Below are 72,089 nucleotides of genomic sequence, written 5' to 3'. Positions count from 1 at the left end.
ACTCTGTCTAAAACAACAACAACAACAACAACAAAAAACAAAGAATGGTGTTGTTTTTTATTAAAATTTAGCAATGAAATAAGGAGTCTAGAATTATCCTTAATTTTTGAGAATATAACTTTTTTGTTAGTATAGAGCTATTCATATTTTATGTTTTTTGTCTGTATGGCTTAGTTGAAGAAATGCATTAATTTCATCTAAGTTGACCAATTAATGTCATAACATGACTCATAATATTTCCCTAGGATTTGCCTTTAATATCTGTAGAGATATGTTATCTTGTACTCCAATATTTATCAGTATTATTAGGGGCTTATCAATCATATAAATCTTGTCAAACTACCAACTTTTGGATTTTAAATGATTTTCTTTCCTATTTCACTAACTTTCACACATCTTTATTTCTCCCTGTTGCTTACTTTGGCTTAAATTTGCTCACCTTTTCTCTGTCCTCTTAAGATGTAGACATACATAATTAATTCTAGAGTCATCTTTTTTCCTGATGTTGGCATTTTACTATAAACTTCTCTGTAAGTACTGCTTTAGTATGATCCTACAAATTACAATATGTCGTGAGATTCTATCATTCATTTTTAAATACTTTTAATTTTTCACTGTAATTTCATCTTTGGCAGAGGTTATTTAGAAGTCTATTTTTTTAAAAAATTCTAATATATTAAGCTTTTATTCATTTGTGAAATTTTTATTTCTAAGTTAACTACATTGTTTTTAGGGAATCAACTTGGTCAGGCACGGTGACTAATGCTTGTGATCCCAGCACTTTGGGAGGCTGAGGTGGGCGGATCATGAGGTCAAGAGACCGAGACCGTTTTGGCCAACATGATGAAACCCCGTCTCTACTAAAAATACAAAAATTAGCCAGGCATGGTGGCACGCACCTGTAGTCTCAGCTACTCAGGAGGCTGAGGCAGGAGAATTGCTTGAACTCAGGAGGTGGAGGTTGCAGTGAGCCAAGACTGGCCACTGCACTCCAGCCTGGCGACAGAGCCAGACTCCGTTTCAAAAAATATATATATATCTTGAAAAATTTTGAGCATTCTCCAGTATATGGTCTCTTTCAGTTAATGTTACCAGTGTTTTTTTTTTTTTTTTTCTTTCTGAGACAGGGTCTTGCTCTGTTGCCTAGGCTGGAGGGCAGTGGAACAATCTGAGCACACTGCCACCTCCACTTCCCAGGTTCAAGTGATTCTCCCACCTTGGCCTCCCGAGTAGTTGGGATTACAGGTGTGCCACTACACCTGGCTAAATTTTGTACTTTTAGTAGAGACAGGGTTTCACTATGTTAGCCAGGCTGGTCTCCAACTCCTGACCTCAAGCGATCTGCCCGCCTCAGCCTTCCAAAGTGTTAGAATTACAGGTGTGAGCCACCATGCCCGGGCAATATGTGCTCTTAAAAAGAAGATGTATTCTTCACTAAGGTGTGCTATTATATAAATGTAAAAATTTCTATCAAAGTAGTACTAGTGTTGTTCACATCATCAACTACTGATTTTTTTTGGTCTAGATATAAGTAACTACAAGAGTCATGTCCTAGTCTAACTGTGATTATAGATTTGTCTGTTTTCTCCTTTATTTCTGTTTTGCTTTATCTATTTTGAATCTCTGTTATTAGGCATATACCTTTCTATAATTGTTATGTGTGTTTGATGAAATGATCCTTCTAACATTTGGAAATATCACTTTTGCTTTTTGTTCACCTACTTGCTTATATCTTGCTGTTAGAAATATAAACACTCCACTTTCATAGGCTTCAATTTGCATAGAAAATAACTTCCTTTTACTTACTTTCTTTGCGTTTGTTCAGTTAATTCTTTTTCAGTATATATTAACATTTTTATTCAAATGTAATATACATATAGAAAAAAGTATCATAATTCCTCACACTGAAAAAACCCATACATAGCCTCCAAGTCAACACAAAAACATTATTAGCACCCCCAAAAGGACTCTGTGAATTTGGTTCACATCATTATTTGTATCAGAGTAATGAATATCCTGACTTCTAATACCATAAAAGACAGAATTTTCCCAATGTTTTCTTGTTTTATATAAAATGAATCATGCCATGCATACTACTTATTTGTATGGTCTATATGTGTGTGATTTGTTAAACATAATTTGTGAGATTAACCCATATAGTTCTTTGTAGCTGTATAGATTTATTCTAATTTCTGGATATTGTTACTTTGTATAAGTATGCAAAAATTATACCAATCCATTCTGCTGTTATTGTGTTAATGTTATTGTGTTGAAGGGTATTTGGTAGTTTTAGCTATTGTTGTTGTTTTTGTTATTGTAAACAGTGGTTCTGTGAAAATTATTATACTTATCTTTTAATGAACAGATGTCCATGGGTCTATTGGGTATATAGAAAAAAGTTGAATTGTGTTGCCATAGAAAATGCATATATTTAGTAGATGCTGTCAAAGAGTTTTCCAAAGTTGTACCAACTTACTCTTCTACCAGTTATGTATGATATTTCTGGCTGTCCCATATCTTCACAAATATTGGGTATTGCATTTTTCATTTTAATAATTCTGTTCATGTATGAGGGGTATTTCATTGTGATTTTGATTTGCATTTTCTGGTAGACGAATTAAGTTTCTTAAGTAACTTTTAATATAATTGTTGGCCATTTGAATGTCCTTTTTTGTGAATAATCTATTTAAGACCTTACCCCCCATACTTTATTTGGTTGCCGCCCTTTTATTATTGATTCACATAATTTCTTCATGTATTTTAAATCCAAAATTTTGCAGCATATATGTAAAAATATATCCTCCCACCCCTTGGCCAACCAATTATAAAGTTCCCAATTAGCAAAAATTTTTAATTTTAATATAGCACAATTTTTATTTTCTAGCATGTTAGCAAATTTTGTTTCCTTTAAGGAAAATGTTTCTTATATAAACATCATAATGATTTTCTCCTACATTTTCTTCCAGAAGTTTCAAGATTCATGTCTATAGTTAAATTTTCAATTTATCTGCAAAAGATTTCTATATGTAAGTAAAGATTAAGGTATATATTTTGATATGGTGGCAAATTAAACCAATACTATGTAAGAAAAAGCCAATACTACGTTTTAAAATTAGTATAGTTTTATAATAGGTCTTAATCTGTTGGTATTTAGTTTATCCATTACCATTTTTCTTTTTCTAAAAAAACATAAAATACATGCTGAATTTTCTAGGACAGCAACAATATTATAAATCAGGGAAAGGATGAACCCTCTTTATTTTCAGAGACTATCTCAGGAGTTCTTCATTTCAGAAAAAGTATGTATTAATAGCAATACCATTTATGATATTTAAATCACCACATAAAACCCCTATAGTAGTCTGTGTTCAAGCCTGTGATATTCACCGTGGCTCAATGTTCCAGTTCAAGCATAGAACTACATTATTATATCCTCTACTGTAGTGGTGTCTAAGCACTTAAATGTTGAAACATATGTTTTATTTTAAGTAGCATTCATTTTTTTTTTCATTCATATCTCAGGGTGTTATATTGATACTTTTTAAAATATATATACTTTAAGTTAAAGTGGGTGAAGGATATGAACAGACACTTCTCAAAAGAAGACATTTATGTGGCCAACAAACATATGGAAAAAAGCTTATCATCACGGGTCAGTAGAGAAATGGAAACCAAAACCATTCTTTCATAAGATTGCTTTGTCCATTCTTGGCCTTTAAAATTCCGTATGAATTTTAGAAACAGCTTGTTAATTTCTCTGCTATCCTCCAAAATTTCTAAGTTTTAAAAAATTATTGTATTGAGATTATGTTGAAATTATATATCAATTTATCATGTTAAATCATCCAATAAATGAATATGGTATTAATCTATTTATTATCTTCTTTGATTTGAGCATTAATATTGTGTCATTTTTAGGATAAAACATTGTTTTTTCTGTTATAATAAAACTAAATTTTGTTAAATTTATTTTTCTCTGTTGCTGATATATAAAATAAAATTCCTCTTTGTATCTAGTAGTCTTGATAAATTCAGTTATTTAATTTAAACATTTTCTGTAGATTATTTTGAATTTTTTTACATGCACATTTATCTTGTCTAAAATCATTGATATTTTCTATTTCTTTGTTTACAATAATTATGACTTTTTAGTTATTTTTCTTGTTTTATTGACTTGGTTAGAAACTCTTAAAGTACTGAATAAAAGAGGTAATTGTCACTCTTGTTTCATTCCCAATCTTAGGAGGAAAGCTATCAAAAGTTTATCATTAAACATGTCCCTCTACAAAACGACTAGCTAATAACTCTATGACAGGAATAAACCTCTCATATCAACATTAACCTTGAACATAAATGGCCTGAATGCTCCACTGAAAAAAAATATAGACCAAGAAAGTGGATGAAAATAAAACTCAATCTTCTGCTTCCTACAAGAAATTATGCAGGCTCAAGGTAAAGGAGCAGAAGAAGATATATTAAATTGAAAACAAAAGTGTGCAGAATTGGCCATTTTAAGATCAGGTAAAACACTCTAAACCAACAACAGTAAAAGAAGACAAAGAACAGCATCATATAATGATAAAGCGTTTAGCACAACAAGAGGATTTAAATCTCCTAAACATATATTCTGTGGAGAAATAGGAACACTTTTACACTGTTGGCGGGATTGTAAACTAGTTCAACCATTGTGGAAAACAGTATGGCGATTCCTCAAGGATCTAGAACTAGATGTACCATATGACCCAGCCATCCCATTACTGGGTATATACCCAAAGGATTATAAATCATGCTGCTATAAAGACACATGCACACGTATGTTTATTGTGGCACTATTCACAATAGCAAAGACTTGGAATCAACCCAAATGTCCATCAGTGACAAACTGGATTAAGAAAATGTGGCACATATACACCATGGAATACTATGCAGCCATACAAAAGGATGAGTTTGTGTCCTTTGTAGGGACATGGATGCAGCTGGAAACCATCGTTCTTAGCAAACTATCACAAGAACACAAAACCAAACACCGCATGTTCTCACTCATAGGTGGGAACTGAACAATGAGATCACTTGGACTCGGGAAGGGGAACATCACACACCGGGGCCTATCATGGGGAGGGGGGAGGGGGGAGGGATGGCATTGGGAGTTAAACCTGATGTAAATGACGAGTTGATGGGTGCTGACGAGTTGGTGGGTGCAGCACACCAACATGGCACAAGTATACATATGTAACAAACCTGCACGTTATGCACATGTACCCTAGAACTTAAAGTATAATAATAATAATAAATTTTTAAAAAACATATATTCATCCAACATCAAACACCCAGATTCATAAAACAAATACTGCTAGACATAAGAAAAGGGATTAAGAATAATACAATAATAGTAGGGGATTTCCATGCCCCACTGTCAACCCTAAACAGGTCATTAAGTTCAGATAGTCAACAAAGACACTCTAAACATAAAATAGATTCTAGACCAAATGGACTTACTAGACATTTATAGAACATTCTACCTAACAACTACAGAATATCAATTTTTCTCGTCTGCTCATGGAAAATTCTCCACTATTGACTACATGCTTGACTATAAAGCAAGTCTCAATAAACTAAATAAAAGAAATAAAAATCATATCAAGAATTTTCTTGGATCACAGTGGAATAAAATTAGAAGGCAATACCCAGAGGAGGTCTCAAAACTACAGAAGTACATGGAAAGTAAATAACTTACTCCTGAATGACTTTTGTGTAAAAAGCAAAATTTTTAAGGCATAAACAAGAAAATGTTTGAAATGAATGAAAATAGAGACATAACATACCAAAAACTCTGGGATACAGAAAAAGTAGTACTGAGGAAAGTTCATAGTGTTAAATGCCTACATCAAAAAGATAAAAAGAAATTGAATTAATGACCTAAAATCACATCAAAAGAAACTAGAAATACAAGAAATTTTCAAACCTAAATCTGGTAGAATAGAAGAAATAGCAAAGATTAAAGAAGAACTAAATGAGATTGAGACCAAAAAATGTATACAAAGGATCAAAAGCCCAAAATTTTGTTTTTGAAAGGATAAACAAGATTGAGAGGCTGCTAGCTAGTTTCAACAAGAAAAAAACAAGATTCAAACAGGCATAATCAGGAAAGAAAAAAGTGACATTACACTGATATTGCTGAAATACCAAAGATTGTTTGAGATTACTGTGAACATTTCTGTATGAACAAACTAGAAACCCCAGAAGAAGTGGATAAATTCCTAGAACATACAACTTCCCAAGATTGAACCAGGAAGAAATAGAAATCCTGAACAAACAATAATGAGTAATGAAATTGAATCAGTAATAAAAATTTTTTAACAAAAATAAGTTCATGACAAGACTGAGTCACAGCTGTATTTTACCAAATGTACAAAGAAGAGCTGGTACCAATCTTGCTGAAACTATTCTAAAAACTTGAGGAGGAGCGATTTCTCCCTAACTTATTCTATGAAACCATTATCATGAGAATACCAAAATCAGACAATGACATAACACCAACAAAATCTTAAAAGCCAATATTCCTGATGAACATAGATGTAAAAATCTTCTAAAGAATACTAGCAAACCAAATCCAACAGCACATCAAAAAGATAATTCATTGTAACCAAGTAGATTTTACTCCAGGGATGCAAGGATGTTTCAATTTTTGCAAATCAGTAAATGTGAGTCATCATGAAAGAGAATTAAAAGCAAAAAACATATGATAGTTTCGATAGATGCAGAAAAATCATTCAATAAAATCTAACATCCCTTCATGATAAAAACCCTTTACAAACTATGCATTGAAGGAACATACTTCAAAGTAATAAGAGCCATCTATCGCAAACTCACAACTAAGATCATATGGAAAGGGGAAAAATTGAAAGCATTCCCCCTGAGAATTGAAACAAGACAAAGATATCCACTTTCACTACTCCTGTTCAACATGGTATTAACAGTCTTAACCCGAGCAATCATGCAAGATAAATAAACAAAGGGCAACCAAATTGGGAAAGAGGAAGTCAAATTATCTCTGTTTGCTGATGACATAATCTTATCCCTAGAAAATTCTAAAGACCCTTCCAATAGACTACTAGACTTGATAAACAATTTCAGTAAAGTTTCAGGATAGAAAATCAACGTATAAAAATAGCTAGCATTTCTATACACCAATAATATTCAGGCTGACAACCAAATCAAGAACTCAATCCTCTTTACAATAGCCACAAATAGATTAAAATACCCAGGAATATATTTAACCAATGAGATAAAAATTCTCTACAAGACTACAAAATAATGATGAAAGAAATAGATGACACAAAAAATAAAAGAAAATCTCATGCTCATATATTGGAAGTATTCATATCATTAAAATGACCATACTGTCTAAAGCAATCTACAGATTCAACACAATTTCAATAAAATTACCAATGTCATTATTCTTCACAGAATTAGAAAAAACAATTCCAAATTTCATATGGATTCAAAAAAGACCCATAATATTGCAATTAACTCTAAGCAAAAAGAAGAAAGCCAAAGGCATCATGTTACTTAACTTCAAATTATGCTACAAAGCTATAGTAACTAAAACAGCATAGTACCAGTACAAAAATACACACATAAATCAATGGAACAGAATGGAGAACCTAGAAATAAAGTCACATACCTACAACCAACTGATCTGACAAATTCAGAAAAAGAAAACTAATGGGAAAAGGACACCCTGTTCAGTAAAAGGTGCTGGGCAAACTGGCTAGCTATATACAATAATGCAAAAGAGTCCATCTGAACCCCTATCTCTCGCCACACAGGAAAATCAACTCAAGATGGATTAAAGACTTAAATGTAATACCTGAAAGTATTAAAGTTCAAGAAAAAACCCTAGAAAAATCTTTTGTTGACATTGGTCTAAGCTAAGAATTTATAACTAAGACCCCCAAAACAAATGCAACTGAAATAAAAACAGGCGAATGGGCTTAATTAAACTACAAAACTTCTGCACAGCAAAAGAATCAATGGAGTAAACAGACAACCTACAGAATGGGAGAAAATATTTGCGAATTATGTTTCTGAAAAAGAATATTTAGAATCTACAATGAGCACAACTCAACAAGAAAAAAGTAAACAATCCCTTTAGAAAGTGGGCAAATGACATAAATAGGCACTTCTCAAAAGAAGAAATACAAGGGGCCAAAAAACAAAAAAATGCTCAATATCACTAAGCATCATAGAAATGCAAATGAAAACCACAATGAGATGTCATCTTACGCCAATCAGAATGGTTATTAGTAAAAAGTCAAAAATCAATTGAGGTTCATATTGATGCAGACAAAAGGGAACCCTCAACACTGTGGGTGAGTATATAAATTATTACAACCTCTGTTGAAAACAATATGGAAATTTCTCAAGGAACTAAAGATAGAATTACTGTTCTCCCAGTAATCCCAATACTGAGCTCTATCCAAAGGAAAAGAAATCATTATATTAAAAAGTTACCTACACTTACATGTTTATCCCAGCACTTTGCACAATAGAAAAGTCATGGAATCAACTTAAGTGGCCATCAACAATTGATTCAATCAGGAAAATGTGGTGTGTGTGTAGATAGATAGATAGATCGCTCGACAGATAGAAGTATAGATATAGACCTGTGTGTGTATACATACACACACACACACATATAGATAGATAGATAGATAGATAGATAGATAGATAGATAGATAGATAGATCATGGAATACTATGCAGACATAAAAAAGTAAGTAAGTAAGTAAGTAGGTGGTGAGTAAGTGAGAATGCATTGGTCCTTTTACAGCAGCAACATGAATGGAGCTAGTGGCCATTATCCTATCTAAAATTACTCAGAAACAGAAAATCAAATACCGCATATTCTCACTTATAACTGGGAGCTGAATAATAGTTACATACAGTCATAAAAATGGAAATAATAGTCACTGGGGATTCCAGAAGTAGAGAGGATGGAAAGGAGGGTGAGAATTAAAACGATTATCTATTGGATACAATTTTCACTATTTGGGTGATGAGTACACTAGAGACCTGAGCCTCACCTTTATGTAATATATTCCTGTAACAAACCTGAACATGTATTCTCTTGAATGTATAAATAAATAAATATGTCTCTGGTAGGTTTTATACATATTTTTCATCAGTTAATTACATTTCCTAAATTTTTAGTTTGCTGAAGTTTTTTTCTCAATCATGAATAGGTATTTAGCTAAATAATTTTTTAATGACTCTATAGAGATAGTCATATATTCTTCTTTTATTAATGTATAAATAACTTTTTTATATACTTTAAGTTCTAGGGCACATGTGCACAACGTGCAGGTTTATTACATATGTACACATGTGCCATGTTGGTGTGCTGCACCCATTAACTCGTCATTTACATTGGGTATTTCTCCTAATGCTATTCCTTCCCCCTACCCCCACCCCTTGACAAGCCCTGGTGTGTGATGTTCCCCACCCTGTGTCCAAGTGTTCTCATTGTTCAATTCCCACCTATGAGTGAGAACATGCGTTATTTGGTTTTCTGCCCTTGTGATAGTTTGCTTAGAATTATGGTTTCCAGCTTCATCCATGTCCCTGCAAAGGATATGAACTCATCCTTTTTTTATGACTGCATAGAATTCCATGGTGTGTATGTGCCACATTTTCTTTATCCAGTCTATCATTGATGAACATTTGGGTTGTTTCCAAGTCTTTGCTATTGTGAATAGCGCCTCAATAAACATACGTATGCATGTGTCTTTATAGCAGCATGACTTGTAATCCTTTGGGTATATACCCAGTAATGGGTTGGCGGGGTCAAATGGTATTTCTAGTTCTAGAACCTTAAGGAATCGCCACACTGTCTTTCACAGTGGTTGAACTAATTTACACTGCCATCAACAGGGCAAAAGTGTTCATATTCCTCCACATCGTCTCCAGCACCTGACTTTTTATGATGACCATTCTGACTTTTATGATGTTTCCTGACGTTTTAATGATCGCCATTCTAACTGGTGTGAGACGGTATCTCATTGTGGTTCTCTGATGATTGGTGGTGATGAGCATTTTTCATGTGTCTGTTGGCTGCATAAATGTCTTCTTTTGAGAAGTGTCTGTTCATATCCTTTGCCCACTTTTTGATGGGGTTGTTTTTTTCTTGTAAATTTAACTTCTTTGTAGATTCTGGATATTAGCCCTTTGTCAGATGGGTAGACTGTAAAAATTTTCTCCCATTCTGTAGGTTGCCAGTTCACTCTGACATCAGTTTCTTTTGCTGCACATAGCTCTTTAGTTTAATTAGGTCCCATTGGTCAATTTTGGCTTTTGTTGCCATTGCTTTTGGTGTTTTAGTCATAAAGTCCTTGCCCCTGCCTATGTCCTGAATGGTATTGCCTAGATTTTCTTGTAGGGTTTTTATGGTTTTAGGTCTAACATTTAAGTCTTTAATCCATCTTGAATTAATTTTTGTATAAGGTGTAAGGAAGGGATCCAGTTTCAGCTTTCTACATATGGCTAGCCAGTTTTCCCAGCACCATTTATTAAATAGGGAATCCTTTCCCAATTTCTTGTTTTTGTCAGATTTGTCAAAGATTAGATGGTTGTAGATGTGTGGTATTATTTCTGAGGGATCTGTTCTATTCCATTGGTCTATGTCTCTGTTTTGGTACCAGTACCATGCTGTTTTGGTTACTGTAGCCTTGTAGTATGGTTTGAAGTCAGGTAGCATGATGCCTCCAGCTTTGCTCTTTTTGCGTTGAATTGTCTTGGCAGTGCAGGCTCTTTTTTGGTTCCATATGAACTTTAAAGTAGTTTTTTCCAATTATGTGAAAAAAAGTCATTGGTAGCTTGATGGGGATGGCATTGAATCTACAAATTACTGGGGGCAGTTTGGCCATTTTCATGATACTGATTTTTCCTATCCATGAACATGGAATGTTCTTCCATTTGTTTGTGTCCTCTTTTATTTCATTGTGCAGTGGTTTGCAGTTCTCTTTGAAGGGGTCCTTCACATCCTGTGTAAGTTGGATTCCTAGGTATTTTGTTCTCTTTGAAGCAATTGTGAATGGGAGTTCACTCATGACTTGGCTCTCTGTTTGTCTGTTATTGGTGTAAAGGAAAGCTTGTGATTTTTTCACATTGATTTTGTATCCTGAGACTTTGCTGAAGTTGCTTATCAGCTTAAGGAAATTTGGGGCTGAGACGATGGGGTTTTCTAAATATACAATCATGTCATCGGCAAACACGGACAATTTGACTTCCTCTCTTCCTAATTGAATATGCTCTATTTCTTTCTCTTGCCTGATTGCCCTGACTAGAACTTTCAACACTATGTTGAACAGGAATAGTGAGAGGACATCCCTGTCTTGTACCAGTTTTCAAAGGGAATGCTTCCAGTTTTTGCCCATTCAGTAAGATATTGGCTGTGAGTTTGTCATAAATAGCTCTTATTATTTTGAGATACGTCCCATCAATACCTAGTTTATTGAGAGTTTTTAGCATGAAGGGCTGTTGAATTTTATCAAAGGCCTTTTCTGCATCTATTGAGACCATCATGTGGTTTTTGTCTTTGGTTCTGTTTATATGATGGATTACATTTATTGATTTGTGTATGTTGAACCAGCCTTGTATCCTAGGAATGAAGCAGACTTGATCATGGTGGATAAACTTTTGATGTGCTGCTGGATTTGGTTTGCCAGTATTTTACTGAGGATTTTTGCATCGATGTTCATCAGGGATATTGGTCTAAAATTCTCTTTTTTTGTTGTGTCTCTGCCAGGCTTTGGTGTCAGGATGATGTTGGCCTTATAAAATGAGTTAGGGAAGATTCCCTCTTTTTCTATTGATTAGAATAGTTTCAGAAGGAATGGTACCAAGCTCCTCTTTGTACCTCCAGTAGAATTTGGCTGTGAATCTGTCTGGTCCTGGAATTTTTTTTTTGGTTGGTAGGCTATTAATTATTGCCTCAATTTCAGAGCCTGTTATTGGACTATTCAGGGATACAGCTACTTCCTGGTTTAGTCTTGGGAGGTTGTACGTGTCTGGGAATTGATCCATTTCTTCTAGATTTTCTAGTTTATTTGCATAGAGGTATTCATAGTATTCTCTGATGGTAGCTTGTATTTCTGTGGGATCAGTGGTGATATCCCCTTTATCATTTTTTATTGCATCTATTTGATTATCTCTTTTCTTCTTTATTAGTCTTGCTAGAAGTCTATCAATTTTGCAGATCTTTTCAAAAAACCAGCCGCTGGATTCATTGATTTTATGAAGGATTTTTTGTGTTTGTATCTCCTTGAGTTCTGCTCTGATCTTAGTTATTTCTTGCCGCCTTCTGGCTTTTGAATGTGTTTGCTCTTGCTTCTCTAGTTCTTTTAATTGTGATATTAGGGTGTCAATTTTAGATCTTTCCTGTTTTCTCTTGTGGGCATTTAGTGCTATAAATTTCCCTCTACACACTGCTTTAAATGTGTCCCAGAGATTCTGGTATGTTGTATCTTTGTTCTCATTGGTTTCAAAGAATATCTTCATTTCTGCCTTCATTTCGTTATGTACCCAGTAGTAATTCAGGAGCAGGTTATTCATTTTCCATGTAGTTGAGCAGTTTTGATTGAGTTTCTTAATCCTGAGTTCTAGTTTGATTGCACTGTGGTCTGAGAGACAGTTTGTTTTGATTTCTGTTATTTTACATTTGCTGAGGAGTGCTTTACTTCCAACTATGTGGTCAGTTTTGGAATAAGTGTGATGTGGTGCTGTGAAGAATGTATATTCTGTTGATTTGGGGTGGAGAGTTCTGTAGATGTCTATTAGGTCCACTTGGTGCAGAGTTGAAATCAATTCCTGGATATTCTTGTTAACTTTCTGTCTTGTTGATCTGTCTAATGTTGACAGTGGGGTGTTAAAATCTCCCATTATTACTGTGTGGGAGTCTAAGTCTCTTTGTAGGTCTCTAAGGACTTTATGTATCTGGGTGCTCCTGTATGGGTGCATATATATTTAGGATAGTTAGCTCATCTTGTTGAACTGATCCCTTTACCATTATGTAATGGCCTTCTTTGTCTGTTTTGATCTTTGTTGGTTTAAAGTCTGTTTTATCAGAGACTAGGATTGCAACCCCTGCTTTTTTTTTGTTTTCCATTTGTTTGGTAGATCTTCCTCCATCCCTTTATTCTGAGCCTATGTGTGTCTCTGCACATGAGATGGGTCTTGACTATCCAATTTGCCAGTCTGTGTCTTTTAATTGGAGCATTTAGCCCATTTACATTTAAGTTTAATATTTTTATTTGTGAATCTGATCTTAGCATTATGATGTTAGCCGGTTATTTTGCTCATTAGTTGATGCAGTTTCTTCCTAGCATTTTACGGTCTTTACAATTTGGCATGTTTTTGCAGTGGCTGGTACCAGTTGTTCCTTTCCATCTTTAGTGCCCTCCTTCAGGAGCTCCTGTAAGGCAGGCCTGGTGGTGACAAAATCTCTCAGCATTTGCTTGTCTGTAAAGGATTTTATTTCTTCTTCACTTATGAAGCTTAGTTTGGCTGGAAATGAAATTCTGGGTTGAAAATTCTTTTCTTTAAGAATGTTGAATATTGGCTCCCTCTCTCTTCTGGCTTGTAGAGTTTCTGCTAAGAGATCTGCTATCAGTCTGATGGGACTCCCTTTGTGGGTAACCCAATGTTTCTCTCTGGCTGCCCTTAATATTTTTTCCTTCATTTCAACTTTGGTGACAATTATGTGTCTTGGGGTTGTTCTTCTTATGGATTATCTTCGTGGCATTCTCTGTATTTCCCGAATTTGAATGTTGGCCTTCCTTGCTAGGTTGTGGAAGTTCTCCTGGATAATATCCTGAAAAGTGTTTTCCAACTTGGTTCCATTCTCCCCATCACTTTCAGGTACACCAATCAGACGAAGATTTGGTCTTTTCACATAGTCACACATTTCTTGGAGGCTTTGTTTGTTTTTACTCTTTTTCCTCTAAACTTCTCTTCTTGCTTCATCTCATTCACTTGATCTTCAATCACTGATACCCTTTCTTCCACTTGATGGAATCGACTACTGAAACTTGTACATGCATCATGTAGTTCTCATGTCATGGTTTTCAGCTCCATCAGGTCATTTAAGGTCTTCTCTACACTGTTTATTCTAGTTATCCATTCATCTAATCTTTTTTCAAGGTTTTTAGCTTCTTTACGATGGGTTCCAACATCCTCCTTTAGCTTGGAGAAATTTGTTATTATCAATCTTCTGAAGCCTTCTTCTCTCAACTCGTCAAAGTCATTCTCCGTCCAGTTTTATTCCATTGCTGGCAAGGAGCTGCATTCCTTTGGAGGAGAAGAGGCGCTCTGATTTTTAGAATTTTCAGCTTTTCTGCTTTGGTTTCTCCCCATCTTTGTGGTTTTACCTACCTTTGATCTTTGATGATGGTGATGTACAGATGGGTTTTGGTGTGGATGTCCTTTCTTTTTCGTTAGTTCTCCTTCTAACAGTCAGGACCCTCAGCTGCAGGTCTGTTGGAGTTTGCCTGGACATCGCCAGCAGAGGCTGCAGAACAGCAAATATTGCAGAATGGCAGTTGTTGCTGCCTGATCCTTCCTCTGGAAGCTTCGTCTCAGAGGGGCACCTGGATGCATGAGGTGTCAGTTGGCTCCTACTGGGAGATGTCTCCCAGTTAGGCTACTTGGGGGTCAGGGACCCACTTGAGGAGGCAGTCTGTCCATTCTCAGATCTCAGACTCCCTGCTGGGAGAACCTCTACTCTCTTCAAAGCTATCAGACAGGGATGTTTAAGTCTGCAGAAGTTTCTGCTGCTTTTTGTACAGCTATGCCCTGCTACCAGAGGTGGAGTCTACAGAGGCAGGCAGGCCTCCTTGAGCTGCGGTGGACTCCACCCAGTTCGAGCTCCCTGGCTGCTTTGTTTACCTACTCAAGCCTGAGCAATGGTGGACGCCCCTGCCCCAGCCTCGCTGCCACCTTGCAGTTCCATCTCAGACTGCTGTGCTAGAAGTGAGAGAGTCTCCATGGGCAAGGGACCCTCTGACCCAGGCACAGGATATAATCTTCTTCTGTGCCATTTGCTAAGACCATTGGAAAAGCACAGTATTATGGTGGGAGTGTCCCAATTTTCCAGATACCATCTGTCACAGCTTCCCTTGGCTAGGAAAGGGAATTCCCCAACCCCTTGCACTTCCCAGGTGAAGTTATACCCTGCCCTGCTTTGGTTAACAGTCTGTGGGCTACACCCACTGTCTGACATGAACCTGGGACCTCAGTTGGAAATGCACAAATCACCTGTCTTCTGTGCTCACCCTGGGAGCTGTAGTCTGGAGCTGTTCTTATTCATCCATCTTGGACCCTCCCTTTGTTTTTTTGTTTTTTTTTTGGAGATAGAGTTTTGCTCTTGTTTTCCAGGCTGGAGTGCAATGGCAAGATCTTGGTCACTGCAGCTTCTACCTCCTGGGTTCAAGTGATTCTCCTGCCTCAACCTCCCCAGTAGCTGGGATTACAGTGAATAACTAACTTTTGAATGCTAAAATATCCCAACATTTTTTGAAAAAACCTGAATTGATGATGATGGTGTAATATCTAATTAATATCATTCTGAATTTATGTTTTTTAATATTATCTTTAGGATTTTACATATATGATTATGTTAGACTATTATGTTATTTTTCTTGTAGTATCTTGTCTAGTTTTGGTATCTAGGATATGTTTGTTTCATAAAAAGAGCCAAGATGTTTTACCTTCTCCTCTGTTAAGTATTATGTAATAGTATTATTTTTGTCTAAAACATTTGAAACAATTCACCATTAAAATTATCTTGGCCTGAAATCTTTGACAGTTTTACATAATGATTTTACTTTCTTTTATATTTCTTTATTTTAAAAAATACATTTCATTGAAGTTTAATATTCAACTTGGAAATATGAATAAATGTCATATATAAATACCTGCATATTTTTAAAAAATTATAGTAAAAACACTTAACATGAGATCTACTCTCTTAATACAGTATTGCTAAACATAGGTGCACTGTTGTTCAGTAGATCTCTAGAACTTTTTCGTGTTGTATAACTGAAACTTTATGCCACTTGAACAGCAGCTCCCCATTCTCCTGTCCCCGAGCCCCTGACAATCACCTTTCCACTCTCTGCTTCTATGAATTTGTTTATTTTTGATACTTCGTATGAGTGAACTTACCAGAATCCATCTTTCTGTGACTCATTTTGCTCACCATATTTTGCCAGTTTATCCGTTTGTTGCATATGACAGAATTTCCTCTTTTTTAAGGCTAATATTTTATTGTGTGTATGTATCACATTTTCTTTATCCATTCATCCAACAATATTGTTTCTAATATTTTGTCTATTGTGAATAATCCTGTAATGGACATGGGTGTACTACTATCCCTTTCAGACTCTAATTTCAATTATTTTGTGTAGATATATATTCAGAAGTGTGACTGCTGAATCATATGGTGGTTCTATTTTTAAACTTTTGAGAAATCTCATACTGTTTTCCATAGTGTCTGCATTAATTTACATTCTCATCAGTGGTTTTAACTTCATGGATAGATATTGGGTTATTAAATTTTTTTTTGTATTTCCTGTCTCTTTAAGTGGTTAATTCATTGAGAAAATTATTGATTTAATCCAAACTGTCAAATTTATTGGCATAAAGCTGTTCATAGTAACCTCTTATATTTAATATGTATAGAATTAGTTGTTACCTTTTTCATTATCTCTCTCTACATATAAATAGAATATACACCATTTGAACCCTAACCATATATATATATATATGTTTATAAATGACTATTAATTTTTGGATATATATGTGTATATATATTAAATGTTGGAGTTCAAATTATATGCAGTCTGCATATATTCTATATATTTTTATATATACAGAGAAAGACAGAAAAAAAATATATATATATACTTGATCAGTCTTAAAGTTTTTTCTTCCTTGAAAAGTCTTGATAGTTGTTTTTAATCATTTTGAAAAACCAACATTGAGCTCTTTTTGATTGTTATTAATTTTCAGATTGTTGGAAAGTTTCTTTGTCATTGATTTAAAGCTTAGTTCCAGTGCTGTCAGGCATTCTCTAAGTGATTTAAATCTTTTAACATTTTCTGAGACTTTCTTATGTGCCGCAAGTGGTCAACTGTGGTACATATTGTACGCATGTGTGAAAAGAACGTGGGCTGTTTTTGTTATGTGGCCTTTTTCACATGTCTATAAGATCAACTATATTAATTTTTTTTTCTAAGTCTTTTTTATCCTCTTTTGTCCTATTTTTTAAAAAAATCATTTAGAATATATGTTAAATTCTCCCCTAAGATTGTCCTTTTGTCTGTTTTTTTTAAAGTCCTCTTAATGAGTTGCTACAGATAGAAAATGGCCACATCTTCCTAGAGCATTGATTGTTTGGATACTGAGACATTTCCCTCTTTGTTTCTACTAACACTTCTTGTATTAAAACCCACTTTGATATTAGTTGTTAAAATTTGAATGTTATGTATTTTCTTAACATTTCTCATCTAAATTTTCTGTCATATTTACTTTTTGTAAACAGCACAGTTTTAAAAATTCAGTATTTGATTGAAATATTCAATTGAGTTATACAAATGTAATTGCTGATAGAGTTGGCTTTACGTCTACCATTTAACATGTGTTTTAAATTTGATTTTTTTAAATATTTTTTTTCTTTTTGGCCTGTTTTGGATTATTTTTGGATTGAATTTTGGTGTTGGTTTGTTAACCTACGTTATCTTGACTAATACACAGTTGATTATTTTCTCGTGCAGTTTATAAATTTCTTTGATAGATTATTTTGCCTTAGTAGTAGAGATTTGTGACCACGCTTATACTAGATTATGGCAACAGTGCTGCAGAGAGATTTTTGGTTAGTTTCAGCTGGAAACTCCAGGGTTTTCAACAATTTCGTTTTGTTTTTGTTTTTGGTGCCAGTTATAACATTAATATGTCAGTTTTGAAATACCTTCATGGTAAGAGTGGAGATTTAGGCCTGCAGATATCGTGCCTTGTGGGAGATATTTTTTTCCTACCTAGAGCTCTAGGCAGAGACTTTATGCTTTCTTACTGCTTTGCCTTAGATGATGATTTTCTAGTATAATTAGTTTCTCTAATCTTCTTTTCTTCAAAGGGGCACTGCTTCCAGCATATCAACTTATGCAGATGTTTTAGGGACAGCTCTTTACTTTCCCTGGTCCAAAACTTCATTTTCTGTTTTACTGTGAATATTAAATTATAAGTTTCCATTTTTAAGGCCTGCTTTGGCTTTAATTTTTCTATTTCTGGCATTAATAATTTCAACTCTTTTAAGCTCAATTTTGTATGTGTATTATTATTTGCTTCCTGCCTATGTGTTTGTAGTGGGAGTGGGTCCATGTTAACTTAGTCTGACATTTGCTGGGACCCAGTTTCATTTAATGTAATGCTTATCCCTAGAATATAAGTATTAGTAAGCTTAACTTTAAGAAAACTGTTGTTTAGAGACATTCATTGGTTCAATCAAGACTTCCCAGCTTGTAGGTGTGTAGAATATGAATTTGTTTCCATTCTGGGCTGGCTTTAAAGCCCCTCTCTTTCGAAAGAGCAGGAAAGTGTGTTCAATTTCTGATTAGCACATTTTTCTTGGAATATGTGCTTCGGACTGTCAATGATTTGAATAATACCCAGTTTCCATAGGATAGGGCTTTTCTGAACCATTGCCTTAACAAACTAGTGATGGTGAATTGTTCTTAATTTTGACTCAACTTCAGTTTCCCTGGACATTGCAGTTCATAATAAGTATTAGGAATTTCCTGTTATTTGTGAAACAACAGTCATGGGTCTTGGTTGTCACTGTATATACAGTTCCCTACTCTGTACACCCACAGTGTTTTATTTATGTTTGGGTGATATTACTTACTAAAATTACAGGTTTTTGTTTATCCAACTGCCCTTATTTCCCAGAGTAGACTAACATCTTCTAGAGGATGAGAACCTGGCTGATTATCATAGTAACTTTTTATTCCTCAAACACCTAGAAGAAAACTTTTGTTGTGTGTGCCATCCAGTGGTAGGAGTGTTTGCTTCAGACTGACATACCTGAAACCCACACCAGGAGTTATCCCTAGTTGATGGAAATTATCTCTGCCAAGAGTATTCCCCCATCCTGGGAAAATCCACATCAGAATAACTGGTTGATCTGAGGGTACAAGGGTCTAGCTCCCATGCCTCTACTGGGACATCTCTGAAGGGCTATCCTAGAATCAGAAAACCCATTAGAGTGGCTGAAGCCCCTGTTGTTCTTGCATTCCAGTTCAGTTGGTCCCTCTGCTCAGTCATGCTGCTGTCAATAACAGACCCCAATAATCTTTGTGGTACTCTAAACTCAGAGTCTTAGAATCTGACTCCCAGGACAAGTGACCTAAGACAGCATTGTCTAGATGGGAGATTCAATTAAATGTTTTACTTGAATTGGATCCATTTGAGTGATTCTGGACCGTAAAGTCTCACAGAAAAAAAATATAGATTAATAATCTATAAATCCAGGTATCCATTCTTCACTGAGAAGACACTTTAATTTGGCTTCCTCCTGTTGCTACTATGATACTGAGTTACTTGCAACATATTTGGGTTATTGGATGCTTAAAATTATTATTTTAAAAATGTTACCATGAATTATTGATGCATACTCACTTATCTCATTTATTTTTCAAAATAAATGGTAAGGTTCCCTATGTTTACATTTGGAGAACTCAGCATCAGCTATACCTGAGGCATAGAACACATAGATGCATCATTGTTACTCCATTTTGACAAGCCAACATTAACTATCCCGATTTCTTTAATTTCTTGCAATTTCAATTTTTATATCTAAATTTGGAATTTCCTTCTAAACTGTAATTTTCCAAGATAAGATAAATTTATTTTTACTACCATTTCCCCCTGTGACTAACAAGATATTCTTCATGGGGCTGATGCAAAATAGAATTTTAGTTAATTGAGATGTTGATAGGTCATCTTACACAAGTATTCATGAAAAAAGTATTAAATAGAAAAACAAGATGACCCCCATTTAATAATAAATAACATTTTAATGATTCAAGTTATTAGGCCATTTTCATTAGGATAGTTATTCAAAGCAGACTAAACTGAGTTTAAAAATTAATTGAAGTTCATTTTCTTCCGTGAAAGTATTTGTCAAAGTTGGAAGTCAGTTGTGTTTGGGTGTGAGTGTACATGCAGGACATACAACACAGCTGAGGCAGCTGGTTAAGTATGTTTTTAATGACCTATGAAGATAAATTCTCTATATCACAAAAGTGTTATGTTTGATGACAGATTCATGTATATATTCAAAAAATTGAGCTTTGTCTATTTCCTATGGGTATTATTTATCAAAAAAAATATGAATTGTACACTATAGGAAGATAAACAGAGCGAGTTCAATGTTTTGGCCAAAGAATGCAATATGAAGATAGGACTAAAGGAGAAAAAAAATACCACTACACGAGAGTTCCAATTTGAGTAATACAGCAAATTACCTGTCAGTTCAAACAATGCCCTATGGCAGAAAAGTTTGTAGTGATTTCACTCATTCTTTGGGCTTAGCTATTTAGGGGATGCCAGAAAGCACCAGATATAGTTAAGTCTTCTTAGGACAATGGTACCAGCCAAACAACTCACAGATACATATGAATAAATGCTATTGCTCAGGTCATTAGTGACGGCTCTGTACAGCCTTTGTGGACCTGACTCCACAAATAAATAAGTTCACAAATGGAAGGTGGTTAGAAATACTTCCTGGAGGGTTTTTAAAAATATTTAATAACCTTTACATCTTAGAATAATTTTGGATTTTTAGAAAAGTTGCAAGATTATAACAAAGAGTTTTTACATACCCCACAGCCAGTTTCATAGTTAATATTTTCAGTAAATGTTTGAAAATAAGGTGATTCTGCATAGACATATGGGAAGAAGAAATATATTTATAGCATTCACAATACTGAGAGATGACCCTGACATAAATTAGATCCTCAATAAATATTTCTGATGCAAACAAATAAAACGTAGATTGTGCTCCAATATTACAAGGCCTTTGATTCCCAGGTGAAGTAAGATGTAATAAATCCTGAAAGCAATCGTAAACTATACTCTCAAGGATAATTTGATACCCAGAAAAAAATATAACTTAGCACATTTTTGAAATAATTACAACATTTATATTTATCTTGGAAAAAAGCAATAATGATGATTACAACAAAAACCCCAAAACTGAGTTCGTGTCCTGACCCTCAGAAGACCAAAAATTTTACTTCTTTGTTCCACAAATCGAAGGGATGGTATGTGTAATCAAAGATGTTAAACCCAGTTAATCCCAAATAGGAATGGATTATAATTTGAGTTTATTTTCTAATGGCCAGCATAGTCCAGATGAAGAATACATATATTTCATATAGTTTGTGTTCAGGTCATTAACAAAGTAGACATTTGGAATTTGTGTTGGCTTTCCTAAGTTAAAAAAGATGGTATTCTATATAGTGCAGTTTTACGGTCATTCACATGTCTTCCTAGACATCAAATTTTCCCCCAATTGGTGTGTGAGGTTATACCAAGGGTGAGCTTTTCATTTTTCATTTGGGTTTAGAATTGCTTTTAGCCCATAGTAAAACTGTGATATAAAAAAAAAAAAAAAAAAATGGGGAGAAGAAGCCATTAATACCAAATAGAAATAAGTCATGTAATTTTGTCATTTAACATTGGTGAAAATCACGTTCTTTACGTGTGAAATGAGATATTGTAATAATTGAGCAAAATAACACATTTAAAGCATCGAGTACACTGCCTATAACAGAGTAGGTGCTTACCTTTTATTAGGTTACCTCCTCTTCATCTTCATTACCCCTCCATATTGCTTTTCATGACTGGACATTTCTCAGAAGAGAATGCATTTCTGTGAAGAAACTTAGTCTCTCATTACCTGTCCACATTTTAGGGACTGAACTAATTAGAGTGTAAAAAACTCTTTGTTGGGACCTAGTGAGAGGGGTATAATTAGGTCCTACATCAGGTCATGCTAAACACATGAAAACAGAAAGCAGAAACCCTGCATCTAAGAGCTGGATTATATTAGATTTCCCTCTGCTGAGAAAAGAATGAGAATGGCTAGCTGCCAGAACTATTTTCTTTCATGGTTCCCAAGAAAGATGTACACAAAGAAGAAGAGGCCAGGCAAATCCTACACCATTTGTTACTATAAGTATCCCCTCTCTCTCCCACCCCTTTCAGGCTCCTGGTGAGAGATGCTTGGCCAAGTGGAACTTGCAAGAACATTCCTAATGAGACTAAGGGGCTTCCTTTCCCATGGGAGTTGGCCTGGTTTCTGATGGCAGTGGCTTTCTGCATCCTCCAAGAATTTAAACAGGATTAATGTAGGAACAAAGAAGGTCAGGCAGCCTTTGTTGCTTGAGGCCCATGTAATTAAGCAACTCTATGGAAGAGCAAAAGGGGAGATCCTTAATAAGAAAAGTGAAAAAGAGAGATCTCCCACCAAACACCCTATCCCTAGTACTATGACCAAAACCTGACCCTCCAGTATTCCTCCTCTATCCACCTGGACTTCACATTAGTTCCTTCATGTGCCCTCCTCCTATTACTAGCATAACAATCAGTGCTTAGGTTATGCTGGCTCTTTAGCTTTCCATATTTAACTGGCACAATTTCCCCAACATTTCTTCTTCTGATTCTTGCTTTCTATTTTCGTAGCATTCATGCTAGCCTGGTATTTGATGTAAACGCTTCCTAAACCCATCATTTCAGAGTTAACCTTAGAACCTTGACTAGTGCTTTATAAATCGGAACTAGTCTAGGTGCTAAGATTCTCAATTAATATTTGTTACATGAATGAATGCATGCATACCCTTCACCCTATTCTAATCAAGGTTCCTTTTCCCTGTGTGAGTAATATATTAAACACATAGCTTTGATTCTCCAAAGTTAGGAATATTTTTATTTTCATCCTATTCCATCCCCTTTAATTACGTTTTGAAACTAAATACAGCCATGTTTCCCCAGGTACCCTATCTAATACCACTAAATTGACCAGCCCTACTTTTTCTGCTCTTTTACTCCCCTTTCTGGAATTTCTTTTTACTATCTTCCTTCACATCAAGGTATTCCTGTGAAAATTATTTTCATGTGTTTAAAACTTGTACCTGTATCAAACACACATAATTCCAGAAAAATTATATTTTATTCTTATCTTTAGTCCTCTGAACATATAGCATGGTACCGTATACACTACACTTACTAGCTACATAGTAAATATTCATTTAATCAATATCAATTTCAAAGACCTCATTAAAAATCTTGGCATATACATAGAACACTGAAATGAAGATACTATGTAATACACATTTTCTGTGATTTATAGGGATTGGCAAAACGGAGAGACATCAATATGGACTGAAGTCACAGAATGGGTTTCCTGGAAGAGATGCTTCTTGATGTGACCCTTGAAGGTAACACTCTATTTTTGCTAAGGAATCAGCCAATTCATATGGTAATATTATTCTACTTCATGAATGAGTATGTTCATACAGCATAGGAAGATTCAGAATTGACAAGATCTATAGGCATTTAGAGAATATGGGAGGAAATGAAGAAAGAGAGAAGTCAGCACTATAACAAGGTGCATGTAGGGAGAAGGAATCCAGGTGCCCACAAAGAGAGAATCCTGGACAGGAATTTCAGGTTTTGCCATCTCCATCAAGCTACATCATCACCTGGGCTTTACTTGTCTCATCTGAACAACAAATTTGTTTAACTGAATGGTCTATAGGTCTTTTCAGCTGTAAGGGAGCTGGGATTTCCTGATTCCAACAGCAGGCAAATAGAGCGCTTAAGAGAAAACCACCCCAGGTTTTATCTATAAGGGCCAATTAAAGACAAATCATTTGAGTCATAGAAAGTCTTTCACCCCTTCCGAAGTACTCTGAACATTTCCACACTCTTGAGACTCTTGATATATATAGTCTGGAAGTGAGTGAAAGTTTAAACCTTTATTTGCTGTTAACACATACTGCCTAAGAAATAAAATGATCCCTAAGTATGATTTCTGTGTATAAACTCCTTGTAGCTATTATTGAGCTCGCAATAGCTTCTGCAAACTTCTATTAAAATATCAATAGTATTTTTCAGAGCTTAAATTGAGTGGTGATTTTATTTCAGGCTGATCCTATAAACCACTTTTCTTCAAAGATTCTCTTGTTGTTGCTAAAAATGAAAGCCATTCAAACGAGCAGTGATTGAAACAGTGAGAAAGAAGGAGAAAAAATCAATACTGCATTTTCCAGGGCACTATCTCTGCTTTTGAAAAGAGACCATTAATAATGTACTTATGGGAGAGGCAGCCAGTTGCTCAAAGTGCATTCAGGGGTGAGCTGAAAGGACAGATTTCTGGGAAGCCTCTCGAGAGAGAGATTGCTGAGAAGTCAAAGCTCACTGGTGGAATCTGCACCAAACTGACTCAAGACACTCTGATGATCTGGAGCTAAGTGAACTGCTTTGCAGCCCGGGAAATGCTTCCTCTTGTAACTCATCTGCACATCAGTGGAGACAGGGCTAAGGGTGGTTAAGGCAAAGAGGAAACATATAAGCATCAGTTCCCAGTGACTCGTGTGCTTATTGTTTCTCCCAGTCTGGTCTGTTAAATCAAGACCAAACACAGCAGCCAATCTAAGTCCTCAGTAATGGGGTGACCATGATTTCCCTTCTAGACTTAACTTCCGTTTCTCTCCAATGTTCTCCTTCTGTTCCAGGCTGTTTACTAGGCACAAAAGCAGAGAAGTTCTAGATGAGAAAAAGTCTCTAGTCACGCTTGAAATCTGAGAGTTTTATGGCCGGGCGCGGTGGCTCAAGCCTGTAATCCCAGCACTTTGGGAGGCCGAGACGGGCGGATCACGAGGTCAGGAAATCGAGACCATATAACACGGTGAAACTCCGTCTCTACTAAAAAATACAAAAAACTAGCTGGGCGAGGTGGCGGGCACCTGTAGTCCCAGCTACTCGGGAGGCTGAGACAGAATGGCGTAAACTCGGGAGGCGGAGCTTGCAGTGAGCTGAGATCCGGCCACTGCACTCCAGCCTGGGCGACAGAGTGAGACTCCGTCTCAAACAACAACAACAACAACAACAACAAAGAAATCTGAGAGTTTTTGGAGTGAAATATGTTTTATAATTGCGAATTGATATCTCTTCATATTAAGGAATTCGAGAAAAGCTATATTTAAAAAATATTCTGACTTATTAAGCAGCAGGAAGGATTCCAATATGGAAAGAAGATGCCAAATAATAGTGGTAAAAAAAGAAATATTTCAGGAAAGTAGAGAGGGATTAAAGCCAAGATCAAGGATGAAAACCTATACTAGGCAGAAGAATGATTAGTACAAATTTATGGTCACAAGAGCTATAATACAGACCTAGACTGAACAGAACGCAGGGTTCTATGTGCTGCAAAGTGATAAGGTGGATTGAAAGATGCCAAAGAATGCCAGAGCCCCTGTTACCGGCACAGAATAGAGAGGTATGCAGTGGGTGTGGCCATTTCCTTCTGAGATTTGAGAATACTCTAATGTGCGTAACTGAAAGGTGACTGCCCTGTCTTCCTGTAGCACAAAACTAACCCATGAAATTCTTCCAGAAACCGTCAGGCACATCAGTGGATATATTTTTCTTTTGGCTGTTTGAAATGCAAAAGCCTTCAATATCTCTTAGTTTGGCAGTAATAGATAATAGCCGTCAACCTGGGCCACAGATGTAAAATGTCCTTGAGTTCAACTTTTGCTCAGCACTTGCTTAGTCACTTGGCTCACTTTTTGTCAATTTCTGGACCTCTTTGGGTCTTAGTTTTTTCAGTGCAAAATGGATATATTAGTACCCAGTTTATGGAATTGTTAATAGGAGTAAATGAGTTAATGTTGGCTCATATGTCCATCTGCTAATTAACATGTTTAAAAACTGTACCCCTGATATCTTCTACCTTTACCCCAGGGAAGTTGGCTTCTCCTGTATTCATGTATACCTCAGTTAATGACAACTCCTCTCTCCCAGTTGTTCAAGGGAAAGTATACACAACAACAAGCAAACAAAACTAGCATTGAGCTTCAACTTCAAAATACACCTAGAATTTAACCACTGATACGATTCTGCTCCAAACCAGAATCCTTTCTTGCCAGTATTTCTGCAAGTCTCCTTATTACTCTGCTTCTGCTCTTGCCAGCATATTATCTGGCCTCAATGCAGCAGGTAAAATGATTACGTTAAAACACGTCAAATCTTGTCACACTGCTTAACAACCTCCAGTGGGTTGCCGTTTTATTTTTATTTTTATTTTTTTTATTATTATTATACTTTAAGTTCTAGGGTGCATGTGCATAATGTGCAGGTTTGTTACATATGCATACTTGTGCCATGCTGCTGTGCTGCACCCATCAACTCGTCAGCACCCATCAACCCGTCATTTACATCAGGTATAACTCTCAATGCAATCCCTCCTCCCTCCCCTCTCCCCATGATAGGAGCCGGTGTGTAATGTGCCCCTTCCCAAGTCCAAGTGATCTCATTGTTCAGTTCCCACCTATGAGTGAGAACATGCGGTGTTTGATTTTCTGTTCTTGCGATAGTTTCCTGAGAATGATGGTTTTGGCTGCATCCATGTCCTACAAAGGACACAAACTCATCCTTTGTATGGCTGCATGAGTATTCCATGGTGTATGTGTGCCACACATTTTCTCAATCCAGTCTGCCACTGATGATGGACATTTGGGTTGATTCAAGTCTTTACTATTGTGAATGGTGCACAATAAACATACATTGTGCATGTGTCTTTATGGCAGCATGATTTATAATCTGCCCCAGGTATATACCAGTAATGGGATGGCTGGGTCACATGGTTCTTCTAGTTCTAGATCCTTGAGGAATCATACACTGTTTTTCCATAATGGTTGAACTAGTTTACAATCCACCAACAGTGTAAGTGTTTCTCCACATCTCCAGCACCTGTTGTTTTCCTGACCTTTTTTTTTTTTTTTTTTTTTTTATTGCTTTAAGTTCTAGGAATTTTATGTGTAACGTGCAGGTTTGTTTACATATGTATGCTTGTGCCATGTTGCTGTGCTGCCATCAACTCGTCATTTTACATCCAGGTAGCCCAGTGCAATCCCTCCCCCCTCCCCCCTCTCCATGATAGGCCACGGTGTGTGAGTGTTCCCCTTCCAAGTCAAGTGATCTCATTTGTTCCAGTTTCCACCTATGGTGAGAACAGTACGGTGTTTGGGTTTTTCTGTTCTTGTGATAGTTTTGCTAGAGCAGTGGTTTCCAGCTTGCATCCATGTCCCTACAAGGGACACAAACTCATCCTTTTGTAGCAGCTGCATAGTATTCCATGGTGTATATGTACCACATTTTCTTAATCGTCTGCCACCACTGATGGACATTTGGGTTGTTCAAGTCTTTACTATTGTGAATGGTGCCGCCAAAGAAACATACATGTGTGTCTTTATAGCAACATAATTTATAATCCTTTGGGTATATACCCAGTAATGGGATGGCTGGGTCATATGGTACTTCTAGTTCTAGATCATTGAGGAATCGCCATACTGTTTTCCATAATGGTTGAACCAGTTTACAATCCCACCAACAGTGTAAAAGTGTTCCTATTTCTCTACATCCTCTCCGGCACCTGTTGTTTCCTGACTTTTTAATGATTGCCATTCTAACTGGTGTGAGATGGTATCTCATTGTGGTTTTGATTTGCATTTCTCTGATGGCCAGTGATGATGAGCATTTTTTCATGTGTCTGTTGGCTGTATGAATGTCTTCTTTTGAGAAATATCTGTTCATATCCTTTGCCCACTTTTTGATGGGGTTGTTTGTTTTTTTCTTGTAAATTTGAGTTCTTTGTAGGTTCTGGATATTAGCTCTTTGTCAGATGAGTAGATTGCAAAAATTTTCTCCCATTCTGTAGGTTGCCTGTTCACTCTGATGGTAGTTTCTTTTGCTGTGCAGAAGCTCTTTAGTTTAATGAGATCCCATTTGTCAATTTTGGCTTTTGCTGCCGTTGCTTTTGGTGTTTTAGACATGAAGTCTTTGCCCATGCCTATGTCCTGAATGGTACTACCTAGGTTTTCTTCTAGGGTTTTTATGGTATTAGGTCTAACATTTAAGTCTCTAATCCATCTGGAATTAATTTTCGTATAAGGAGTAAGGAAAGGATCCAGTTTCAGCTTTCTACTTATGGCTAGCCAATTTTCCCAGCACCATTTATTAAATAGGGAATCCTTTCCCCATTTCTTGTTTTTCTCAGGTTTGTCAAAGATCAGATGGCTGTAGATGTGTGGTATTATTTCTGAGGACTCTGTTCTGTTCCATTGGTCTATATCTCTGTTTTGGTACCAGTACCATGCTGTTTTGGTTACTGTAGCCTGGTAGTATAGTTTGAAGTCAGGTAGCGTGATGCCTCCAGCTTTGTTCTTTTGACTTAGGATTGTCTTGGCAATGCGGGCTCTTTTTTGGTTCCATATGAACTTTAAAGCAGTTTTTTCCAATTCTGTGAAGAAAGTCATTGGTAGCTTGATGGGGATGGCATTGAATCTATAAATTACCTTGGGCAGTATGGCCATTTTCATGATATTGATTCTTCCTATCCATGAGCATGGTATGTTCTTCCATTTGTTTGTGTCCTCTTTTATTTCACTGAGCAGTGGTTTGTAGTTCTCCTTGAAGAGGTCCTTTACATCCTTTGTAAGTTGGATTCCTAGGTATTTGATTCTCTTTGAAGCAATTGTGAATGGAAGTTCATTCATGATTTGGCTCTCTGTTTGTCTGTTACTGGTGTATAAGAATGCTTGTGATTTTTGCACATTAATTTTGTATCCTGAGACTTTGCTGAAGTTGCTTATCAGCTTAAGGAGATTTTGGGCTGAGACAATGGGGTTTTCTAAATATACAATCATGTCATCTGCAAACAGGGACAATTTGACTTCTTCTTTTCCTAATTGAATACCCTTGATTTCTTTCTCTTGCCTGATTGCCCTAGCCAGAACTTCCAACACTAGGTTGAATAGGAGTAGTGAGAGAGGGCATCCCTGTCTTGTGCCAGTTTTCAAAGGGAATGCTTCCAGTTTTTGCCCATTCAGTATGATATTGGCTGTGGGTTTGTCATAAATAGCTCTTATTATTTTGAGGTACGTTCCATCAATACCGCATTTATTGAGCGTTTTTAGCATAAAGGGCTGTTGAATTTTGTCAAAGGCCTTTTCTGCATCTATTGAGATAATCATGTGGTTCTTGTCTTTGGTTCTGTTTATATGCTGGATTACGTTTATTGATTTGCGAATGTTGAACCAGCCTTGCATCCCAGGAATGAAGCCCACTTGATCATAGTGGATAAGCTTTTTGATGTGCTGCTGAATCCGGTTTGCCAGTATTTTATTGAGGATTTTTGCATCGATGTTCATCAGGGATATTGGTCTAAAATTCTCTTTTTTTGTTGTGTCTCTGCCAGGCTTTGGTATCAGGATGATGTTGGCCTCATAAAATGAGTTAGGGAGGATTCCCTCTTTTTCTATTGATTGGAATAGTTTCAGAAGGAATGGTACCAGCTCCTCCTTGTACCTCTGGTAGAATTCTGCTGTGAATCCATCTGGTCCTGGACTTTTTTTGGTTGGTAGGCTATTAATTATTGCCTCAATTTCAGAGCCTGCTATTGGTCTATTCAGGGAATCAACTTCTTCCTGGTTTAGTCTTGGAAGAGTGTAAGTGTCCAGGAAATTATCCATTTCTTCTAAATTTTCTAGTTTATTTGCATAGAGGTGTTTATAGTATTCTCTGATGGTAGTTTGTATTTCTGTGGGGTCAGTGGTGATATCCCCTTTATCATTTTTTATTGCATCTATTTGATTCTTCTCTCTTTTCTTCTTTATTAGTCTTGCTAGCGGTCTATCAATTTTGTTGATCTTTTCCAAAAACCAACTCCTGGGTTCATTGATTTTTGGGAGGGTTTTTTGTGTCTGTATCTCCTTCAGTTCTGCTCTGATCTTAGTTATTTCTTGCCTTCTGCTAGCTTTTGAATGTGTTTGCTCTTGCTTCTCTAGTTCTTTTAATTGTGATGTTAGAGTGTCAATTTTAGATCTTTCCTGCTTTCTCTTGTGGGCATTTAGTGCTATAAATTTCCCTCTACACACTGCTTTAAATGTGTCCCAGAGATTCTGGTATGTTGTATCTTTGTTCTCATTGGTTTCAAAGAACATCTTTATTTCTGCCTTCATTTCGTTATGTACCCAGTAGTCATTCAGGAGCAGGTTGTTCTGTTTCCATGTAGTTGAGCGGTTTTGATTTAGTTTCTTACTCCTGAGTTCTAGTTTGATTGCACTGTGGTCTGAGAGATAGTTTGTTATAATTTCCGTTCTTGTACATTTGCTGAGGAGTGCTTTACTTCCAATTATGTGGTCTATTGTGGAATAAGTGTGATGTGATGCTGAGAAGAATGTATATTCTGTTGATTTGGGGTGGAGAGTTCTGTAGATGTCTATTAGGTCTGCTTGCTGCAGAGATGAGTTCAAGTCCTGGCTATCCTCGTTAGTTAACTTTCTGTCTCGTTGATCTGTCTAATGTTGACAGTGGGGTGTTGAAGTCTCCCATTATTATTGTACGGGAGTCTAAGTCTCTTTGTAAGTCTCTAAGTACTTGCTTTATGAATCTGGGTGCTCCTGTATTGGGTGCATATATGTTTAGGATAGTTAGCTATTCCTGTTGAATTGATCCCTTTACCATTATGTAATGGCCTTCTTTGTCTCTTTTGATCTTTGATGGTTTAAAGTCTGTTTTATAGAGACTAGGATTGCAACCCCTGCTTTCTTTTGTTTTCCATTTGCTTGGTAGATCTTCCTCCATCCCTTTATTTTGAGGCTATGTATGTCTCTGCATGTGAGATGGGTCTCCTGAATACAGCAAACTGATGGGTCTTGACTCTTTATCCAGTTTGGCAGTCTGTGTCTTTTAATTGGAGCATTTAGTCCATTTACATTTAAGGTTAATATTGTTATGTGTGAACTTGATCCTGCCATTATGATATTAACTGGTTATTTTGCTCGTTAGTTGATGCAGTTTCTTCCTGGCCTTTAAATTTGGTCTTTACATTTTGGCATGTTTTTGCAATGGCTGGTACCAGTTGTTCCTTTCCATGTTGAGTGCTTCCTTCAGGGTCTTTTGTAAGGCAGGCCTGGTGGTGACAAAATCTCTAAGCATTTGCTTATCTGTAAAGGATTTTATTTCTCCTTCACTTATGACACTTAGTTTGGCTGGATATGAAATTCTGGGTTTAAAATTCTTTTATTTAAGAATGTTGAATATTGGCCCCCACTCTCTTCTGGCTTGGAGAGTTTCTGCCGAGAGATCTGCTGTGAGTCTGATGGGCTTCCCTTTGTGGGTAACGTGACCTTTCTCTCTCGCTGCCCTTAAGATTTTTGTGAATCTGGCATTATGTGTCTTGCAGTTGCTCTTCTCAAGGAGTATCTTTGTGGCGTTCTCTGTATTTCCTGAATTTGAATGTTGGCCTGCCCTACTAGGTTGGGGAAGTTCTCCTGGATGATATCCTGAAGAGTATTTTCCAACTTGGTTCCATTTTCCCCCTCACTTTCAGGCACCCCAATCAGACGTAGATTTGGTCTTTTTACATAATCCCATACTTCTTGTGGGGTTTGTTCATTTCTTTTTCTTCTTTTTTCTTTAGATTTTCTTCTCGCTTCATTTCATTCATTTGATACTCAATCGCTGATATTCTTTCTTCCAGTTGAGCAAGTCGGTTACTGAAGCTTGTGCATTTGTCACATATTTCTCGTTTCATGGTTTTCATCTCTGTCAGTTCATTTATGGCCTTCTCTGCATTAATTATTCTAGTTATCAATTCTTCCACTGTTTTTTCAAGATTTTTAGTTTCTTTGCACTGGGTATGTAATTCCTCCTTTAGCTCTGAGAAGTTGGATGGACTGAAGCCTTCTTCTCTTATCTCGTCAAAGTCATTCTCCGTACAGCTTTGATCCATTGCTGGTGGTGAGCTGCGTTCCTTTGCAGGGGGAGATGTGCTGTTATTTTTTGAATTTCCAGCTTTTCTGCCCTGCTTTTTCCCCATCTTTGTGGTTTTATCTGCCTCTGGTCTTTGATGATGGTGACGTACTGATGGGGTTTTGGTGTGGGTGTCCTTTCTGTTTGTTAGTTTTCCTTCTAACAGTCAGGACCCTCAGCTGTAGGTCTTTTAGAGATTGCTTGAGGTCCACTCCAGACCCTGTTTGCCTGGGTATCAGCAGCAGAGGCTGCAGAAGATAGAATATTGCTGAACAGCAAGTGTACCTGTCTGATTCTTGCTTTGGAAGCTTCCTCTCAGGGGTGTCCTCCACTGTGTGAGGTGTGGGGTGTCGGTCTGCCCCTAGTGGGGGATGTCTCCCAGTTAGGCTACTCAGGGGTCAGGGACCCACTTGAGCAGGCAGTCTGTGTGTTCTCAGATCTCAACTTCCGTATTGGGAGATCCACTGCTCTCTTCAAAGCTGTCAGACAGAGTCGTTTGCGTCTGCAGAGGTTTCTGCTGCTTTTGTTGTTGTTGCTGTTGTTTAGCTCTGCCCTGTCCCCAGAGGTGGAGTCTACAGAGACTGGCAGGCCTCCTTGAGCTGCTGTGAGCTCCACCCAGTTGGAGCTTCCCAGAGGCTTTGTTTACCTACTTAAGCCTCAGCAATGGCGGGCGCCCCTCCCCCAGCCTTGCTGCTGCCTTGCAGTTAGATTGCAGACTGCTATGCTAGCAATGAGGAAGGCTCCGTGGGCGTGGGACCCTCCCAGCCTGGTGTGGGATATAGTCTCCTGGTGTGCCCCTTTACGAAGACCCTTGGTAAAGCGCAGTATTGGGGTGGGAGTTACCCGATTTTCCAGGTGTTGTGTGTCTCAGTTCCCCTGGCTAGGAAAAGGGATTCCCTTCCCCCTTGCGCTTCCCAGGTGAGGAGATGCCTCGCCCTGCTTCAGCTCTCGCTGGTCGGGCTGCAGCAACTGACCAGCACTGATTGTCCGGCAATCCCTATGGAGATGAACCCAGTACCTCAGTTGAAAATGCAGAAATCACCTGTCTTCTGTGTCGCTCTCACTGGGAGCTAGAGACTGGAGCTGTTCCTATTCGGCCATCTTGCTCTGCCCCTGCCATTTTTAATTCAATAAAAGGCAAAGTCCTTTCTTATGTCCCCAAATTTATTTCCTGATCCTCTGTTTTTCTGTCTTTTCTTCTTTAGCCATATGGGCTTCTTCTTTCCTGTTCATTGAATAAACTGGGCACACTCTTGCCTCAAGGCCTTCATACTTTCATGTCTCCTTGCCTAAAATTCTCTTCATACAAGTTACCATGACTAGAATATATTTGCATGCAATATATGTCACCATCCTTACATGGTTACTCAAAAATTACTTTCTAGGTGAGTTTTTCCCTGTCTACCCACTGAAAATTTGAAACCCAGCCCACCCATCATTAAACAATACAGGTCTTGCACTGGTGTAACTTTTCCTTCTTATTACTTATTACCAATGTAATGTGTACTCAACTCATTGTCTCTTTTCCCTGCTAAAATAATTGCAGGTAATTTTGTTTATTATTTTCACTGCTGTATGCTCAATGACAAAAAGAGCTCGTAAATAGTAAGTGCTTGATAAATATTTGCACAGAAGTGTGTGTGCATGTATGTGTATACACACATACATGGTTTCCTATCACAATATCTGACATATGTAAGAGTTCAATAAATTTTTTGTATTATATTAAAATTTACTCCTTGGGCTGCTACTAGATATTCCATGATTAAGAAATTTCAAAAGCATTTGGAAATGCTGGATTAAACAAAGTTATGCTGCTTTATTATCTTTGTATTGATGTCAGGATATCTCTGCATTTTTATTATGGGAATAGAAATCGACAAATTCGAGATATGTGATTCAGTCTTTCTTAAGCTTCTGTGAGAACAGAAACCTTTGTGAGTGTAGCTTCTCATAGTATTTGTGATCTACTGGTCATACTCCGAAATGCTGCTCTAGTCACTTTAGTGTTACACACAAGAAGTGGTAGTGAAAGAGGATAATTGCTTTAATTTCACTTGGAGGTCATTTTCTAAAACAGTAAAGGAACTTGGGGAAAGCATACAATTGGAAACACAGTAGGATTTCTGGATCACTATTTTTGAAATCAGAAAAATAAACCTATGTCAAGGAGTGCAGTTTATACACACCCAAAAGAATGAGTTTGGTAGAAAGCCAGCAGATTTAAAAACAAACAAACAAACAAACAAACAAAAAACCAGCACTTGAAATTTGAAGAGGAAGGAGAATACAGAAATATAACTGTAAAAAGGGCATGATAGAGGGGAGCAGGAATGATCACCGAAGAACCAACAGCAGCATCACAGCTTATCAGAAATACTGAAAATAAAATAATAGAGGAGGAGATTTAGACCCAAAGGTTTCCATAGATGTGGACAGAGTGTGGGTAATAAAGTAACTGGAAACAATAACATATTTGTAAATTCCTTAGCAAAAAAAAAAAGTACTCTCCTGAACTTATATAAATTTGGTTAGATAGTATCTGCGTGGTATCTTAAAATGTTGAAAAGAAACAAGCTTACTAGAATTAGAGGGCAATAACAAGAAAATAAATGTGTCAATAAAACTTCCACCTCTTGAGCTTCATCTTAGAGGAGAAGATTTGAACAGTATGAAAGAAGAGAATATCAACAACTGCAATGTTGGAAGTAGACACTAGGCTACCTGAACTGTGGGGCATCTGCTCTGAAAGGTGTATTCACAGTGGAGTACATAGATACATCCTGCGCCCAGAAGACAGCAGTGAGTGACAAGAGGAGACTCACGTATGTGGATGACTGTTGGAAGTCTCTAAAAGAAAAATCTAACAAACTCTGAACTTGCCTTCCTGACAATCTCTGCTCTCAGGAGGGCCTAAAAAGGCAATGAGGAGAACTGCTACTCTGAAATTAATTTTGACTAACAAGGAAGAACTGCTTGGTAAAGCAGAAGTGACAGACACCCAAGGAGAAAGTGACCATGTCATCTCAGAGTTTATAATAATCTAAGAAGGGAAGGCTGAGTATAAGAGCAGTATATTGTAGATGCTGGTCAAAAAGATTTAAAAACATTTCAGAAAGCATGGCCTCTGAAAAAAAAAAAAAGGCTAACAACATAAGAGTGTGAAAGGGAAAAAAATGAACAAAACTAAATTGGTAATAAAAAATGACTACCAATATAAGAGTGTGAAAGGAAAAAATAAACAACATAAGTTCAACTTATTAATTAATATATACATATATACATATACTATGATATACACATGTATACATTATATACTATACTAGCAGATATAATGTATGACAGTTTAGGTTACATATACATTTGATTATTAGGCAATTTTGAAGTAAATTTTTTTTGTTATTTATAAATTATGTACTTGATTTTCACAGAAAAGGGATTGAATTAAGGTTATTGAGTAGCAAAGTTAATTCTTATAACTCTGTCTATTGTTCTTGAAAAAACACTTCTCTCTATAAACAATACTGCCTCTTACAGATGATTTTATGATTACCTTGAGACATACTAGAAATAAAAGCAACATATACAAAAGATGCAGAAGCATGACATAAAATGATGAAAAATTAATAAGAGAGAAAAAACTGGAATGAATTTGTGCTTTTATGCCAAGAGTAATTAAGAAAACACAACACTCTTAAATTTATAAATAGAACAAGATAAAGAAGGAAGTCTACTGTTTAAGAACAGATGGTGTCATGTTAATAAATACTAGAGCAAGCAACATTGTTCAACTTTACCTGCTCTGTACTCAATCCAGGAAAAGCTTTTCGTAATTGGATGAGGTAGAATACATATGATGATTAATGACCTAAAAAGTAAAAGAGAATATGAAATTATTTAGTATCTTCAGATGAATTCAAGTTTCCAGACCAAATGAATTAAATCTCAGAGAACTAAAATAATTTGCAATTGTAATTATAAAACTATGATTGAAAATCCTTAAATAATAATGGAGAATAGAGTTTGTATCAGGAAACTACAATTGGGAGCAAAACATATACCAAAAATGTGGGTAAGGTGAGTCACCAGATTCTGTAAAATACAAACTGAAAAGATAAGGAAGAAAGCAATTAATTTCATACCTTTGCATAACCTTAGACTAATATGAACACATTAATAGAGTTAGCTAGGAAAGCAATGGTGATCATTAGGAGTCTTCCCAGGTTCTCTAACACATGATTATCTCAAACTTGTTTCAGTTAATAGTTAAAATAGTTTGATAGAATATTTAGATTGCTAGATAAGAAAATGGTGTTATAGCATGGCTCTGAATTTCTGGACATGTAATATGGTGGGAAAGAATTGATTTCTGAGAATTCTATACAAATGATTTTCCCTTGCCTTTTCCTCCAGTGTGCACAATGAATTATATTTATGCTTATCAGTGATACTTGCAGGTATTCAAATTTACTCAACTTTTATTCAGTGACTTTTTGGAATACTTGAGAATTATATCACATCAATAGAGAAACAGCCTTTTTAACACAATCTTTTATATTTATTAAAATATACACTACATAGAGGATAGTCCCCCAAGTAAAAGTGTGTAATTCAATAAATTTTCAAAATTGACTACATTTCTGTAACCAGGAAACATTAAGAAATATGTTTCCAGACTCCAGAAGCATTATATGTGGTCCTTCCCAGTTACTGTGCTTCTCCAGAGAAATAAAGTCCTAATGTTTAACAGCATAAATCAGCCTTGTCTGTTTTTACACTTATAAAATAGAAAAACACAGCTACACTCTTCTACATCTGCCTTCTTTTGTTCAATATTATGTTTGAAAGATTCAGACATGTTGCTCCTTATGGCAATGGCATATTTGTTCTCACTGGCGTATAGAATTTCTTCCTATAATTATACCATAATTTATATATCCATTGTACCAGTGATGGATATTTGAGTTTTTTTCTAGATAGGGCTATTGTGAATTGTCCTGCTATGGACATATTTGTACAAACTACCAATGCTTGCACAAAATGAAATGTATAATCTCAGTAGTCTGATATCTATTAAAGAAATTAAATTCATAGCTTAAAACTTTCAATATAAAACGAAAAGAAATAATGCCACACTGAAGATCCACTGATGACTGCTTAAGTTCATGAGTAACTCTTAAAGGAGAAACATAATACTTGTATAGTCTCAGAGTATCTCACCCCAAATATTTATTAGTTGCCATATTAGCTTCAACAAATGTTAAAACATTCCTCAGTGGATGGATTATTTTCCCTCTGCTTGAGGGTGAGCTGAGATAGTGCTTTGCCTCTAATGAATAGCATACGGGCAGGGAAAAATAGTAATTTTGTACAGAAACTTGCAGGATACCACCTTAACAAAGTGATCAAGTTTTATATCAATAGCAACACATATCAGCATAATTTATCCACTGATATGATGTGCCAACAACATAACATCTCTGTGGTTTTCTACCCTAAAATCCATAAGCCTAAGCTAAAAATGAGAAAGGAAATTTCAACTGAGAGTCATTCTAAAAAAAATCTGTTCAGTATTCTTCAACAGTGTCCAGGTCGTTAAAGTCAAAGGAAAACTGAAAAACTGTCACAGATTAGAGGAGACCACAACTAAGTTAGTGTCTGGGATTGGATTCCAAAACTAAAGAAGTACATTAGTAGAAAAAAATGAATGAAATCCAAATGAAGTTGATAGTTTAGTTAAAACTCTTAGTTTAACTCAGAATTTAATGTTAGTGTTAATTTCAAGGTTAATTTCTTAGTTTTGGTAAATGCACCATGGTTATGTAAAACGCTAATGTTAGTAGAAGCTGAATGAAGAGTGTAGGAGAACTCTGTACTATCTATTAAGTCTAAGGTAGTTCAACAAAAGTTTTTAACAGAGGAAAATGATTGTAAATTTCTTCAGAAAGCGAAAAACAATACATGTTCCAGTATCTGTTTTCTTGGAAAGTTTTTGGTAATAAAGGTCTGTTTCTCTTTTGGTATGTCCTTGAGTCCTTAGAGTGGTATTCTATAGACTGTGAGGTAATGTGCATGTTTGAGTGGCAGAGATGTGTACGGAGAAGTTCCTTTCTAAAGGATCCCTACAGTGGCATTGCTTGTACCAGAGCCTACTAATCGTTTGTGAATATAGCTAGTGCTGTAACCCTTCTTACCATAAGAGCTTAAAATCAATTCTGCCATCTTCTTTAATATTCTCCTATCTTTTCTCCAAAAGAGTCTGTGTACTCAGTCCCTTACTCCGCCAGCCGGTAGCATAAAACCTTCCTTTCAATTAAGCTCATGTAAACAGCATAAGAAGGTGTCATAAGTTCCAGAACCATCCAGCATCTATTTTGATTTAGCTAAAGCTTCTTATTACAATATACATTATCAGGGACATTTAATTAATTAGTTAGTTAATTAATTTACATTTTACAGGCATGTAACCAACGAAATCTTGTAAGTTAGAAAGAACCGGCATTGCAGTATCTTTTGTGATCAGAATTTTACAATGTTTAAAGTGAGTTAACCCTAGAGCAAAATAAAGGCACTCAAAAACCAAAACGTATTGAGTGATTTTTCACTTCTCCATGTTATCTTCAACTGAAATAGATGCAAGCAAAGTTATATTAGAGCAATAAAGCATCACTATATAAACATTAAATAATTCTAGGAGATGTTAACAGCAGCCTTTAGTAGCACAAACTGAGCAGGACCAAAGGGAAGTTTTGAAAGTTAGTGCTGAATTCTAATAACAGGCTAAAACTTAGAACCTCTGGATGGATAGTTTTCCAGTGAGCAGGCTTTTTAAGGAAAATCTTAGAGGAAGGTAAGTTGCTTAGGATGGGGTTATCAAGTAGCTAGTTTTGAAGGTACTGTGACAATAATGAAATTGGTCTTTATTGTGGACACCCATGCATTATCCAATTACAAACGTTCCTGGGGTGGGAAGGGCTGTACAATTGAGTGTAAGACATTGTTCTAAGTGCTTTATGTATCTATGCAGTCTATCCTATAATTATACTATTGGGGAAATGGAGGCTTTGAGAAGGAACACAAGTGGTAAATCGCTCAGCCAGAATTTGAACCTAAGCAGCGATATTCAAGACCCGTTCCCTAATTCCCCATGTGCCCTACATCCCAAATAGGTCTTTATCTTTCTCTCAGAGTCATATGGCAAAGGCAATCTCTATCCTGAATCAATAGTGTTCATACAGGGGCCTCAATTTTCAAATTGCTCTTTGCCTCAGTAGCCTTTTGAGAAAGATGCTTTTCCTGTAATAGATATTTGCTTTGTATCATAGGATGGAGGAAATGCTCAAAGAATAGCATGAAATAAGAGATATCAGAGTGATTTGTAAATCTTCAAGTAATAAGGACTGTTAAGATATAATTTTGGCCTAATAAGGGAGCTACCTTGGACATTGAGAGGAAAGGTTTATGGTGAATAAGAAACTTTCTGAGAATAAATAAAGCATTTAGAGAAGGGCAGAGGCGTTTACACTAAGGGCATCATTATCAGTTAATAAGTAAAGCTAATAGAGACCCCATGGCATTGGAGGTTGTTCCTGTTACATATTGAGAGAAATTTATTCATCTGAAAAATCTAATCTGCTAGGTAAAATTACTTTGCTTCCCTTACAAAAAAAAAAAAAAAAAAAAAAAAAAAAAAAAAAAAAGGAGGGACTGCCTTATAAATACAGAGGTTGATTTTTATTTCTACTGCATGTGCCATTAGAAATTAGGATTCCTTTATGAACTAGAGAACCTTTAAAAACCTTGCATTAGTACCAAGTAATTAAAATATACAACTAAGCCTAAATCATATGAGCTGAAATGAATTGGAATCAATGTCTTTTTTGATTAAGTGCCAGAGCTGCTCAAGAACAAACTAATGAATACACTAACTACAGAGTGCCAGTAACAGCTGATTATAGTGATGATTTTGCAATTTAGCACTGAAAGACCTGGTATCTGAATATCCATGGGGCGAAGAATTTTTATAATTATTTAAGAAGAGTCCCTGGTCTATCTTTCTGGCAGAAATGTTTCAGAGATAGAAGGTTGATTGGCAAATGATTTTTATCTGACCAGCATACCTTATGCAGCCATAAAGGAAAGGGAGGAAAAAAGAAGCCCATCTTTATTGATTACACGTATTGAGACAGAATAAAGAGAAAATATGCCTTAATATATCTTTGAATTTTCTCCATCAACACCTACTAGCAAATATATTAAAATTCATAACAGCAGCTATTTTACGAATCAACCAATCAAATGAATCGGTTTTCGTTCACTCAAATGGTTACTTCCCCCTTAGTAGTAACAACTGCTAATTTCTAGTAATAGATTCCATCATTCTTCAAGTCCATTTTCACCCTCAATTCCCATATCCAGGCAATTACTGAACCCTCTTAATTCTACTTTTTAAGTAGCTTTAGAGAACACTTCCTTCAACCTCTCGTTATTGTCAATGCCTCAGATAAAGCCCCATCTTTTACAAGTCACCGATAGCCTTATCTTTTCACCACCCACTACCTTGTCCTTACAGTTGCCCCTAGCATGCCATCAGGTTATGTTCTAATCTAGAACATCCAATGATTTATATCACCGATAAGATACATACATCTTCGAGGATATAAAGGACTTTATAGAGTGTGGTCTTGGTTTCTCTAGCACCGTGTCATATACCACTGCCCTACTGCACACTCTGAACCCATAGAGTTGTTCACCATCCTTCAAGCCTCAAATATGATATGGTGTTGCTTATTTATACCTCTGGTCCTTACTGATATAGAACGTCCTCACTCCATTTGCTAAACACTTCAGTACCGACTCCAAAATTTCAACTACTTAGTCTTTTAGTTTTCATCTTATATTCATGCCCACAAAACCCACCATGAGCCAACCACTCATTCCTAAGCAAGATATTCACTTCACCTTCCCATTTGTACAGTAAGAAGTGATCCCTGTTTTGCTCTTTCAGGTTTGCAATATCTTATATAATCTTGTACTTGATGAATCTTCTTTCTCATTATATTTACATTTTGTTGCAGCTCCATCAAAACTTATAAAATCTTGAGAAGAGGAACTGTGGCCCATCGCTGATCATTTCATCTATTAAGTGATCTCTTATTGTCTTATAATAGGAGATGTTCTGCAAACATGCATTGAATCAAAGTGGTTTTGAGGAAGCATGAAAAGAAAACAGGATGGCATCCTTTTGGCACCATTTCTTATGCTATAATAAGGATTCCTTCTGTTTACACATAAAACAAAAGAGTTTAATCACCCCAGCAATCTTTAACTTGGTAATGAAGGCCATAAATTAAATTTTAAGCAAAATTAAGGAAGATGAGATGAAATATAAAACAAAAACATCATCAGAATCTGCCCAGGAAACAATATTCTTGACACCAAACCATGACATTATGGGGCTCAGTTGTTTGTTTCTAGGGCAGTCCCTTGTTTTATGTCCCAAATAGCATTTCCCTAAATAAAATTGCATGGAACAAAATGCCATTATGATTTCTAACATTCATTTCCAGTGAAGTTCTTGTTAGGTTGCAGCCATAACTATGATGGAAGGGGTGTGAGGAGAGCCCGCTGCAGTAATAACTGTGTCTTCATACATCAAATCAGGGGATTATAGGACGAGCTTCTACATGGAACAGGAAACTAACTGGAGGGGTAACACTCACCAAGCTGGCTTTAAAATGTGACAGGAAATAACCAGAAAGCAAATGTTCTCAGATATAAAAAGTTAGGGTAAAGGTAGGATGCTTCTTATACATATAAGAAGGAAATCTTTTTTTTTTCTTTTGTGTAACTGCTTCCAACAGGCATCATTCTTTGTTAGCAGCTGACTTATGAACCCCAGGAAAGTGAATTTGCTCTAAAAGCATGCAAGCATCTTTAATGTCTTGTACACATACAAATCTCTGTGTCAAAATCTCTAGGACACAGAAAAGGCGGAAGGAAGACCTCTAAGGCTCTTGAATATAATTCCACTGTCCCTTCTCTTTAACACTATATTCAATGGCTGAATCACAGAAAATCAAATTTCTTAAAACCTCTCAGATTAGTCCCTGATTCTTCTTCCACATTGCTATATCTTTAACCCATTTAGTCTCTCTTTTCTGCGTTCACTTTCCACCTGATATCCCTACCTTCCATATTGACTTCATTCAACACAAAGATGTCACTATTACGTTTTTAAATGCCCAAAGAAACACATCATTTCCCAACTAAAAAATTTGTATGTGATATCTACTGCACCGACAAGGAAGTCCAACCTCTGTAGCAGAACACATGAGGCCAATCAAGATCAAGATGATCAATACTTTCAATGTCTCCCTTTCTGCCTCATTGGCCTCTACACTCCAAGAACATTAGATTAAAAAGAATATTAACCTACTGTGTTTTCCCATACATGCCACCTTCTTTCCAATTTTCTTGCCTCCTAACTGAACTTCCTGGTTCCATCTTTACCCCTGCTATAGCTTAAACTAAACTTAGAATGGCAAGAAGAGAGATCAACTTAAATATGAGTTATAGCATGTCCTCCCTCTGCCAAAATCTTACACCTTTCCATTTATCTTACTGTAAAGTCAATGTTGTTACAAAGGTCTAACATGCTATAAGACGTTACCTCTCACTACTATTCTGACTTTATCTACAATCACTCTCCCCTGTTCACTTGCTGTTCCTCGAAAATTAATAGGTTTACCACAGAGCTTTTGCACTTGCCGTTCTCTCTGCTTGGAAGGCTCTTCCTCCAGACATCCCAATGTCTCACTCTCACATGTCCTCCCTGTCTGCTCTAAAGGCCTCTCATCATAGAAACTTTTGCTGACCACCCTGTTATCTGTCATAGATATATATTGTGTTTATTGTTTATCTTCCCACCATCAGAATGAACATTTCATGCAACCAATAACCTTGTATTATTTACACTGCTCTATACTCTATACAAGGTTTCCAACACATAGCATGTGCTCAACACATTTTTTCAAATAAGAAAGCCTTTTTACTTGTACTTTTCCTGATGCCTATCTTGCTAACTGTTGTTTGTTCCCCCAGAGCTTATATATCACCTTCCCTGTAAAATCACCTCTGTCCAACAGAGAGTTAACTATACTACCGTCGTATTTTTCTACTGTTTCTGTCTGTATCTAGCTCTTTGTTGGTGGTGAGGGTGGAGGTGGTAAGTGGGTGGATTGCTTTTGTTTCCCTTTGAGCCTCTGCAATAAGCTGAAGACTCTTGGAGGATATATACTGTGTTTTATTTGTCTTTTGCCAAATATAAAGCATTTGGCTTTACCAAATATAAAGCATTTGGCTATTTTTTAATTGCATGGACTAATTGTGAATATTTTAATTGCATGGGCTAATTTGTGGATATATACTGTGTTTTATTTGTCTTTTACCAAATATAAAGCATTTGGCTTTACCAAATATAAAGCATTTGGCTATTTTTTTTTTTAATTGCATGGGCTAATTTGTGGATATGATTAAGTAGAAAACAGGAATACCTACTTCATTGACCAAGCTTGTAGCTGTTACCACTTCTTCTCTTTCCATGAAACAAGGGAAATCACAGAGAAGAAAAGAAGAATATAGATAGAATTTGCCTTGCGAGAAGCATATATTCAGCACCACCCTCTGACTGAGATCTTAGGATTTCCAAGGCAACCCAAAGTACTGCCTCACATGGAAAGGTTAGGGACAATAGCTTTTGAGATTCTCTTTACAAGGTGAACACCTGCCTGAAAGGTGCTGCCCATTTATCAACCCAAAGAAAAGAGGATTATCCTCAGAAACTTTCATGACTATAATAAGAAGAGCTCTGAACTGTCCTTGGGTAATATTGAGGCACAGATATTTAAACAATTCTTTGCTAAATGACTGAAGCTCCCTTGCTTCAATCAAACATGGGAGGGTAATGGAGGAGTTGCCTTGAAGCCTGGCAAAGATAGGCCTTTGAGCTCCCCTCCTAGGTCCGGGTTCTAACCTCCATGTGAGTGGGAGTTACAGGATAGTTTAATTATGCAGATGGAAAAGATCAAATGGAACTCTTAGAAAGCATGGAGACTTTTGCTGTGCTTGGGGACAGAAGAGTTTCTCAATCCCCTAGAAGGTTGATACAGGAGGAATTGTCATCTTTATTTATCATAATCCCACCGATTACTGATCTGTGGAGTTAGAAAGTACCTTCTTTTAACCAACATATCGTTGCTCCTTACTGTTTTCTTGTTAACACTTGAGAGACAGAAGCAAAATCTAAACACTACGAAATAATCTGTCCTCATTTTTATGCCATGTTGACATCAGATGGTATGTTTTCCACTACACAAACATTTGGAGGGCAACCAATGAGTACTTCATCCACTTACGTACCAAAGAGCTCCATTATGAAGTGGTTACCAGGAAATACAGCCAACCCCTAAGTTTTAGGCCTTTTCCTGGTTTCGAAAATATATTTTATGTCACTAACATTAGTCTCACAATTTGGCAACATAATATGCACGTTCAAACCATGAAAAACAGATAGGGGGTTGCTGAGAACTTTGAAGCTGAAATAACTATAGACTTCACAAAAACTCAAAAAACAAAAAATAAGCAACACATACACACACAAAGTGGTTGCCCATTTGGCCTGTATAGAGGACTTTCGGAAAAAATAAAGGTTATTAATTAGGAGAGATTTATTGAGCAGGTTTCCCTTAGGTAATAAAGAGAAGAATTATTTGTGTAAAAAATACCCTTTCCTGGTGCTGTTGCAGACCAGGACGTACATAGAAAAGAAACATGATTCAAATATCTGAGTTTGAGTTAAGAGCAGTGGCCAGCAGATGTAAGAAGGTCTCCAAGCAAAGAAAAAAAAAAGTTGCTTTTAAAGTAATACTCTCTTTTGCTTCATCCTTCATAAAACAAATGCTAATTTTGTTTTTAAGCTGCCAGTACATAGGGAAGTGATCCGAATCCTCTATACCTTTGAGAGATTTTCATGCTTTACATATTTCAATTCGACTTAAAATATGTTGCAATTGCCAAACCTCACATATAAAATACGTGCTTATCATTCAACTCAGGGTAACATTAGTACACTGAAAACTGCATTCTAATTAATAAATCAGAGCCTTAACCACTGAAACATCATCACACATATGAGATGGCAATAGTGAGAACCATTAAAAATAGTAGCATGCTGTCACCCTTCCAGGAAATATGGAAATATGCCTTTTTGGGATTATTGGCCTACATTATTTATCAATGTTTGGCTTTAATATATGGATTTACTCAACAATGAATGAATATCATATTTCTCCTAGAAGATACAGCATTAATTTGTGATCTTGAACAAACTGTCAATAGGATAATAAGCCCACTAGGGGGGCGTGCAATCAATAATTTGTATCCAGTGATTTCTTCCCTTAGGTTGTTTTGGAGAAATATTGCATTCTCATTTTCACTCTTGCTCATAAGCACAAAACAAGCAAACACAGAACTTACAAAAAATTGAACAAAACACAAAATACTTTTGGTCTGACAAGATTACATTACAAAAAGCAAACTATTAATACTTTTATCCATGTATTAGAATGTGGCAGCCAACTCTCGTTCCATCTCAAAACCAATAAATATACATAAAATGAAAATAAAACAAACAAAAATATCGGTTCTTAGAGAAATCATTGAAAATATGGACATTTCCCTAAGCCACTAGGTTACACTATGGAACAGGAAACAAACAAAATAACTGCTGATGTAAGCGTCACTTCCTTCTACCTTCATTCTTACTTCCTCCTCATCTCTTCTCCCCATACCTCTAGGTTGGGACCTTTATTTCCGTGGTCTTATGCTTTATCCTCAGCCAAAATTCTTTCAAAAATGTGTATGCTCCTATGATAGATGATGCTCCTGTTACCAGGGTTGAGCTCCCAAGCCTGAATGCCTAGCCTGGATTTTATCTTATTATTATTTTTTAAATTTTGTGGGTAGAAAGGATGTATTTTTATGGGGTAGGTGAGATGTTTTGATACGGCCATGCAAAACATACATGAAATAAGCACATCAAGGAGAATGGGGTATCCATCCCCTCAAGCATTTATCTTCTAAGAGACAAACAATCCAATTACACTCTTCAAGATATTTTAAAATATATGATTATTATTGACTATAGTCATCATATAGTGCTATTATATATAGTAGGTCTTATTCATTCTGTTTGTTTTGTATAGTAGAAGGATGGTTATGAGCCTGGATTTTGAATCTCCAGCCTGGTATCACTGATGTCACCTTCCTTGTATTAGCTAGTTTTTCCTTGCATGAAACTGGATGCCTGGACTCAAGATACCTCTCAGGACAGCTCTTCTCTAGCTTTACTCCCAACATTTGCCAGGCCAAATTCTACAAGTCCAATAACTGCCCATATTTCATGTTGTGTGTGTGTGTGTGTGTGTGTGTGTGTATGTGAGACTAACATTTTCATCTGGAGCTAGATGAAGTCAAGGCATATATGCAACAAACAGGTCACAGTGATTACAGAGTCTTTACTTATTGAGACCAGGGAACACAGTTTCGACTTGAGCCCCCAAAATATGGCTGTCCTACTTTCTCTCACCCACACTCCTAGTCTAGGCATCAAGAATCACAGGAGGAAGAGCTGACTTTGTAGGGTAAAGTAGCTTCATATTTCACTCCCCCATCCCCCCACCAAATACAAACAAATCAGCAGAAGACGTGTTAGGCAAGTAGACAACACATGATCCACAACCTTTGACAACTGATGTAAGCCAACAGAGAAATGTGGAAGATTGAGTACCAGTGTCAGGATCTCAACATCTCACAAGTGTAAAATTTGATTATTCTCATGTAATGAGTAATGGCATCAGCCTCTTCCCTAGTACTTACCCTGAAAAGTAGGGAGGGCTGGGGAAAATTACTATTGTATAGGTTTGAGCTGAATGAAGGGAAAGGTTAAGAATGATTTTCTCAAATTTACTTGGCTCTTCCACCTTCTTATTACCTTGACATAAATGTGGTTGTTACTATTTATTTACTTCTGACTTGAATCTGACCACAAATAAATTGAAGAAAAGACACATTCAAAGAGCCAGCAAGATCCCTGCTGCCCCAGATTAAACCTAAACAGGACTGAGATAAGACTTCTGACTATTTTGTAACTTCTGTAACATACACACACACACACACACACACACACACACACACACGAAAATGTATATACACAGAGTAGTTACTTTGTAAGCGATTTTTTTTTTTTAAAGGAATCAGTGTCTTTTTACTTTCATTTCAGTCAGTTTGGGTTGCAAGCAATAAAGACTCACTGAACTTTATTCCAATGAGAATCCACGTAAAATAATTCCAGGAAAAGATGAATACTCTGGATTAATGCACAGCAGACACCCCAGTGAAGTGGAACTATAAGAAGGAATTGCAGCAGAGACAGATTGTAGATTTTCACTCCCATCCAATGCCTTTCGGAGTGTGGTCCCTGGGTCAGTAGAATCAGCCTCACCTGGGAACCTACCTTCCAGTGGATATTGATCCACCACCCTGTAAGGTTTGAAAATTACTGCTCTAGTTCATTGCCATTATTCATATGACTCAACTATTTTCTATAGATTTGTTTCACAGCATCTTGAGAGAAGTTGCATTTTTATAATGATTGGGGCTATATAAGGTCAGGGGGAAAATGAATGCATTTTGGACTATCTAAATCAGAGAGATGGACATTTCCAAGATCGCAAAGGTATAATACAAGTATTCTAAGGAAATGCTTCATAAGAAGAAATGGTTTTTGGATTAGTCTCTCTTGAAACACTGGATAATGAAGAGTTTACGATAATGGAACAGCGTGAGCCATGTATCCTTGTAACAGAAACTCTCACTTCCTTCATTGCAGAGGGCTGTCTCCAAGAGAGGAACTGCTTTTGATGTGTGGGGAGGACTGCCCCTAGGGGAAAAATACATTTGACAGGCACATATTTTAGAAATGTTTTGCAGGTAAAATTTTCATCCATAAAATCATATTAACATTTCAAACGTGCGACTCTCCAGAATTCAAAGATGTAGTCTCCGGAGAGATTTTCCTTCCTTGTAGAGGGAATATTTTTCTAGAACAGAAACAACATGATTTTCTCCAAATGCTGTAACCACACCCCTATTTCTATTTTAAAGGCAAACTTTTAACAAGTTGAGGGGTTCTGATATAGGGTGATAACAAGAGGCCAAAGACAGGGGGAAAAAGATGCTTTCAGTATTACAACTTCTATCTAAATGACAAAAAATAAAGTGCCCACCCCAAGATCTCCATGGGATCATTCAGAAAGCTTGTAAATAATCATAATTATGATGACGCAGAAGACCGGAGTCCTAGCAAACCTTCAGCTCTACACAGCCTTGCTGTTCAACATTCAAAATTGCTCATTTCATTCCCTTTGATCACCCTATAAATGACAGATCAATCTGGCATGGTATTGCTTCATAATGGATATAAAACAATCAAAAAGAGTGTGGTTACCAACAACTAATATCCAGAAAATTAACAGGATAAGGAAGGAACACAACCTAGGTATGGGCAGTTTGGGCTTCTTGCATAGGTCCCAGAGCACACAGCATAAAGGCAGCTGCTGCACTGTTGCATAAGTGACTGTGTTGTGTATCTCGATGCCAGTTTCAGTCATTAGTTTTAATGTGCATTTTTTTTGTTTAGTTAGTATTTCTGACATCTATTTTGATGAGCCTATGTTTTTATTAGACTGAATTCAGGAGAAGCAAAATGAACATATTCAAGTTTAGTTATATAAACACAGATGGACTTTATTATTGTTACTAAAATACTATACCCTTCTTTATTCCAAATATTTATTCCAATACCAAATATTCCCTTTCTTTAAATGGCTGATGTCACACTATTTGCTAACTGAAAAGGCAAAATTGCTTAGGTCGCCCATGTTAGTAGAAATGATCATTTTATCTGCCATTCACAGAGTGCCCACCATGTGCCAAATACTGCCAAGAAATTGTCATTCATTACTGCTAATCCTAATAAATATGTAATGTATTATTATCTCTGATAATACCTATTGGTCTCCAGCTCTACACATCTACTCGATTATGTGTACAGCAACGTTCCTTCAGTGCATAAATATTTACATTAGGCCTCTATTAGGTGTTAAACACTATTTGGAATCTTACTCTTGTTCAGCATACCTCAAGTAATAGATAATAAATGCAGCAATAATGCTATCTAGAAAATTACCACAGGATAATGGAGAGTAAATGAGTAGCTACTTTAGAGTAGTGGTTAGAGAAAAGTCTTTGGGAAGGTGAGACATAAGCCGAGACCTAAGTAACTAGGGAGAACCAGTTATGCAAAAGACAGGGGCTTTCTAACAAAGAACAGCTAGGTTAATTACACTAAAGTAGAAACATCTTTTTGGACATACAATAAACATCTAAGTTACATACACAATAAGATTTTATTTTACTCACTTTTTAGGAATTTAATTTTAATTTTAATTTTTGTAATTGACAGATTGTCATACATATTTATGGGGTACAATTTTATGTCTTGATTCACATATATGTTATATAATGATCAAATCAGAATATTTATCATTTATCATGCATTTATCATTTCTTTGTGGTGAAGACTTTCAAAAGGCTCTCTTCTCACCATTTTATCGTATATAATGCCTTACTGTTAAATATCATCACCCCCACTGTTCAATAAAACACTATAATTTATTCTATCTAATTGTAACTTTCTACCCATTTGAACCTACTAGCTATGCGACTATCCTCCTCTTCCCTTCACTCATCTCCAGGCTCTGGTAGCCTGGTAACGGTCAACTCTCTGCTTCTATGATATTAACTTTTTTTTTTTTTTTTTTTTTTTAAGATTCAACATATGAATGAGAGCATGTAGTATTTGTCTTTCTGTGTCTGGCTTATGTCATTTAATATGTCTTTCATGTTCATCCATGTTGTTACAAATGACAGATTTCATTCTTTTAATGGCTAAATACTATTCCATTGTGTATATAAACCACATTTTGTGTGTGTGTGTTTTTTTGTTGTTAGACATTTTGGGTGATTTTGTATTTGGCTATTGTAAGTAGCACTGCAAAAACATGGAAGTGCAGATATCTCATCGACATATTTTATTCATTTAGATAAATATCCAGTAGTAGGATTGTAGCTCATAATAGCTCCAGTTTTTAATTTTTTGAGTAATCTCCATACCGTTTTTTCCTAATGGCTGTACTAATTTACAATCTCACGAACAGTGTGTTTGTGTTCCCTTTTCTCTGCATTCTCACCAACACTTGTTTTATTTTGCCTTTTAGAGTACAGCCATTCTAACTTGAGTGAGGTGTTATCTCATTGTGGTTTTGATTTGCATCTCCCTGATGATTAGTGATGTTAAGCATTTCTTCATGTACCTGTTGGCCATTTGAATGTCAGTCCTCAAAGAAATGCCTATGCAAATCTTTTGCCCATTTTTTTTATTTTTTAATTTTTATTTTTTGAGACAGGGTCTAGCTCTGTCACCCAGACCAGAGTGCAGTGGCATGATCTCGGCTTACTGCAACCTCCACCTCCCAGACTTAAGGGATCCTCCCACCTCAGCCTCCCAAGTCGCTGGGACTACAGGCATGCACCACCATGCCCAGCTAATGTTTGTATTTTTAGTAGAGATGGGGTTTCACCATGTTGCCCTAGCTGGTCTTGAACTCTGGAGCTCAAGCGACCCACCCGCCTTGGCCTCCGACATGGGAGCATGAGCCACTGCCTTTTGCTTTTTCACTCTTGAGTTGTTTTAAGTTCTCTGTATCTTCTGATTCTAAGCCCTTGTCAGATGTATAGTTTGCAATTATCTTCTCCCATTTTGTAGGTTGTTTCTTCACTCTGTTTACTGTTTCATTTGTTGTGCAAAAGCTTTTTAGTTTGAGGTAGTCCCATTTATGTTTGTTTTTGTTGCCTATGCCTTTGAGTTCTTGTTTAACAAACCCTTGTCCAGCCCAATGTTGTCATGTGTTTCCCATACGTTTTCTTATAGTGGTTTCATAGTTTTGGATTTTATATTTAAGTGTTTAACCTATTTTGAATTTATATTTATATATGGTGAGATAGGGGTCTAGTCATTCTTCTTCATGTGGATATCCAATTTCTTCAGCACTATTTACTGAAGAGACTGTCATTTTTCCAATATGTGTTCTTGGCCCTTTTGTCAAAAATCAAAAATCAATTGGCTATATATGCCTAAGTTTATAGTGTTTCTAGGCTCTCTATTCTATTATATTGATCTATGTGTCAGTTTCTATGTCAGTATCATGCTGTTTTAGTTGCTGAAGCTTTGTACTACATGTTGAAGTCAGGTAGTGTGATGTTTCCAACTTTGTTTTTTTGTTCAGAATCACTTTGGCTAATTGGGATTGTTCGTAGTTCTGTATAAATTTTAGCAGTATGTTTCTCTATTTCTGTGAAGAATGTCGTTGATATTTTGATAGAGATTGCATTAAATTGGTATATTGTTTTGGTAGGAGGCCATTTAATAATAATCATTCCAATCCGTGAGCTGGCATATATTTCCATTTATTTGTGTTTTTTCAATTTTTTCATCAATGTTTTATAGTTTTTCAGTATAGCGATCTCTCACCTCTTTGGTTCAGTTTATTCCTAGTGGATTCTTTTTTCTTGTGGCTATTGTAGGTGAAATTATTTTCTTCTTTAGATAATATACCATTTGCATATTGAAATCCTACAGATTTTTGTATCCTGTGACTTTACTGAATTTTTTTTATTAGTTCTTACAGAATTTTCTCTGTCTTTTTTTTTTTTTTTTTTTTTTTGGAAACAGAGTCTCACTCTGTCGCCCAGGCTGGAGAGTGCAGTGTAGAGCTATCTTGACTCACCACAACCTCCATTTCCTGGGTTCAAGCCATTCTTCTGCCTCAGGCTCTTGAGTAGCTGGGATTACAGGCACCTGACCATCATACCAGGCTAATTTTTTGTATTTTTAGTAGAAATGGGGTTTCACAATTTTGGCCAGGCTGGTCTCTAACTCTGACCTCAAGTGATGCCCCTGCCTCAGCTTCTCAAAGTGCTGGGGTTACAGGGGTGAACCACCATGCATGGCCAGGTCTGACAGGTTTCTGATAAAGTCTTTGGAGTTTCCTAGGTATAAGTTTAGTTTATGTCACCTGCAAACTGGAACAATTTTACTTTCTCCTCTCTGATTTGGATACGTTTATTTAGTTATTTTATTTAATCTTTCTGGCAAGGACTTCTAATACTATGTTGAACAGGAATGATAAAAGTGGGCATCCTTGTCTTGTTCCTGATCTTGCAGTTTTCATGATAGAGATTGTTCATCTCCTTGGTTAAAAAGCTTTTCCTCCTTCCGTATGATTTTAGCTGTGGGTTTGTCATACATGACCTTTATTGTGTTGAGATATATACATCTTAGAACTAATTGGTTGAGAGTTTTTATTATGAAGGGATGTTGAATTTTGTCAAATGCTTTTTCTGCATTTATTCAAATGATCATATAGTTTTTTGTTGTTGTTGTTAAAGTATCACATTTATTGATTAGCATGTGTTGAATCATCTTTGCATCCCTGGGGTGAACTTTACTTGATCATTGTAAATAATCTTTGTGGTGTGCTATTGAATTTGATTTGCTAGTGTCTTGAGGATTTTTGCATCTATGTTCTGTAGGGATATTGGCTTGTAATTTTCTTTTTGTTGGTGGTGTTTTGTCTGGTTTTGGAATTAAGGTGATCCTAATCTCGAAAAATGAGTTTGAAATTATCCCTTACTTTTCAATTTCCAGGACTATTTTGAGTAGAACTGGTATTAGTTCTTTAAGTGTCTGGTAGATTTCAACAGTGAAGTCATCGGGCCCTGGGCTTTTTATATAATGAAATACCTTTTATTGATTATTTAATTGCCTGACTCGTTCTGTTCAGATTTTCTATTCATATTTTAATCTTGGTGAATTTTATTTTTCCAGAAATTTACCTATTTCTCCTATGTTCTCAAATTTGTTGGTGTGTATATGTTCATAGGAAACATGATCCTTTGTATTTTTGTGACACCAGTTGTAATGTCTCCTTTTTTATTGGATATTATTTATGTGTGTCTTTTCTCTTATTATTCTACCTAAAAGTTTATCAATTTTCTTTATTCTTTCCAAAAAAAAAAACAAGTTTTTTGGATCTTTTGAATTATTTTTTAAAGTCTCTTTCCTTTATTTCTGCTCTGAGCTTTATTATTTCCTTTCTTCTACCAACTTTTGGTTTAGTTTGTTCTTGTTTTTCTCATTCTTTGATGTGCATGGTTAGGTTGCTTATTAGGAAACTTTCTGTTTCTTTGATGTAGGTGTTTATTGCAATTAGATATCTTCTTACAACTGTTTTTGCTGTGTCCTATAGGTTTTGGCATGATGTGTTTCCATTTTCATTTGTCTCAAGGAATTACTTCATTTGTCTTTTAATTTCTTTATTGACCCATTGGTTACATAGAAACATATTATTTAAGTTATATGTATTTGTAAGGTTTCCAAAGCTTTTTGTTGTTGCTAACTTCTAGTTTTAGGCCACTGTGTTCTGAAACAATGCTTGATATGACCTCCATCTTCTTTAATGCAGCTGTGCAAACTCCAAGCTAAATCTCTAGACAGGATTTGGGGACTGTGAGGATTGAAGGGCTCTCATGTAGCAAGGATTCCTGGCATTTGTGGTGGTAATGAGGACTGTTGGGAATCTCCATCTTACTTTTCCCACATAGGAAGAGGTCCTCCCTGACTTTGAGCTGATCCTTGTTGGGTAGAGAGTGTGGCAGAGGCAAGATGCCTCACTTCCCTCTCTGTGGTGCTATTCTGGGTTTCCATACTCCATAGAGATTTGATCCTTCCCATGGTGCTCTCTAGCCTACAACTGCAGTCACTCCAGTTGAAATATAGTTGTTTATTTTTTGTTTGGGCCCCTTTTTATTGGGGGGAATAAGTATCAAGTAACTCTAGTCAGTCAACTTGCTGGTATCACTCTTAAGATATATCAAAACCTTTTGCCACTAATTTTTATTGAATTGATTTTTTCTCAGTCTTCACAACTCAGTAATAGCACCAGCATCAACTCTACACATGAAAGGCAACTCCTCTCCCAGTACTAAAAAACTAGCAATTTGGGGCCGGGCACAGTGGCTCATGCCTACAATCCCAGCACTTTGGGAGGCCAAGGTGGGCAGATCACTAGAGGTCAGGAGTTCAAGACCAGCCTGGCCAAGATGGTGAAACCCCATCTCTAATAAAAACACAAAAATTATCCAAGTGTGGCAGTGCATGCCTGTAGTCCCAGCTACTCAGGAGGCTGAGGCAGGAGAATCCCTTGAACCCGGGAGGTGGATGTTGCAATGAGCTGAGATCATGCCACTGGACTCCAGTCTCCAGCCTGGGAAACAGAGCAAGACTCTATCTCAAAAAAAAAGAAAAAAAAAAAAAAAAGAGAGACAGAGAAAAAAACCTGAGCAATTTTTATCTCTTTTCTCAGCTCCCACAGCTAATGCTTTGACATTCCTTGTTGGTTGTAACTCTAAAATTTACCTAAAGTTCACTGCTCTTTATCTCCAATAAAGTATTATCATTTTTACCATGAGATACTCTGACCAGATGTCCTTCAGTGAGTGATTAGGTAAACAAATTGTCAGTCATCCATACCATGAGCTACTACTCAGCAATAAAAAAAAAAAAAGACACTACTGATATACCCCCAAATTTGGATCAATCTCCAGAAATTTATGCCGAATGAAAAAAGTCAATCTAAAATGTCACATGCTGTATGATTGTATTTATATAACATTCTTGAAGTAACAAAATTACTGGGATAGAGAAAAGATTAATGGTTTCCAGCAGTTAAAAAGAAAAGATGGGGACAAGATGGGAAGTGTATCTGGCTATGAAAGAGCAATAGAAGTGATCTTCATAGTCATGAAAATGTTCTGTTTCTTGACTATATTCCTTTAACATCTGGTATGTGATATTATAATATAATTTTCAAGATATTAGCCTCAGGTGAAACTTTGTAAGGACTACATGGAATCTTTCTGTATTATTTCTTATAACTGCAAGTGAAACTAAAGTTATTTTGAAATAAAAGTATAGTTCTTTATAATTTTAGTGCGTAATCGTTACATTAAATCAATTGACTATGTACTTTTTTTTTTGTTTCTGGACTCTATTTTGTATCGTTTGTTTATCAGATTTGCTCTAACACCATAGAGTTTTAATTATTTTTATTTTTAAAAAAGATTCACTGGTAGTATACGGCCTTCAATATTGTTCTTTATTAACATGGTGTTATCTTTGCCCTTTGCATTTTCCTGCATGTTTTGAAATCAGCTTTAAATTTTTCACAACTAAAAAAAAGTGCTACAATTTTTATTGTGATTGTATTGAATCTTTAGATCAATTTCAAGATAATTGACAATTTGACTATATTAAGTGTTCTAATCCGTGAGAATGACACTTGTTAATATAATTTAATTTTCTTTAAAGAGGCTATAAACATCTTTTATTAAGTCCAAGCCTATGTATTCTCTTTTTATAGTTATAAATTTTATTTATTTTATAATTTGTTTCTACTATAAAATATTATTTATGTCTATGTATCTTAATACACCACATAACATATCATAGCATAATACAATGGTGGTCACACAAAATTATGAAACTGTATTTTTTTGTACATTTTCTCTGTTTAGTTATGTGTAGATACACAAATACCATTTTGTTACAATTGCCTACAGTAATTAGTACAGTAACATGCTGTACAGGTTTGTAGCCTAGGAGCAAGAGGCTATACCATACAATGTAGGTCTGTAGTAGGTTATACCATCTAGGTTAGTACAAGTACACTCTATGATGTTCATGCAGTGAACTTGCCAAGCACATTTTTCAGAATGTATGTCTGTTGTTAAGCAACATATGTCTACATTAACCTGTTATTGAGTGGCCTTGCTAAATTTGTAAATATATAATTGGATTTATCTACATATCAATGGTATTTTAAATGAATAATATTACTTTTATTTTTAATTTATCAAACATGTTGTTTCCTATTCCTTTTCTTGTCCTATTACATTGGCTGGAAAATTTCACTGTTGCTATACTAACAAGGAACAGCACGTGGATAAACTACAAACAGTTTTTTCTCAAACCTATAAGATACCTAAAATTGCACAGCAAGCATATAACCTGAAATCCAAAGACAAAGAGTCTCTTTCTCTCCTACCAAGATAGACAGGGCAGGTGTTTCTGTAACCTGTGGCAGAGTACAAGCTAGTAAGACAGTAAGAAGCAATCAGTGAAAATATTAATGAATTTTTAAAGGATGAGTACGGACTGGTATGACAAAAAATTATTCACTTGCAGGCTTTTTTCAAAGGATCTCCACCTGGTGCATATGAGAAGGACTCGGGGCAGGGAAGGAGACTGAAGAGAGACTCCCTCAGCGGTGCAGGTATGAAGAAGAAAATTAGTTGCCACAGCAGGAAACAGATTATGGTCTGTCACCAGATGCTTCCCACAAAAGACATGTCACTGAAGCTGGGACAGAAAATCTTGTTGTCCTGTAAAGACCCATTATTCCCAAGGGAAAAATAAAGAGGAGGAAAAATGTCCCCTACCTCTATAGTAGAGGCAGCAAGGGATCCTGATCCTGGGATCTTATGCCAGTGCAATTAAAGCCTTCTACCAATAAAGGTGGGGCAGTATTCCAGCACATGGCCTGACACAGCTATATTGCAGAGATTGGTTACCACAGAAGATGAAAGAATGCTAAGAATGTTCTATCCTCAAGACTTGAGCAAACAGGGGTTAGGACTGAGATTGAACCCAGAAAACAGAGGACATCTCCTTCTGGATACCAGGCTTGCAAAAATTATCCATAATAGAAACATTCTAACAAAGGAGAAAGAAAGTACGTGGCAAGGAACCTCCTCTACAGCATGGGCTTTCAGAATTAACAGAAAACTGATGGTAGCTCTCTGATACTGAGAAAAACAGTCATTAAATCCAGCTCACACCATAAGTCCAAAGCATTTTTAGAGGAATTTTAACTGGATTAATGCCCAAGTATAAATAATATTTACTTAAATTTCTCCTGTTTTAGAGAAGATGTCTTGATTTCAATAAAATTTGAAGATATAAAAGAAATCAGGTAAAATCAAGTCATTATCAAGAGACCAAGCGATCAACAGAACCAGAGTCAGAGGTTACTCAGGTGTTAGAATCATAACACAGGGATTTTAAAACTGTGATGATTGATTTGTTAAAGAATTTAGTTGTAAAAGAGGATAACACATATAAGCAGAAGAGAAATTTTGGCCAAAAAATGGAAATTACACAAATACACAAAGAGAAAAAACCCAGCAAAATTAAAATAAATTAATGGAGCAGAGCATCTGAATAATGGAACTTACTTGTCAGTGCTTAGACATCTGACCACTCTATGTGAGCTCTGGGAAATTTTCAGCTATGACTCACTGGTTCTTTTCTATCTAGATGTTTGGAGTTTCATTTTATATATGGTACCGTGGTACCAAGCAAGTCACCCCTGCATAGATCCTTGGAGCTCTTCTATTTTGTATATTTCCCTCCTTTTCAAAATTCTGTCCTGTAACTCCCAAAACTCTCAGTCTCCTTGATCTTAGTTCTCTATCTGCTTAACTCAGTGAGCCAATAGGACCTTGTGTTTTGGTTTCCTTCATGGTCAGGAAAATAGGACTGTTTTTGTTTCTCTTTTCTTGATGTGTACCATCCTGCAATCTAGTCTCTACAAACAATTGTTTTACATATTTTGTCTGGCTTTCTCTTTGTCTATGGTGGGAGGTTAAGTCCAGTTTTTGTTATTCCAACATTTCTAGAAATAGAAGACCGTATTGTATTATCTGAAGTTATGTAATTCAGTTCTTAAATTTCTAACTGGATCAAATATTATACTGGAGATAAAAAGTGCTAGAAAATAAGTCAGGAGTCCTGAGATTCAGTCACGACTTCCTGCATATGGCTAGCTCCATCACTTTGAGCAAATGTGATATCCTCTTTATAACTCAGTAGTCACATCTATAAGTTGAGAAAGTTATACTTGCTTCTAAGTCTCTCCCAGCTCTATCATTCTGCATCTGTGGAAAAGAGCTATTTGCAAACTCTCTAAGTAGATAGATTGGCCTTTTTGTGGTTTACCTGAAAGCTGATTTTCAACATTACTCTTTAGAGCAAGACAAAAGACTAGGCTCCCAAATTGTTCTGCTGCTGCAACTCCTGCTCACGCTAATAGGAATTACACACAGCCATCTCAGAGATAATGGAGCCATCAATCTCTTTTATGAACCATGACAAGTATCCAAGAAATGGTGGATTTCGAAGTAAACATCCAGTATATCAAGCATAGAGTCAACAAGGATCAGTTCAAAACCTTTTATACCACTTCTCCTCTTCCCCTCCACAATAAAAATATCCATGAAATTCATCTACCTCTTAGGCACCTGATGGCTGTCTTTGTTGAGATGGCTGAATAAGAGGGTAGTTAGGCTGGAAATAAAATCCAAATGGTTGATAACCTTCCTCTTTGATTTCAGATTCCTGCTAATAATTGTGGATTAAACGACTCACTCTATATTTCTGAGGTCACAGCAAATACATTCAAGTATTTCTGTTGCTCTTCAGAGCATTTGCCTGAGAGGAAATGGCAACTGATGTAGGTTCTTCTCCTGAGAAGGATGGCATTTTCTGGTGCCCTGGCAACCCAAACTTACTTAGATTCTTCTGTCCTTACGAGCCTCAGCTGAACTGGATCTGAGACTTTGCCTACCGCTATGCTATCATCCTAGCTTCAGGAAATGTGTCAATACAATATTTTAAATAAATCTTCAGTGGGAGCATTGTTTATAGTAAGCATGGCATTGTACAGCCTGTTTTGGGTTTCTTCTCGCCCCTGTTAGGTTGTTTATTGATGGCAGATTCACAGACTATTAAATATGGCAGGGACTTTAGAGATAAGTTTGTTCTACCATATCACTTAACAAAAAAAATCAAAGTGAATTGTTGGATATTGTAATTCCTAAAGGAGAAAAGCATGTGCATACATTTTAAACAATAAGATAAAAACAAAAATATTTTCTAGTTAACCCTCAGTAAAGCAGAAAATTAAATTTACTTGATTACTTTTCCTTCACAGATCATTCTAACTAAATTTACTTTAATTGAATTTAGAAACATGGAAGAAATCTCAGGAGAATTTTTTAAACAAAGATAATAGTGTAGAAATGCATTGCAGGTTAGGATGAATGAATGATAGCCTGCTGTTATATGTATGAACGGGTTTGAGAACTTTCTGAATCTGCACATAGAATGGGTCATGAGGGAGTTATGTTCCTCTTTATACCATTAGCTCTGTATCGTCATAGTACCTGAGGTCAGGGCTGATATTTCTTTATGGAGAAAACCTTCCTAATATTGCCCTACTTGGGAAAACTGAAAAATAAACTTGTTTCAATTCTAAGAAAGCTGGGTTACTCAGAACACTTTTTCACTTCTGAACTAGAGAGACCTGCTGAGAATCCTTCAGGGTAGAACTTGACAAGATTTTACATCTTTGATACAAGCAACACTTGCAGTTTAGGATGATTTTGCATATATAAACTGAGGCAAAGAGTTACTCTGTATTATTTATGTGCACTCTAAGTGTTAGAATTGGTTTGTGTATACTCCTTTGGAAAAACATCTACTGTTCTTCCTGCTCAATTTATTTAATTTTAGTATATTTCAACTAGCTAAAAATGCTTTTAAAAATCTATTCTTGGGTAGTACAAGTAGAATAGAAAGAACGTTGGAAGTGGGACGTTTTAGTTTTATATATGTGTATATACACCATGTATATGTATATATACATTATACATGTATATAAATACTATATATATGTGTGTGTTCTCACACACACACACACACACACACACAATTTTTCCATGTTTTAGCCAGTGGTGATTTTGTAACTCAAGTTCACCACTGGCTAAAAAAAAACGCAAAAAAAAAAAAAAAATGCAACAATTATCAATTATTATGAAAAATAATACTTGAGATAATGTATTTTTATGCGTGTATATAGCAGGAATTTTAACAAGTGCTTTACATGTATTATTTAATTAAGTCCTCTTGAGAATCCAACAAGATAGAAATTGGTATTATATTACTTGACCACAAAGTTCAATGATATGTCCTAGGTCAGAAACTGTTAAGTGGCTGAGGTGAGATTTGAACCTGGGTCTGGCAGACCACTGAACTGCAGTGTTTATCCTGATGCTCTGACAATTTGGGAGGGAACAGAGGTGGGTGTGACTTTGTTGAAAGCCAGAGTAAATCATTACTGTTGGCAGCACCTTGATTTCACATCAAGTAATCCAATTTTAGTGGAAGTTTCACTAATGCACTTATGTGTCCATGGATTGTAAAGCTCAGAAAATAGAGACATCCCTGGAAGCAGCCTCCAAGTTCAGCATTTGGCATTTGGAACGTCTGACTGACCTATGAGATGCTTCAAACCTCCCTGCCAAACAACTCCCTTTTGCCTGCACAGGCTCTGGAGAATAAATAGTTCAGCAAGTGTCTGCATTAAATTATCCTACACACTTTGTCACTCCCAACTGCCTAGATTTTAATGGGTTACAGGAAAAGAAAATTCTATGTTTTTGGTAACATATTTTTAATTTTGGCTTAACAAGGCCTTTACTAGTATCTAACTCCAGTGTCTTTCAGACAATATGCTAGCAGGATCTAGCTCTCTATGCAAAGTTTGCTAAAATTGTCCATCTGTGAGAAATTTTCATTGCCCTCTTGGAGCCACAGGTGGCCTTGACTACCCCTGTGCTTGCTCATTTTCTTCCCTTGAATATTTATGATTCTCTTACCCATTGATTTTGAGAGAAGGGTATGGAATTGATTGGCAGCACTGGCAAATACCTGATGGGAGAATTTGGCCTCAGAATGAGAATGAGCCACTAATGACAGAACTGTGCCCAGTGTGACTAATGCATATGGAGGAAGGAAGCTCTAGAGCTCCCTCCATGCATACAATCCTCAGCCATGTGGATGTCAGCAGGCAGGGAGAAGTACTTTCCCCCACCATGAGGGAGGACTCAAGGATGTTTAGCATTCTTAGTATCAAGTTCAACATGCTCTGTCAATCCTTTAATTGCAAGATAGGGTGGCTCTATGGAATTCTCAGAAGTATCTATTCATTAGAGGCATTTTCAGCACTGGGAATGCTTGCAGTCTGGATTGGTAGTCTTAGGATGGTGGTAGTATGGACTGCTGTAATTATAGGGCTTTATTTTCCATGGGGAGTAAAGTGAGATCATTTCCACCACTGAAAACCCAGTTTGTTTGCACCTACGTCCCTTTCACTCTCTGCCTTTTTCCATAGGTTTTTTCCCCCAGGTTTTTGAAATGTAAAGAATAATTATTCTTGCTCATGCAAATGTGAATGTGGTGTCAACAATACAGGAAAAGTGAAGTTTAACCCAGTTATCAATAATTTGTTTCATAAGAGGACAAAACAAATAAACACACACACTAGTAAGGTAGATTAGATTTCCTACCCACAGCCCTACAGTTAATTAAGGAATCACAATATTCATAGAGTTTTTCTACTTTCTAATCATTTTCACAGGATAAACACTTTATAAACATTTGTTGAACGAGTAAATAGAAACACACATGCATCCACACATCAAATTCTCTGTGACTACCAGGGAGTCAATTAAGGCTGGCAAAGTAAGCATTACTTCCTCTACATATGAGTGAGGAATGAAGCCCAGGCAAAGATGCTTAGGTGTGGCACATAAGACCACAGGGAAGGACACAGCAGTGCTAGATTATCAGCTCATGATAGCACAATGAGTTGGAAGTGGCGAATCCATCTACTTGAAAGGTTGAGACATTTTCAGCAGTATAGAAGTACAAACTTGGTGCTTGGGGGAAACTGCCCAATGCCAGAACTGCCATCTTTAAGAGCAGGGCTGAAAGGGATAAGAAACAGGCAGGAGAGGAACAGACATCAGATGAGCAGGAAGAAGGGGGATGCAAAATAACAGGAAGGGCAAGTTCCAGAGAAGAAATGATGAGACAAGACTGAAGAGGGCCCAAATGTAGGTGCTTGCCATGTGGGGTTGGAGGAGGGACAGCTCCTGGTCTGTTCTGGTCCCTATTGAACAGATAGAAATGGGCAGCCAGGCATTCACATGCTGCCTTAACCGCTTCCCAGAACCATCAGCTCCACCAGCAGCCTTCACTCCATTAATTATTGCTCTTGAGACAGAGTTACCACTAATTTCTTTTATGCACTTGCCAAAAAGTAGAGATTTCAGGATGTATTTGAATTCAGGAAATAAAGATTTCACACAAAAAAAGTGACAATGCCACTATTTGTAATGTGAATGTTTTCCCTGGATAATGAAAGTTTTTTAAGTTGGAATTTTAGACAATATTATCCTGTGTTACAGACAACTGGCTGAATGTTTCTTCCCAATTCATGGCTACTTTTTACCATTTTCTTGCATCTATCTCAGCCTTATTATGGTTTTTGGGACAAATAAAACATTTGGGAATGAGGCTTACTTACTTTATAAGCCTCCCACAATTTTTACTCTGCCATTTCAAAGCCATGACCTTAACATACACACTCTTTTGTGAATTTTCTCTTCTTCTTTCCCTTCTTCTGACCATACCCATAGGAGAGGTCATGTATCTGGTCCATAACAGGTATGGATATATGAAATAGTTTCTGGAGTCACTTCCAAGATGGCCAAATAGGAACAGCTCCAGTCTGTAGCTCCCAGCGAGATTGATGCAGAAGAAGGGTGATATCTACATTTCTAGCTGAGGTACCTGGTTCATCTCACTGGGACTGGTTGGATAGTGGATGCAGCCCACAGAGGGCAAGCCAAAGCAGGGTGGGGCATCACATCACCCAGGAAGCGCAAGGAGTCGGGGGATTTCCCTTTCCTAGCCAAGGGAAGCTATGAGTGACTATACCTGGAGGAATGGTACACTAGTGCCCAAATTTTTCCCATGGTTTTCCCATGGTCTTCGCAACTGGCAGACCAAGAGATTCCCTCTTGTGCCTGGCTTGGTGGGTCCCATGCCCAAGAAGCCCTGCTTGCTGCTAGTGCAGCAGTCTGAGATCAACCTGGGATGCTGGAGCTTGGTCAGGGGAGGGGCTTCCACCATTGCTGAGGCTTGAGTAGGCAGTTCTATGCTCACAGTGTAAACAAAGTGGCAGGGAAGCTCCAACTGGGTGTAGCCTACTGTAGCTCAGCAAGGCCTACTGCCTCTCTAGATTCCACCTCTGGGGGCAGGGCATATCTGAACAAAAGGCAGCAGACAGCTTCTGCAGATGTAAACATCCCTGCATGATAGCTCTAAAGAGAGCAGTGGTTCTTCCAACATTGGTGCTCTAAGAGAGCACCAATAATGGACAGACTGCCCCCTCAAGTGGGTCCCTGACCACTGCTGTAGCCTGACTGGGAGACACCTCCCAGTAGGGGCCAACAGACACCTCATACAGACGGGTGCCCCTCTGGAACAAAGCTTCCAGAGGAAGGATCAGGCAGCAATCTTTACTATTCTGCAGTCTCCCCGGGTGATACCCAGGAAAACAGGGTCTGTAGTGGACCTACAGCAAACTCCAACAGACCTGCAGGTGAAGGGCCTGTTTGTTAGAACGAAAACTAATAAACAAAAAGGAATAGCATTGACATCAACAAAAAGGACATCCACACCAAAAGCCCATCCGTAGGTCACCAACATCAAAGACCAAAGGTAGATACAATCACAAAGATGAGGAGAAACCAGAGCAGAAAGGCTAAAAAATACAAAAACCAGTACACCTCTTCTCCTCCAAAGAAACACAACTCCTCACCAGGAAGGTAACAAAACTGGACAGAGAATGAGTTCGATGAGTTGACAGATGTGTAGGCTTCAGAAGGTCAGTAATAACAAACTTCTCCAAGCTAAAGGAGCATGTTCTAATCTTCCGCAAGGAAGCTGAAAACCTTGAAAAAAGGTTAGACAAATGGCTAACTAGAATAACCAGTGTAGAGAAGAACTTAAATAACCTGATGGAGCTGAAAACCACAGTACGAGAACTGCGTGAAGCATACACAAACTTCAGTAGCCGATTCAATCTAGCAGAAGGAAGGATATCAGTGATTGAAGATCAAATTAATGAAATAAAGCAAGAAGACAAGATAGAGAAAAAAGTGGAAAGAAACGAACAAAGCCTCCAAGAAATATAAGACTGTGTGAAAAGACCAAATCTACTTTTGATTGGGGTGCCTGAAAGTGAGGGGGAGAATGGAACCAAGTTAGAAAACACTCTTCAGGATATTATCCAGGAGAACTTCCCCAACCTAGCAAAGCAGGCCAACATTCAAATTCAGGAAATAAAGAGAACACCACAAATACACTCCTTGAGAAGCGCAACCCCAAGACACATAATTGTCAGATTCACCAAGGTTGAAATGAAGGAAAAAATGTTAAGGGCAGCCAGAGAGAAAGGTCGGGTTACACACAAAGGGAAGCCCATCAGACTAACAGGGGATTCTCGGCAGAAACTCTACAAGCCAGAAGAGAGTGGGGGCCAATATTTAACATTCTTAAAGGAAAGAATTTTCAACCCAGAATTTCGTATCCATCCAAACTAAGCTTTATATGTGAAGGAGAAATAAAAACCTTTACAGACAAGCAAATGCTGAGAGATTTTGACACCACCAGGCCTGCCTTACAAGAGCTCCTGAAGGAAGCACTAAACATGGAAAGGAACAACCAGTAGCAACCACTGCAAAAACATGCCAAAGTGTGAAGACCACTGATGCTATGAAGAAACTATCAATTAATAGGCAAAATAACCAGCTAGCATCACAATGACAGGATCAGATTCACACATAACAATATTAACCTTAAATGTAAATGGGCTAAATGTCCCAATTTAAAGACACAGACTGGCAGATTAGATAAAGAGTCAAGACCCATTGGGGTGTTGATTCAGTAGACCCTCCCGACATGCAAAGACACACACAGGCTCAAAATAAAAGGACAGAGGAAGATCTACCAGGCAATGGAAAGCAGGGGGAAAAAAAAAAAAAAAAAAGCAGGAGTTACAATCCCGGTCTCCGATAAAACAGACTTTAAACCAACGAAGAAAAAAAGAGACAAATAAGGCCATTACATACTGGTAAAGGCATTAATTCAACAAGAAAAGCTAACTATTTTAAATATACATGCAGCTGATTCAGGAGCACCCGGATTCATAAAGCAAGTTCTTAGAGACCTACAAGGAGATTTAGACTCCCACACAATAATAATGGGAGACTTTAACACACCACTGTCAATATTAGACAGATCAATGAAACAGAAATTTAACAAGACTATCCAGGACTTAAATTCAGCTCTGGACGAAGCAGACCTAATAGACATCTACAGAACTCTCCACCCCAAATCAACAGAATATACATTCTTCTCAGCACCTGATCGCACTTATTCTAAAATTGACCAGATAGTTGGAAGTAAAACACTCTTCGGCAAATGTAAAAGAACAGAAATCACAACAAACTGTCTCTCGATGACAGTGCAATCAAATTACAACTGAGGTCTAAGAAACTCACTCAAAACCGCACAACGACATGGAAACTGAACTACCTGCTCCTGAATGACTACTGGGTAAATAAAGAAATGAAGGCAGAAATAAAGATGTTCTTTTACACCAATGAGAACAAAGACACAATGTACCAGAATCTCCAGAACACATTTAAAGCAATGTGTAGAGGGAAATTTGTAGCACTAAATGCCCATAAGAGAGCAAGAAAGATCTAAAAATCAACACCCTAACATCACAATTAAAAGAACTAGAGAAGCAAGAGTGAACAAATTCAAAAACTGGCAGAAGACAAAAAATAACTAAGATCAGAGCAGATCTGAAGGAGATACAGACACACAAAAAAAACCCTTCAAAAAAATCAATGAATCCAGGAGCTGATTTTTTGAAAAGAGCAACAAAATAGACTACTAGCAAGATTAATAAAGAAGAAAAGAGAGAAGAATCAAATAGACATAATAAAAAATGATAAAGGGCATATTACCACCGATACCACAGAAATACAAACTACCATCAGAGAGTACTATAAACACCTCTATGCAAATAAACTAGAAAATCTAGAAGCAATGGATACAATCGTGGACACATACACCCTCCGAAGACTAAACCAGGAAGAAATTGAATCTCTGAAGTGACCAATAACAGCTTCTGAAATTGAGGCAATAATAGCCTACAAACCAAAAAAAGTCCAGGACCAGATGGATTCACAGCCAAATTCTACCACAGGTACAAAGAGGAGCTGGTACCATTTCTTCTGAAACTATTCCACTCAATAGAAAAAGAGGGTCTCCTCCCTGACTCATTTTATGAGGCCACAAAGGCCGGCAGAGACACAACAAAAATGGGAATTTTAGGCCAACAGCCCCAATGAACATCGATACAAAAAATCCTCAATAAAATACTGGCAAACCTAATGCAACAGCATGTTAAAAAGCTTATCCACCATGATCAGTTCAACTTCAACCCTGGGATGCAAGCCTGTTTCAACATATACAAATCAATAAATGTAATCCATCACATAAACAGAACCAACGACAGAAACCACGATTATCTCAATAGATGCAGAAAAGGCCTTTGACAAAATTCAACAGCCCTTCATGCTAAAAACGCTCAATAAACTAGGTATTGATGGAGTGTATCTCAAAATAATAAGAGCTATTTATGACAAACTCACTGCCAATATTATACTGAAAGAGCAAAAACTGGAAGCATTCCCTTTGAAAACCGGCACAAGACAAGGATGCCCTCTCTCACCACTCCTATTCAACATAGTATTGGAAGTTCTTGGCAGGGGAATTACGCAAGAGAAAGAAAGAAAGGATATTCAATTTGGAGAAGAGGAAGTCAAATTGTCCCTGTTTGCAGATGACATGATTGTATATTTAGAAAACTCTATCACCTCAGCACAAAATCTCCTAATGCTAATAAGCAACTTTAGCAGTCTCAGGATGCAAAATCAATGTGCAAAAATCACAAGCATTCCTATACACCAAGAACAGACAAACAGAGAGGCAAATCATGAGGACTCCCATTCACAATTACTACAGAGAGAATAAAATACCTAGGAATACAATTTACAAGGTATGTGAAGGACCTCTTCAAGGAGAACTACAAACCACTGCTCAACCAAATAAGAGAAGACACACAAATGGAAGAATATTCCATGCTCATGGATAGGAATAATTAATATCATGAAAATGGCCATAATGCCCAAGGTGATTTATAGATTCAATGCTATCCCCATCAAGCTACCACTGAATTTCTTCACAGCATTGGAAAAACCTACTTTAAATTTCTTATGGAACCAAAAAAGAGCCCACATAGCCAAGACAATCCTAAGCAAAAAGAACAAAGCTGGAGGCATCATGCTACCTGACTTCAAACTATACTACAAGGCTACAGTAACCACAACAGCATGGTACTGGTACCAAAACAGAGATATAGACCAATGGAACAGAACACAGGCCTCGGAAATAACACCACACATCTACAACCATCTGATCTTTGGCAAAGCTGACAAAAACAAGAAATGGGTAAATGATTCCCTATTTAATAAATGGTGCTGGAAAAACTGGCTAGCCATATGTAGAAAGCTGACATTCCTTACACATTATACAAAAATTAATTCAAGATGGATTAAAGACTTAAATGTAAGACCTAAAACCATAAAAACCCTACAAGAGAATTTAAGCAATACCATTCAGGACATAGGCATGGGCAAACACTTCATGACTAAAACACCAAAAGCAATGGCAACAAAAGCCAAAATAGACTAATGGGATCTAATTAAAATAAAGAGCTGCACAGCAAAAGAAACTATCATCAGAGTGAACAGGCAACCTACAGAATGGGAGAAAAGTTTTGCAATCTATCCATCGGAGAAAGTGCTAATATCCAGAATCTACAAAGAACTTAAAGAAATTTACAAGAAAAAACCAAACAATCCCATCAAAAAGTAGGCCAAGGATATGAACAGATACTTCTCAAAAGAAGACATTTTTGCAGCCAACAGGCATATGAAAAAATGCTCATCATCACTGGTCATCAGAGAAATGCAAATCAAAACCACAGTGAGATACCATCTCATGCCTGTTAGAATAGCAATCATTAAAAAGTGTTGAAACAACAGATGCTGGAGAGGATATGGAGAAATAGGAATGCTTTTACACTGTTGGAGGGAGTGTAAATTAGTTCAACCATTGTGGAAGACAGTGTGGCAATTCCTCAAGCATCTAGAACTAGAAATACCATTTGACCCAGCAATCCCATTACTGGATATATACCCAAAGGATTATAAGTCATACTACTATAAAGGCAAACATATGTTTATTGCAGCTCTATTCACAATAGCAAAGATATGTTTATTGCAGCACTATTCACAATAGCAAAGTCTTGGAACCATCTCCAATAATAGACTAGTTAAAGAAAATATGGCACATATACACCATGGAATACCATGCAGCCATAAAAAAGGATGAGTTCATGTCCTTTGTAGGGACGTGGATGAAGCTGGAAACCATAATTCTCAGCAAAATATCACAAGGACAGAAAACTAAACACCACATATTCTCACTCATAAGTGGGAATTGAACAGTGAGAACACATGGACACAGGGCAGGGAGTATCACTCACTGGGGCCTGTTGGGGGCTGGGGGGCTGGGCGAGGGATAGTGTTAGGAGAAATATCTAATGTCAATGATGAGTTGATGAGTGCAGCAAACCAACATGGCACACGTATACCTATGTAACAAACCTGCACGTTGTGCATACAAACCCGAGAACTTAAAGTATAATAGAAATAAAAATAAAAGGAAATAGTTTCTAATCATCAACCTCCCTGGAACCATAACTCCTGCTCCTGTGGCATACGTGCTAGAGACCTGTGACTCTTTCTTCTGCCTTAGGGACACCTCTCACATTGTGCTATGTGGTTAGGGACATGCTAGAGTATATAATGCATTCAACATTTCTGATAGGAGTAGCATTGATAACTGATATAGTGTCCAAAGGTGTCCTTAGAAAATATTACCCAGAAAAAGAATCTAAGTCTCCAAATTCATAGAACAGGATGCCCAAACAAAACAAAATTAGCATGATTTTCCTGCCTACTGCTAACTATACTTTTCTTGTAAATAGAATTAATGCACAAGATCAAGTCCTGAACATAGTTTTTGCAGTAGGCAAAAATGATCCTTTCATCTTAACCCACTAAACTGGGAAAGTATATTTGCTTTTTTAAAATGTTCATATCATAGGCTTCTATTTCCAGAGCCTGTGCCAAATGCTAATTAGGACAGAACAGAGTCAAGCATGGCTGGGCAGGCAGATCTCAGTCTCCTATTTAAGAAGAATGCCTGTTGAGGGAAGAGCCGACTGCAATGCAATGTTGGAGTCAGGTTTCAATGACTGGTGTTGATCCTGATTACTCTGGGGATAATACCTTGCCTTTATTTGCTATCTGTTCTTCTGGAAAGGTTACCTTAGTACATTTCGGACAACTTCTTGACAGGTCTATTTGATATTGACTCCATAAGCATGATATAATTTGAAGAGGAGGGTTTATTTATTTATTTATTTATTATTTATTTGAGACAGAGTCTAGCTCTGTCACCCAGGCTAGAGTGCAATGGCACGATCTCAGCTCACTACAACCTCTGCCTCCTAGGTTCAAGTGATTCTCCTGCCTCAGCCTCCTGAGTAGCTGGGACTACAGGCACCTGCCATCACGCCCAGCTAATTTTTGCATTTTTAGTAGAGACAGGGTTTCACCATGTTGGCCAGGTTGGTCTCGAACTCCTGACCTTGTGATCCACTCACCTCAGCCGCCCAAAGTGCTGGGATTACAGGTGTGAGCCACCATGCCTGGCCAGGTCTTGAAATTTTGATCTCCAGATTTGAGTTTTAGTTCTGATGCTTACTACTTGCATTGTGCAAGAAAATTCACTATAAATCTCTATTTATTCATCTTTAACCTGAGGACAATAACATCCTTGTTAAATGGTTGTAGATATTATCATTTTCCTACTATATGACCTCAAAAGAAGCAGCATATTTTCTATGCAATGGGAGCAAACCATCTTTAGCAGTAGGGGCTGGCTCCTGAGTAACTATGAGAAGGAGTAAAAGGAACTTAAAAACTGAAAAGTACTGCTATCAAGGTTGATCAAAAGCCTCTGTCATTGTGAGATGAATGTGTGAGTTTCATTTTATGGAATTCAAACATTTATCGAGCTGCTTATAGCTGCTTTTGTATTTTACAAATTATTTCTTAGTATTTAGGAATAATCTAAATAGTTTAGAGGCAGATTTCCGATTAATTAAATGAGGTAATAACTATTTCCATGTGATAATTTTCATCTATTTGTGGACAGCACCTGCTATAATAAAATTTATTTACAAGTTCTTCTGGTCTCATTCTCTGAGGAGTAGACTTGGGCAATTCTCTTTTGGAGGGTATGCAATCTACTTTACACAGGTAGGTTTTTGTAGTCCCATTTTACAGATTAAGGGGTTTATTTTATTTTATTTTTTGAGGCAGAATTTTGCTCTGTCACCCAGGTTGGGGTTCTTGTTATCATAGCTTACTGTAGACCTCCTAGGCTCAGGATCCTCCCACCTCAGCATCCCGAGTAGCTGGGACTACAGGCATGCACTAAAAAGCAGATAATTTTTGCATTTTTCAAAAATAAAGATGAGGTTTCACAATGTTGCTCAGGCTGGTATTAAACTCTTGGGCTCAACCAATCCACTTGCCTCAACCTCCCAAAATGCTAGGATTATGGATGTGAGCTACCGCACTGGCTTTTTTTTTTTTTTTTAAGGCAAAATATACAAGGAAGATTGTATATATTTAAAGTGTAGAATGTGATGTTTTGATATACATATATATTGTGAAATGATTACCACAATCAAGTGAATTAACACATCTGCCACCTCATGTTACCCTTTATTTTTGATAAGAATGCTTTAAGATCTAATCCTTTAGCAAATTTCTAGTATACAATAATATATAATACAGTATTTTAACTATAGTCACCATGTTATACACTTTTGTCAGATGTACTTCCTAATGCAGTCTTCCTCATATCTGAATAGTGTTTTCCTTTGCTCTAGTTTACTGTGACCCTGGCTGTCTGTCCTAATCTAAAGAACACAGAGTGAGTCTAATGGTGGTCAGGAAGAGTGAATACCCAACACCTAAAGTCAAGTCCAACATGGAGTTGAATGCAGTCTTGGTGTTATTGTTTTTGTACTAACATTTCGTTATTATTAGCTGCCCCACTATGACCACATAGGACCCTCCAGGCAGAGTGCTAAGCGTGTCGATATCCTTATAAGTACCCTGAGTTCGATGTTGCCTTAACTCTAAGGTAAGAATCCTGAAGCTCAGAGGGGAAAAGGGGATAATACGCTTGAGGTCACAGAGATCAATGACAAAGCTTGAATCTGAACCATAACCTCAAAATCCATGTTAAACTCTAGCATGAGGTCAGAAATTATTGAGACATTTCTAAACTCAAAATGCCATGAAGTTCTTAATGTCTCCAACTTTGATATCTCCCATTTTGTCTTCTCAGTCTTATTCAGCACCCTCATTTTTCTAAGTTCTTGAAAGAGCATAGGTTGTATGAAGGAGAGTAGTGGAATGGAGTGAAGAGAAAAAAAGAATAAT

The sequence above is a fragment of the Papio anubis genome, chromosome 19 (assembly GCF_008728515.1).
Source record: "Papio anubis isolate 15944 chromosome 19, Panubis1.0, whole genome shotgun sequence".
Taxonomy (NCBI): domain Eukaryota; kingdom Metazoa; phylum Chordata; class Mammalia; order Primates; family Cercopithecidae; genus Papio; species Papio anubis.
Note: the sequence above shows the minus strand (reverse complement) of the source record.